Below are 72,089 nucleotides of genomic sequence, written 5' to 3'. Positions count from 1 at the left end.
AGCAACAAGGCATGGGATAAAAGCTATCCCAAAGTGTCCATAGTTTTTGAAACAAGCGATGAAGAATTTCAAGCAGATGACATGGCTTTCCAGAATTGGCACAATAAAATAGTAGCAGAACAGGATCGTCACCCAAGTCTTCCAGATCCAAATGTGGCATGTCATTGAATGGCCCATCTTACATATTTTTAAGTATTTTTTTCAGCATATGCATGCCTTGAAGTCAGCAGCATCATGTTCAAGACCTGGTAGTTTAATCTCAGTTTGGGGTTCCCAGGAGAAGGCTTTACAATGTTTGTTTTCTATAACTGTTCTCTATCTATACAATTGTGAGCATGGTCCATATAAGATTCCTTATGTCCCCAGCTGAAAGTGCCTTGCCTGCTGCAGAGGCACTGAGTTCCCTCAGCAGGAAGGCACAAGAAGGAGAATGACTTGCTCCTCATGATCAGTGGGGATCAGAACTGAGAGTGCCCTTCCTGGAGACAGGTTTCTCACTCAAATGACTGCTCAGGTATCTCCATTGAATCATCTTTGATCTAACGAATAAGGGATCGTTATTCCAGTTTCTCTTTTATATCACAGATAATAACGCTTTCTAAATTATCCCTGAAGTAAAACAAAAGAAATCTGTGATACAATTATATACCCATTATATTCATACATATGTGCATATGTGTGTAATTATATATATATGTAGAGTTGTGGTTTTTATATGTATATATATATATATATATATATATATGTAGAGTTGTGTTTGCTTGGTTTTCCAGAATAAAATCAGTGCTGCTATAAAAGTGACAACTTCCTTGAGACTTCAGCATTGGCCATGACAAGTATCTGCTTTTCTAAAAACGTAGACTTCTGCTCAGTGAAGGGGGATATTCTGCCAGCTGATCAAGTGTTAAATATCCATAGAACTAGTTGGAAAAACGTTGTTCAAACAATATCCATCCTAAGTTTCTTGAGCAGAGTAGTATCAAGTAAGCTTCCCTAAAAAAGATTAAAAAAAAAAAAGGTTTAAAAGAAGGTTTTAAAGAAAAACATAATCATAGCAAGATGGTTGTATGTTATTTATTCTATAAAATTATTTCTTATATTTTAATTTTATTTTTAAAATTATGTAATATCATAATGTCATAACAGGCTGCTATTTTATTGTGTAGCATACTACTTTATCATGTAGTGGGACACCATTTTGGACACACTGTAAAAATTTAACATTTCTGAGTTTAAATAAGCTGTAGTTTTGCATTTTCTGCATATGATCTCCATAAAAGACAAATGTTAGCATAAGAACACACATGTACTGTTCTGGCTTGCCACTGAGCAGGAAACACCCAGCAAAATTGCCACTAGTATTACTTTGCTTATTAATAAGTACTCATTTATGAAAGAGATCGCAGTCACTGAAAGTAGCCCAGTGATAATGCAGTTTGTTTTAATGAAATTTAAAGCTTTATTTAATGAGCTTTGAAGATTACTGCGTCAATTAGAAACAACACATACCGGGACACAAACAAAGGTTCACACACAGACAGAGATCTTGTTCAGGAAGGAGTGCAGAGCCGGGCGGAGCAGGGAGCTGAGCCAGACTGAGGCCTTCTTTATTAGTCAGTGACAATTTATAGGATTTACAGATATGGACCTGGACTAAGATGTTAAATAAGATGTTTTTCCAATAATTGTTATTAAAAACACACCACACTGATGTTATCTTTGTTTCAGTTACATTCCCACTCATTCACAGACCAGGCCCAAGGACATTCCCACATCATACATTTGGGGGCAGTTTTCTGATCCGAGAGATCATTCTCACTGGCCTGGGCTATCGCTTCTTACACTCATGAAAACCATACTTCTGTATAATCTGTCCAAGGCCCTTTAGCTGGAACTGCTGTTTCCACAATTACTTATATTGATAACACACTAGTAATGAAATACTGCAGAGATGTACTCCCATTCACAAAATATTTGCAATGGAGTTATTTCAAACAAGATGTATGTGAATTCCCTTAAAGTCTTCCTTCTTCAATTTGTTTTTCAAAGGATAACTTTTGGTCTTTCCCTTTTATTGTCCATTCTTGAAATTGTAACAACTGCCTCTTCAGAACAGCTCAGGCAAAATGTTTGTGGCAGGAAGAATTGACAGGCATTTCCTCTCAAATCCCTGGAGCGGTGGTTTGAACTCTCTGAAACCTTGTGCACGGGTAATGGCAGCAGCTGTTCCTTTCAGAGTGGAATCAAGGAAATTGGATCCTCCCTGAAAACCTGAAAGGGAACTGGTAACTGGTCAGTTGCTAGAAATGCTCCTAGACAGGGAGGCAAAGTCATTGTCAGCTCTTGGTGAGACCAGCGTAAATCAAACTGTCCATAGTGAAAACAGATGAATAATAGATCTACACAAATGTGTCTGAGAACAGAATTTGTCTCCATTTCAGTAGAAAGCTTGAATGCCAAAGTTGTGATAAATGATTAAAAATTGCTCTTGCCTCCTGCCTGATAATCAAAGAAAGGCAGAACTACCAGTATCTTTATTAAAAGTAACATCAGTCCTATAGAGAACCGTCATCTTTTTTGGTTTATACCTCACACAGCTTTTCTTTATAGGTCTGTAAAGCACTGAGTTGGCCACAAGATAGTTTTGTATTAAATCTCTGTGATAATGACTGTAAAGACAAAAGGTGGCAAGTGTTCAGACGCTCTTTATTAGTGTGGCTAAATAAAATGGATTTATTCAGAATTATGGACATTTTCTGGCACTGACTTTAAAGCACGATTTTTATGATGGTGTTTCCTGCCTGGAAAGAGTTAGATCACATTATCCCTGAAAATTTAGAAGCCAAGAATGATTAATCATGGCACTGACTGACTAAGGAGAATGATGCCACATGACCTAGTGTTCAGGAAAGTACATTACTGGAGCAGCAGAGCAGCAGCAACAAGAGGCAGGTACTGCGAACAGCAAACTGCTGAAGTTGGAGATGTGGGAGGCTACTAGGAATATATCCTGCAGTGACTTTGAAGAATTCTTTCCCACTGTTTGAATTCATCTGGGAGACCTGAGTGGCCAATATGCTCATGGCTCGATCTGTCACTGGCAAGAGATTTCACGTCTTTGCAGTTGAATCTGTCTCCCAAACCCAACAGACACTAGCCAGATGAGGCATCTCTCTCCTGACAAGGGAATGTACATCAAAAGGAAGACTTGAAACTTAGCATGCAATTTGTGTGGAAGTACACAGTTATATCTACCCTAGCATAAAGCCCTCAAAATCATTTCCATGTTGTGTTGGAAGGCAGATGGGATAGCAGAAAAAGCAAGAAATACGCAATACTTCCAAATTGGTTTCTTTATTTAATGGTTGAATTGACTGATTGAGATACCAAATCTCATAGTAAGGGGAAACATAAATATGGTCAGGGAGCAGTAAGAACCAGACAGAAGAAGATATATCTCCCTGTATATCTGCATTCAAGGTCAACTTTCATATTTATCCCATGCTCCAGTTAGTGACTCTTACCCTGAGTTACCTTTCCTGTTCTTGGGTTGCCCAATGTCGACTTCCTCCACCGTTTTGTTCTGTAGTGGCCAGTTTGCTTCAGTGGCAGGATACCATAACAAGATTTGTGCTCTCTTCATAGAGGTGCTCAGATTAGCAAATTTTGAAAGAAATGCAAAAAGGCTTCCAGGTAGAGAGGTCCTCACTATGGTGTTCATTTTGTGATCCAGTGCTGTAGTTCTTTCTGGAGAGATTTTTTCAGTATAAGATTTCTTCAGTTTGAAGGCTATTTTGTCAATAAGTATTGAATTTATATTAGGTTTAGAGTTCCCAGAAAAACAAACAAACAAACCAAAATCTGCCTATGATCTAGGCATATGATTCAGTTCATGGAAAGGCTCCCTACCATTCTGCTAGCAAGCAAAAAATGACCTAATGAGAGCACTGTTAAGTGAATCATTATAATGAAATGTAGTGGGGACCAAGCTGTTATAGACAATCACCTCTTCCTCCATCCTTAATATATGGAAGAGAATATACACAAATTCTACACAAATCTCATGCCCATATGTTGTGAAAGTCCAAGAACTAGGCCATACTTTGGGACTCTGACAGATTTAATTTTGTGAGAGTACCTCCCTTCACAGCATTTGAGATGTGTTCATTCACACAAGGAATTAATTGCCTTAGCTGGCAATTCATTTCAAGTGTCACTCATGGTTTTTAGGCTCTGATGCAGTTTTGAGAGGGAGATGGATCAGGCTCTGGATTTTCTTAGGCTAGCTTTGAACTGCTGCTGCTTATGTGTGACCAGATAAAAGCTTCAGAACGGGGTGGTGAATGAACTTGGCAGCAACACTGCTCACCTCTCCCATTGTGGCTGCTCATGCTGGTTATTTCCATGTGCCTCAGCCAGTGTGGGTTAAACTCATTCCAGTTTGTTCTTGGGCACGTGGGGGGATGCTCGTATGACTGCCACCCACCAGCCAGTCTGTGACAGCAAGGGGAATGTCTGCCTGTCTTCGTGCACTCTCCTATGCTGTGTCTTGGAGAAGAGGAGGCTGAGGGAACACCTCATTGCGGTCTACATCTTCCTCACAAGGGGAGGAGGAGGGGCAAGCACTGAACTCTTCTCTTTAGTGACCAATGACAGAACCTGAGGGAACGGCCGGAAGATGTGCCAGGGGAGGTTTAGTTTGGACATGAGGAAAAGGTTCTTCCCCCAGAGGGTGGTGGAGCACTGGAACAGGCTCCCCAGGGAGGTGTCACGGCCCCAAGCCTGGCAGTGTTCAAGAAGAGACTGGACAACACCCTCAGACACATGGTGTGAACTGTGGGGTTGTCATATGTAGGGACAGGAGTTGGACTCCGTGATACTTGTGGGTCCCTTTCAACTCAGGACATTCTGTAATTGGCTTACTGGATGCAGATGGCTGTAGTTGTCGTAGTCATCTCTTCTGTGCATTTCTCTTAGTGATTAAAATCAAGGATACCTCAGATGAGCTGCCTCCTGTTTGAGGGCCGGTGGGTACAAGGCAGTCCTGAGATCCCTGTGCATTTTCTGTAACTCTGGAAGGTACTGGACTTAGAGAATAAGGATGATGCACATAAAGTGAACTGGGTAGTGTTAACAAGAGATATTCCTGTGTATTTCCTGGCTTTTCCATTACAGGTATATCAATACATGGTGGACATATCACACCACCAGAAAGACTCAAAATTGAATTACCAGTAGGATCTATGAAGAAAATCTGCTGGAGTGAGTTGAGTGTTACAAAGCTATCTAAGTAACTTGCCCAGTTAAATACTGCACAGAGTATTTAACCTGAGAGAAATTGAGAGTTATATCTCTCTGCCTCTCCTTTCTGCTATACATCCACAGCTAACCCTTCTGATGTTGGTTAGTCAAATATTAATTTGTTGTGTGAGCCCTGAGGTTGTTGACACACACACGGTGTTCTTGAAATAGATGTTAAAGAAGAGAGGCCCCAAACTGTCGTGACCACTGATAAGTCCATTGACTCTTCTCCTGAAAGAACCAGCAAATAACTACAAAGTGGTCCTGTGTTCCTCCACTGCAGGACATGGTGGACAGCGATGTCAGTATAGGAAATACGGGAAAAATATATGAGAGCTGGGCGGACTTACATGCTTGATTTGCTTTTTTGTCTTTTTCAGTACAAGTGAACATTTAAAAGGAAAATGCAGTCATTCTCAGATCATTTTCCTTAGAGACAGTAGCTAATTTGGATCCAGTGTCTATGTAGATACAAAGAAGATTATTTATTCCTAGTCTATTACTTCGCAGTCACCCACAATTGATTTTCCCATCCCATTTTCTTGCACAGTCACTCAGTATCACAAGATTCTTTGCAGTCAGCTTTTGGTTTGACTGTCTTGAACCATGAAGGCAAACTTTATCACCTTGCTGTTCACACTTTCACATTTTTCGCAGCACACAGAGCTAAGTCATTCTACAAGTGCCCCCTTACCTCTAGGAAAGGTGACTTCTTTAACATTCTGGCAGTTTCAAAGATGACAAAGAAAATTAGGACTGCCCTATGTTAACATCCTGGGCAGGAAGGTGATGTTCATGAGTAATTCACCATAAGTGAATGTGTAGCTTTCTTGAGTAGAGTATCCACTCTAGTGCTTTTTAAATCTATTGTGAATATTACTTAGTTTAGAATAAAATTAGTGCTTGATGGAAGAATAGTTTTTTGGGATATTTTTAAAATATATTGCTTCTGATTACTTTATGGCATGTATTTCTCAAAGTTTTTTATATTTATTCTGTATTGTTTTATCATGTTTGTGACTTCTGTTTTTTCAATGCTATTATATAATTGTAAATTGAGCCATGTTTTCAGGTGGGAGACAACTCCTAATGCAGTACACAAAAATATAAAGTGTTAAGCTATCAACTATAGCAAGAAAAGTATAATCCTGCAGTTAGTCAAAACACAGAGATTATAATATCTATAATAAACAGCAGTGAATCAAAATGTGGAGATTTAATGTTAAACTGCTATTGGTGTGAAATCAAGGGCCAGATTCTAATTGTCTGCTTTACCCACCTAAGTCAGATTTACTGGCTGAACCCCAGAGGTGTCCAGTTCAGCCATCAGATTTTGGTCATCGAAGTTAAGCACTGATGTTCCCTGTCCAGCCAGCAGGATGCACTGGAGTAGGCAATCAGCTCTGGAAAAAGATTTTAAGTGCCTGGAGGAGTTGCCAGCTTTGCTATTGTGTGTGTAGAGTACTAACAGTATTTTGCATAATGGTATAATGCATTACAGAAATGTTAAGAAATTTAGAGATTTTTAGACAGAGTATGAAGCTATTAAAAAAAAAAAAAACCACGACCACAACAACAAACCTTCTAAACCATTGTCAGTCATGCTTTACTGAATCACTGAAGACTAAATATACCCTGAATAAATAATTAACGATACATGTTCTCTCAACAGTTCTATAACGTGCACTTCCTGAAGAGATGGGGTTTGGAAGGGAGACAGTCAAAGAGATTGAATGTCTAAATATGTTGAAATCAAACTATAATGTCAGGTATTTGAGAGGCTAATAACTATCAACTTTAGAAATCCTTTCCCATCAAAAAACCTTTGTTGTGATGAGCTTTTATGTAACAGTACATATATGACAAAATAAATTATTGGCCACTTTCTTGTTATTTACCTTTTCATTAATATATTATAATGAATTTCAATACTTCCAGTGCATGCAGGTGTATGTCTCTGTCCTAGAAAAGACAGCAATTATGAAATAAATGAGCAGCAATCAGTCATTGAAAGCATCTCTCCATTATCTTCATCCTTATGATCCTTAAAAATTGCAGTGAGGAATCCTTACTTAATATATAAAAATAGCATCTATTAGCTGGAAAATGTTTTAAGTTCCTTTCAATTGCAGGTTACAAGATAATCATCTTGTGGGAACATGTCTAAGCATTTCCCTGTATTCAAGATTGACAAAATGTCTCCTTTAATTCTTTTGGCAGTTGAAGAAAACTGATTGAAACCTTTTGTTAGATAACCTTCAGGATTAAGTGATCACATCTGTTGAGTAGCTTTTGAAGGATGTAATATAGATTTGGGTAATTAGCTAGAAGCTTTTTTTTTTTTCCATTAACTCGTAGGCAGAGTACTGTCTCCAAAGTTTATTATCAGACTTAAGAGTTGCAAATGATGTTATCAAAGTTCAAGCCACTTGATTGTAGCATACTTTAAACATTTTGAAGTACTCCCAGTGCAGTTTCCTTGCTGTCTAAAATAATGAGGCAGATAATGGATTTCACATTTCACAGTAATGGAAAACCGTCAGGAACATTGTGAGGCATTAATGACTGTGCGCATAATATGCCCTTTAACTGTTTTAATCTGAAGGAGAAACAAGTAGCTTTTGCCTTGAGCAGTTGCATCTGTGAATGAATGTTGCAAACAGTACCAGTTGATATGCTGATGCACTGATGTGATATATAAGAATGTCTCTACATAATGGATTTATTTTGTTGCTTCTGCAGAACCTATCTTTGAATTTATTCACAACAAAAAGGTTTCACTTTTATTCTTCAGATCTCATTATATTTGATTTATTTTTATGGTCTGCCATGATGCAAGCTGTCTTATATTTGACAATCCATTGCAAACAAATGAGAAACAACTTCATCACTACAGGAAGCCTGATGGCAATTATTGCGGTCTGTATTGATCTGTGCAGATAAATTTCTCATTCATTCCATGAAATGCAGAATTTTTTATTTTTGTCTTGTCTTTTGGGTGGAATGCTACTACTAAAGTACTTGTCACAGTCGTGATTTATGGTGGGATAAAGTTCAACCAACAATGAACAAAATCAGCACATCAGGCTCTGTATCAGACCATGTTCCTTGTATTTGCTGTCTCGAGTTTGTGAAGTGAGCAAATAGTCTTTAGATATTATACTATGCCTTCCACAGGCAGCATTTATCTGTCCATGCCAAATAACTGCACATGCAATGAATTCCTAGCTGCACTTTTTTAGGTAGAGTCAGTTTGCTCTACATGCATAGTTCAAACATGTTATTTGCACTGTATTTTTCGAGACACTGACAATTCTTTGGCTTCATAGGCTTTAGGGACACTGTGTACATGTAAGTTATTGCTGTTTGAAGCTAGACACAGAATTTGATTTCAAGCAAATTAATCTTTTATTTTCTCAGTCTTCAGTAAGGGTAGTTCAGAGAGTCAGATGAGGAGGAGTGAGTCCAGAAAAGCACTTCTTTCACTTTTCTACTTCATTGTGACCATGTTCTTCAGTCATCCTGAGATCACACTCAGCATCCCATCTACTACTGAGGTAACTTTCTCTTCACTTTGAAACTCCCAGAGTCTTTTCTCTGAGATTAAAGAGAGTTTGGTTTTCTCCAGTCCTTATTCTGCAATTTCCTCAGCACCTCCAAAGACGTCAGGAAAGAAATTCATCTGTCAAAGCTGAAGTCCATGTACAGTTCTCAGAGCACCTGTTCATAACACAAACTGCTTACAAAAAGGAACAAACATTTTCTGATTACATAGCTATTGTAAACTTTCCATACATTTTTAGTCTTGCTTACCCATTTCTCAACTGTGTGCAAAGTTCAAAAATATTGTGTTTCAACAAGAAATGTATCAAACAGCCCTGATTTGCTTCATAGGTGCAATTCAAGGTGTTTGAACTTTTGTAGTTATATTTTGTTAAAAAGCTTGGGTTTGTACAGGCTGAATTTTTCAAGGCTCTCTAGTGTTGCTCTATAAAATTAAACTATTTTTGATGTCTCCTTCTTCATACACTAAATAAAATAAAGAATGTCACTAACAATAAATAATGAGCTGTCAGTTTAGAAGGCGATACACAGAGCTAACCAAGAGGAAAATACGTGCACACATGTTTGACTGAATGTTTCCTGAACCAGGGCTTCTCTTCGGAAGAGATTACAAGACTGTCATGGAGGGACCCTGAAATTAGTTTTAGACAGACAACCAGGTCCAAAACAGGCTTTTATTCTGTCTGGGAAAGTCCGGGAAAACAACCAATTAGAAACGGTGTTTATACAATCAGTTAGCACTCCGGTAACATAAAATACATGTTCAGATATCAGTTGAGGACATTATTGGGGTACAGCAAATAAGAAAAATGGAGATCAACAGTGTGCATACATGTGGCTCACCAAAAACAATGCCAGAGCCATCCCTGACCCCAGGAAAATATACTCACTTGTCTAAGGAATTATTAAGTTATCACTCACCCACACACGGTGATGAGGCAGTTTTATTTTTCAGGAGGCTACCTTAGACAGCGTGCCAGTCTAAGGGGAGGGTCGTTCTTGGATGCATTTTGGCCCACTGCACCGAGAGAACACACACAAAGAGCAGCCTCAGCAGGATCCCCATTTTTATAGTCTTGTCAGATCTGGCTGTGGCATTCCAGGAGCTTCTCTGCACCCCCACTCTGGCTGTGGGCACCTAGAAACTTCCCGACCCTTTGGTGCCTCTTCTCCTCTTCTAGCTAACCAACAGAAGGTTAAACAATAGGAGCTATTAACTGCCCCATTGCAGGAGAGGGAGGAGGTGTTGGGGAAGCTGGGGTGGGTGTGTGCATGCACCTTATACACCGAAGGAGAGAGGGGAGGGAGAGAAGAGGGGTGTGCAACTGCCACACAAAGACAGAAGAAGATCATAGAATCATAGAATCATTTCGGTTGGAAGAAACCCTCAGGATCATCGAGTCAACCAAAACTTAACTCTAGCATTAAACTAGGTCCCTAAGAACCTCACCTACGTGTCTCTTAAACACCTCCAGGGATGGTATTTCAACCATTTCCCTGGGCAGCCTGTTCCAATGCCTGACAGCCCTTTACATGAAGAATTTTTTTCCTAATGTCGGATCCGAACCTCCCCTGGGACAACTTGAGGCCATTTCCTCTCATCCTATCACTCGTTACTTGGGAGAAGAGACCAACCCCCTCCATGCTACAAACTCCTGTCAGGTAGTTGCAGGGAGCGATCAGGTCTCCCCTCAGCCTCCTTTTCTCCAGGCTGAACAGCTTCAGTTCCCTCAGCTGCTCCTCATCAGACTTGTGCTCCAGGCCCCTCACCAGCTTCGTTGCCCCTCTCTGAACTCTTTCCAGCACCTCAGTGTCTTTCCTGTAGTGAGGGGCCCAAAACTGAACACAGGATTTGAGGTGCAGCCTCACCAGGACTGAGTACAGGATGACGATCAGTTCCCTAGTCCTGCTGGCCGCACTATTCCTGATACAAGCCAGGATTCTGTTGGCCTTTTTGGCCACTTGGGCACACTGCTGGCTCATGTTCAGCCGGCTGTCAGTCAACACCCTGAGATCCCTCTCTGCCAGGCAGCTTTCCAGCCATTCTTCCCCAAGCCTGTAGCGCTGCCTGGTCTTGTCCCCCACAGCTTTGTAATTTGACTTCTTTTCAGAAAAGATGGAACCTGGATTGTAGACCCTCCTCATTTGTGTATGTGTGTGTGTGTGTGTGTGTATGTGCATGTGCATGTGTATGTGTATGTGTATGTGTGCGTGGGTAAGCGTGGTGGTGGGTGGCAGCTCCTACTTTGTGGGAGAAGGTTCTGCTCACCTTCCTGCTCCTGGGGATGGCAGATAGTCTCCATCCCTTTGGCTGAAGTTTGAAGGGACATGAAGGAACAACAAAGTTGTTGGTTTTGTTTGTTTGGGGGTTTTTTGCTTGGTTTTGTTTGTTTGTTTTCTTTTTCTTTTTTCTTTTTTTTCCTCATTTCTGGAAGAAGGAGCCTTTTTTTGTGGCCACTAGGCTATATTATCTACTGGAAAATGAAAACTGTTCATTCACACTTCTGTGGGGTAAAGCAGGCCTGCAATCCAGCAGGAACCAACTTGTTCCTGAAGGTCACTACATAATGTGAAGTTTCTGAGGTGCTAATAATGGGTCATTATTTTTGTTCTTTTTATTCAGTGCCAGTTGGTAACTTCATCTGTTAATGATAAACATGAAATGCTTATACAACTATGAAGAGATCATTTCTAAACAGTGATTTGTGTGACTCAAAGACACTGATGGCAAACAAGGTATTTTACATACTTTATTAGTAATGAAAATATTCCTCAAAGACATGACTCACGACTTGCTTAGCTGCATCAAGAAAGAAATAAAGCTCCTTTCTTCTTACTTGCTGAATTGATTGAATATCTACACACTTAGTCAGAAGTTAAGATTACATCACCAGAAGTAGTAACATCCTCTTAAATACTGCTTTTATGTTCTTGTGGAGTAAAAGAAATGAACTAGAAGACTTAAGAATAGCCTTGAAAAGAACTTTAAGGAATAAAAGCGTGTAGAATTTGTAAAAAAGCTAGACAAATAATGCTTTAGAAACCTGACTTTGAAATATAAAATACAGTAGTGATATAATCAAGGAATATATTAGAATAAGTAATTTAAAAAGTGTAGTCTGCATCTTGCACGTCAGTTTTTCTGTTTGCATTGCTGCATGAAGTTCAAGGTGTAGTTTTTATGTTTTATTTGTTTGTTTGGTTTTGTTTTGTTTTTTAATAAAGAAAATGATACAAAAATACAGTACCAGTAAGGCAAATATTAAAAATAGGATTAAATCCAGTATACTCAAATATCCATTATCAGGTATCTTCTGGGCATAGACCAGAAATTAGTATCACATTGTCCACTCCAATTTCTCCAGTTTTGCCCTTTCCACGTTCTGATTCAAAGGTGACCTGTCATAAGAAAAGAGATGTATTAACAATGAAAATGTAGTTTATCTAACCATTTAGCAACTCTTAACACTAATTAGTTATAATGCTATCTCTGAGGAACATTTTATCACAATACAGGACTTAATGACTTAAATCCTCACAGTTTTTCTGTTTTCCATGTGCTATTTGAACTCAAAATCAAATTGATTCCTTTAATAAGATTACTTATACTTATTACTTTTTAGAAAGAAAACACAAATTGAGTGAAATCCTATTAGAATAATGTAGTTTTATCATAATATATGATGTTAGTGCAGTTAATTTCTTGAATATATTACAACTGTTCATTTTCAATCTGTTTGGATCCTTAGGTTTTGTGTGAATATACTGTATATTTTTTCTCTCTATAGTATAGTATGTATACTATATGTAGAGAGTAGTTTCATTTTTATGAATAGAATTCCTGGATTTTTATTTTAGCCTGATTGTCATTTATGTAAGGGATTTTCTACATCATTCCAGCAGTACAAGGAACCTTAAAAAGGGTTTGCATTTCATTTATACTCACAGGATTCAATTATACAGTAGAAGCCTTTACAGAGCACTGAAAACATTCAGTCATATAAATGAAAACCAGGCCTTAGAATTTCAAGGATAAACTTGCTGAAGTCCTGATTGAGGCAGTTTTCTGGCATACATCAGTGCACAGTGTTCTCCGTTGGCTAGTATGTCCTGCTTCTAAGGTGATTGCCCAAATTTGATTATACGTTACGTTTCCTTTTGCTCTAATGGTCTGGTTTAGTGTGGTTTGAGAGCATCTGCTCCTATGAAATGGAAAATTTTCATTTTTTCATGCAGGGAGGTATGCTTCTGTTGCACGAGATATAAAGGAGTGGTTTTGATTGCTTGTGTTAATTTATGATCTGATGCAGTTTTTGTAAAAATGACAGGATTACTGGCATCAGTGTCCTAACCAATTTGGGTAATTCACTTCTGAAATTACAACCAGATAATGACTTTTCTGCCTTCTAAAATGTGTGCTCCTCTTTCCTATTTCAGATAAGCCTTTCAACGGCCAGTAAGTGATGCCTATAGTTTTACAGCTGGTGGAACACTTGAGGATTAGGAAATTAAGCTGTTGTGTTGGTTATGGTAGTTGACTCATGAATTGTGTTATACTTACACTGTTGGTTGTTTCAGTCCCCTGAAATATCTCTATTTTCCCCGTTCTCCACCTTTCATCTTTTCCTTTGTTCTGCTCCCAGACAGGAGCAGGTTTTTTGCCTGCCAGGAACACTCGAAGTTTTCCCACTCTCTCGCCAGCAAGCCGATAACTGAAAATCAAGCAGTAGCTGCTCTTTGGTTTGAGGTCGCTGAGGAGAAGTTTAAGACGCCCCATATCATTCTTGTGCCCCACAAAACCTGGAACTGCCATGTAGTACCCATCGCCTTGTAACATAAAAAAGGAAAAGACATCTTTAGTGGACTTATGTTATTTATTAGCAAATTGAATACGTATTTACTAAGAATATGTGGAAGCTGTGTTACTCGAATAATTTAAAATCAGGCTGGAGAAAAGCAGCAGGGAGTGTACTTTGCAAGGAATAAACTTGCACTGTTGGAAGCCAGATCAGTTTACAGAAGAGATGAGTTCATATTTCACTGGCAGTTACAGTCACTCTTCCTTGCACTAACTTCCAAAGGCAAAACCATCTCTGTTTTTCAAATGCAACAGCCTGAAACGTGCTGCTATGCCTCTGTGGTCAGACCATTTCCAGTAGCTGAACTAGCTCAATGCTCTCTCCACTGTCCTCTGCAGTGATGACAAACTTGTGAAGGAACTGATATCTTATTTCCCAGATATTGGAGGACTCATGAAATGACAGAAACACACAAAGTGATAAATGGATTAAACATCTGGCTCTGTAAATAAAGTCATAATCAACAGATGCAAGTTTGGGAAAATGAGGTAAGGTCAGGCTAAGGTCTTCCTGGAAGTGACAGCACAAAGAAGGGACTTGGGGAAAAGGAAACGTATGGAGCAGGAGACAAAGGATTACTGAAGAAAGACTGGGATTGAAAGACTGTGAGGGAAGAGGGAGGGAATGTGTGTGCAGGGACTGGAGAAAGTGGCCTGTGGGATCTGCAGGATCCACCAATCCCTGCTGCAGCAACTTCTGCAATGTTTCCTGTGTCAGAGGGGAAGCGGCATCTTTTCAAACAAGTTCCTTCAGCCACACCATTTTATATACACCTGCACAGTGGTTACACATGGGACTTGTGGAGCTCTTTCTCAGGTTTTAGCAGGCTTGCCGTTGGCACCAGGTCAGCTATCGGTTGTCCTTGAATAGCCCCCTGCCCTTGTCTCCTTCTGAGGAATGCTGTCACTAGTTTGTCTTATAGAGTCTGAGATTTCTTGGCAGCTATCATAGTGCTGTTTAAGCGACGTGAGTGACTACATTGCTACATCCATCTAAATGACAAACGTGTCACAGTATCACAGTATCACAGTATGTTCTGGATTGGAAGGGACCTCAAAAGATCATCTAGTCCAGTGTCATTAAATGCCCTACCGGTCTCGGAGAGACAAAACACATAACTAATAAGGTTTCCATTGCCTTGTACCTTGCCATACCGAACAGTTATGTTCTCATAATTTTTCTCATCTTTTGATTCATTTGTGTTGAAATATGTTGCTGATTACCAGTTGGTACTGGATATTTCAAATAAACAATTTCCAGCCCCAGTATTCTCTGCCTCCTTGTTTCTTTTATAAAGATAACCCACTGATGGGAAAGCTAATTCTTGATTCTGTTTTCCCCTCCGTTCCCCTTTTTTTCAAGGGCATGAGCCATCAAATCAAAGCATAGCTAGAGGACAGATATTTAAATACCTCTGTCTCGATCAGCAGGATTCCAATCAAAGTCATCATCAGCGTCTTGTTTCCAGTCACAGACCCCTCGACTGAAGCTGCAATCAACTGAAAAAAGATGGCACTGGAGACTCAGAGATAAGAGGAGCACGGTATCATAAATGCTGATATAAATAATTTGCTCTTTATTCACCCAGTTATTAAGGTATAGGTCATTCTAAAATTATCTACTATCTGAGATCAGATAGTGTTGACCTAGATTAAATTTTGAAAAAGCAAACCATTAGCATTTATGTAGTAATTCTTTCTTTAACTCACAGTACAGTCTGTTGTGTCTTTACTGCCCATCTCCCATCTGCAGGAGTTTATATGCTGTGACTTCTGTATACTGAGCGCCTCCTGATTGCCAGGCATAGTTGGAGCAGTTAGTTTTGAACAGGTTTGGTATCTGCCAGCTTTAGAGCTTTCCTCTTTCCATTTGTTATGCTGCTGTCATTGTAATCAGCTGAGATGCTCAAGCTCCAGTTCTATCCATTGAAGGAAAGAAGCTGGCTTCCCGTGAGAGGAATCCTTTACATCAGCACTTGGTACTCACACTACATGGAGCTGGGAATAGCTCAAATTAGTTGACCTTTAGAGGACACTGAAAAAGGGCACATGCAGAGCACACCACAGCCTTCGTGACTACACAGGTGAAAAAGCATTATACGCACAAAGAAAGAAACACTGTGCAATTCAAAGCATGACAGCTCAGATTAAGAGTAATATGTCAGCCATCTGAATTTCCTCAGAAAGAAGCATCCTTCCAGTTCTTTTAATGTATTTGATCATGAGACAGGCAAGTGCACTACATGGCATCTAGAGAGCTTTACTGTATAAATCTATTGTTTCTGAGATCAATGCTTTCTGAATTGGAAAACCCCCAGTATGTTACCCTTAATGTCAGCTAGAACATCTGACCACTTTGTTATGTTTAGTTTTCTTTAAGATTTGTAAGCCTTTGTGGATTTTTTTTGAGTGAAACCCACCTTGTCCTGAAAGTAATCTCGGCTACAGCCAGTCCCAGCATTTCAGCCCCTTCCCATTTGGCTGCTAACTCCCCAGGAGGATGCTGCTGCCCACTAAATGTATCAGCTCAATACAATCTTTCAGTCCCCCCTTTTGGGTTCTCCTTTTTTCTGTGATGCCCATAAGCAGTTCCTTATAGTCAGCTTCATTATTCTGTCCACCACAGAGAAACTGTTTTCCACCAGAAAAGAGAGGGATAGTGACCATTGATCTGCGTTTAACCAGAGCTACACTGCAATCTGTTAGAGTTCCCAACAGGCAGTGGAGTTTTCCATTTAAAAGTGGGTGAAGCAGTTTCCTAACACAAGGCAGAAGCTTAAGTTGTGTATGTAAATTGACAAGTCTTGGACCTTGTATGCTTCCCTGACTGATTTGACAATATTTCTTTAATGTGAGAAAGAACAGGTAGTATCATTTTGCTCTGATACCCACAGGACTTACTGATGAATTGGAAGCTAACATAAATTCATAGCCAAGCTATTCAAGATTCAGGGTAAATATTTATTCTGTCTTATTCAAGGGAAACTCCTGCTGACTTCTGACAGAGGCCCAGAAGAAAAACCAGCAGAATATGGCTGAAGGACATGGGCATATTGTTGTGTGCTATGCAACACTCTTCTAACATGATTTAATTTTACAGACTAGAAATGACTTCATCTTTTCATGACTATGAAATAAATCAAGTGAAATTCAATTGCAAGTCAAGTTTCAATGTGGCAGAACTTTCTGTACATGGCTTATAAACAGTTAAAGTATGTTTTGAAAAGGACACAAAACCAGCTTCTCACATTGGAACTGGCAGAATGGTTTGACCTTCAATGCCCTTTATTTTATGTTAAAGGATTCTAAACTGGTTCTGGCTTGGCTAATATAGGTTGCCATGAAAACACACAATACACAAGAAAATGAATACTGTAGAATAAAAATAATCTACCTTCTTGCTCTGGTCTTGACACCGGAATTTCCCTTTGTGCCAGGAGAGGGCCAAAGGCAGCTGCTTCTTCCACCTTGGGAACTAGGGAAAACAACTTGTCAAGTGCTGAGTCAGGATGGGAACAGAAAATACAACTTGATTCCTTTATATCAATTGGCATAATTTATTTAAATAACTCAATATGTGTGTTTTTCACTCCATGACCAAACTCACATTTCTAACCCCAGTTAAACACTAACTCTGGATTTTAAGACTTTGTTAAAATTGCTGTTTTCCACAGCACTGTGCCTTCTAAGCTGTGGGCAATGGAGCTACAATATTCACAAGGTCATAAAATGTTGAACACGATCTTTCTTTGATGTGGTGATCTGCTTTCTTGCTACAAAACTTCAACTAATAATCAAAGTACCTGAACTCTACCAAACAGCAAAGACGACTCAATGGCTTGGCAGCACTTTGCGAACAGCAGCCATGAAAAATGGGTAATGTCAGAGACTTTGTAAAAGCCATAAGCTTTGGGGGATGACAGGCCAACGGCTCTGTATTCAGGCAAGTGATAACTGGTGTTGCTGTAACAGAGGCCCCAGGAAATTGTTTCTCTGAAGCCGTATTTTCTGCTAGGGTACATGTTCTCCTGCAAACCTCATCTGCTCTGCGACTGCCCTACCTCTTCCTCACCCCCTGAAACAGCTGGCAAGCACAGCCTGATATTTTGATAACCTGGTGGAAACCCACAAACAAGTTCGTTTTGTAAAAATTGGTTGATGCATTTTGTGCCAAACTAGAAGAGTCAGTACAGTAGGACAGCCAATGAATGTTAGGTGCATTATCTATGATACTGGCCTAAAGGAGGTTACTCAGAAACACTGTTTTTTCAGTAGCAGCCTCAGAGACCAATGCAAAACCTCTCCTGTCTGATGACCTACAAAGGTATAGAAGCTTGCAAACTCTTATTTACTCTAATACTCTGAAATACTCTAAGTGTTTTTAAAGTTCTGTGATCAACCTTCTTTTGTAGTATTTTAAGGGGTTAATAGAGAAGTGCACTCACTAAAAAAAGTCACAGTCTCAACTTCTTTGTGCAGAGCCTGTGTAAGTAACTAATCACAGATGAGATAAGGGCAAAACCTGCTTTCACTGGCAGAGGATTCTATCCTTTGCAAAGACATATGCAGATGTTACCTATGATATATAAGTACACATCTATGAAAACAGGAGGAGCTGAAATGTGCCATTTTAGAGGAGAAATGAGGGAGCATCCTTTGGATTACTGCTTACAGAAGGTGTTAGTGGAAAGCTTGACAGACTGAAGTTCACTTCTCAGCCACACCACATGGGCAGCAGCACTAGGAAGGGCTCAGGCTTTCTCAACTGTCAGATGACAGAAGCTGTGGAAATGGAAATCACTTTTCCCTACTCAGCATCCACATGCACACACGTTTGTTCAGAGGGGAGTTTGTTCCAGTGGGTTCACTGAGCTAGGACTTTCCGTCAAAATACTCCAACATATTCATAGTCATAAGCACATATTCCATTTTAAGAACATGCTTACAATCCACTGCAATCCTAAGCCTCCTCTCACTATAAAGACTGTGACATCTCCTTAACCTTTCTTCTTCAAATCTGTCAAAAATTGCTCTGTATGTACACTAGAGAAAACACACACTAACGAAGAGGCCCTGGAGGCACTTCCAGAAGTGCTGAATTGTGCTGAGAAAAGAGACTGCTGCAATCTTCTGAGCTTTCTGATGAGTTGCCAGGAGCGTGTCCTCTCTTGTTGCCCTTACAGCCTTCCCCTCACCCAGACCGTTGCTTAAATCACCTGGAAAATATTCTTACTTAAGGCAAGGATTAATATGTCTTTCTCAAAATTAATATATGTCTAAATTTACACATTTAGAAACAGGCACATCGAGATTAGGTGTTTAGGTTTAGTGTCATGCCACAAAATTGGCCTCATACTTAGTGAAAGAGGTTCAGGCTATGAAAACCCTTGCCAAAATGAAGAGAGCTATTAAAATATGATCAGTTCTGGAAAGAGTGGAGTGATTTAAAAGAAGACAACAGTTGCCAGAATGATTTATTTACTGAGTTATTGAATTACACTTGAATTCACTTGAGGGATATATATGCAGGTGTACCTGTGTGCTGCAGATGCTTCAAGTGAAGAACCGTCATACGCATAAAAAGAGCCAAATTTTGTATCCAAATCTATTTTTGTTTTCATTAGACTCAGGTTCTCCACTTACTGGAAGATATCACCAGCGTGTTAGGAGACTAAGCTTCAGCTTGCAGAAGGTTTCCAAAAAACCTTACTTCTTGGAATGTGCCTACATTTTGCATCAGACCATCACTGGACATAGCCAGGATCCCCCTCCTAAGTACAAGGCAGGAGTCAGGATTGCTCTTTTCAGCTCTTCTGCTGTCAGGTGGTGCTTGCAGAAAAGCAGGCCCCATCTTATGTTCCCTAAGAACATATTCTCACCAACAAAAGCTCACATATGTCCCACAACAGGCACAGCAAAATCTGCCCCTTCTTTCAGCACTGCTGGTGCCCACCCACCTCCTATACTTAACTGCAGCACTAGCTACTATATAATGTCTACACATAAAACCCTTCGTATCGTGGTGCCACACGTTCCTAACTATTGATATCATCATGATACTCTTATGAGGTTGATCTTATGAGGGGGAATTAGTGGTACAGAGAACTAATTCCCAGGTCTTCAGAGGTACCTATGTAACCAACTACCACCAGTGTCCTTAGGAATCATGTCTGTGAATGTCTGTGACGAGCTGAGCATAAGTAATTGTTCATGTTCTGGTCCTGAGAACAGCCACCTTGTTGCTTACATGGGTTCTTGCCTCTGGAAGAAATTCAGTGTTGCTGTCTGTGATGTATATCCAAGTATTGCCCCTGATCTGAGGAGAGGGAATCCTTCTGAGCCATGTTAGATATTATTTCTCAGTTGTACTATATATGAAGAACTGCAGCAAGGAAAGAGACTTTCTGCAAAATAGAACAGCCCCAGACAGCTCTATCTGACTGACAGTACTTCTATAAAAAATAATAGGGCTCACATAAAGCAACTCTGAAACTACTGAAGATGACTACAATCGTGGAATCACCTCTTAGCAATAACTTCAGAAAATGAGAAAGTAGTGCTGAAAAGAAGAATTGAGACATTGTCCTAGTATAAACATGCCTAAACAGAGTGCCGTGAGGGGATTTAGAAAGGAATTTATACATGAAACTAGAATTCCACTTTAAAAACTCTAGGCTTCCAGGGTGCACTGAACATGACGAAATAGCTAAGGTTTGAGAGCCACCTCCCAGCCACCTCCTCTCTCAGGGGACCTTTAGATGACCAAGTAAAGAAAGGAAAAAGAATGCCACTTCAAGATACAGAAAAAGAGCTGGTTAGGTTTAAGCATATCCTTTTGTACAATGCACCGTTGCATCCTCCTGGAAATACAGGCAGACACCAGCTCTGTCTGCCTGTCAAACAGGTTTGTCAGCTCTGGTCTGCCAGTAGCACCAACTCCGGACTCCATGACTTCTGGTTTGGAGCTGGCTTGAGCCCAGCTTGTTTGGAGCACAACTGCAGTGAGCTCCGCTCTGCCTGAAAAGTATCTTGTACACAGACCCTCAAGTCAGTCTGTGAGTCAAATAAGGGGCAAGGAGATCACAAAGCAATAAGAAGCTTCAGGAGCTCATTTGGAAAAGCACTGCTTGGACAAAGCTGCAGTATGAAAGGGTTCAAAATAAAAAATAATAAACCCACAAAACCAACAATAACAACCACCAACCAGCCAAACAAACCCAGAAGTCAAAACCCCAAACCCAACAAGCAGAAGGTCAGTAGAATAGGTCTGTGGAGCACTGTTTAATGGGCACTCTTCAGAAACAGTACAAAAGCACTGGTAAGTGACTGGTAAATGAATCTGGTGCTAAAGGAGCTTACTGAAAACTGATAGATTTTCCTTTATGTGCACTTGGTTTCACCTCTCTGCTTTGCCAACTGCTGTATATAAAATTCCTTACAGTGCATTTGGAAATTACATTTTTTTTTCTGAAAAAAATATGGCTTGGTTTATAGTTTGGAAGTAATTTTCTGTATGTCTGCAGTAATGCATAAGCTATCCTTAAAGTTTTAATTTTTTTTTTCCTGTAAGTGGGACTGTACTTCTTATAATGGGGTCTTGCTGAGGCAGCTATATTGGAAGAAGAAATATATACCAGAATAGAAGCAGCATTTAAGTGTGCTAGTTGTGGGGTATATTTTTATTTCTGGTTATGGCTGTTTGATTTTTCTGTGCCCTGGTAGATGCCTATGCCTGGTTTTGCCTAGGTAGTCTAGTTAGTCTAAATGTAAAAATAACACAAAATTTTGGAAAAGTAACTCACTGTTGGTAAACCTAACACGTAGAATACTAAAGTGCCTGAAACTGCAGCATGTGGGAACTCTCACAAAAGCGGTACTTGCTGTCTTTCTAACATGCTCTCTGATGTTCAAAGTCCACTAAAAAAACCCCAACAAACTAACCAGAAAACTAGAGCGGCTACTGTAAAAAAAACCAAACAAACAGAATATAAGAGGTAGTAAAATGAGGATGAGCTTCTTATACATAGTCCAACATGTTGTTATGCTGGACTGAAAGGAATCTGCTGCATCTCTGCTACCACATCCTCTTCAGAAAGAATTACATTCACCAGATTGCCTGATGTCTTTGGGCCTTTCATCTATAGCTGTGGTCTGAGCATTATTCACTCACGCAGTGCTCTATTTATCAGAAAACAATAAGATTAAGAGCAAATGTCCTGATTAACTGAGTGTACTCTTGTTCAGAATTAAGAGCCTAGAACCCGTAAGGGAAACACTGCATTTTTAGTATTGCCAAATAAACCAGAAGACCAAAACCTCTTTATCACTCTTGGTGCTATCAAAGGAAGGGGCTGTGTAATCAGTTTAGCTGACTACATGATACTATAGTAGTGTTTTAAGCACAATATGAGTTTCATGAACTCAAAGTACAGAGAATATGGAACTTAGCTGCAATTGGCAACATCATTCTGTATTGCAAATGGTACAAGAAAAGCACTGAAATGACAGAATTAAGGTTGTGCATTATAAGTTCACCTCCAGCTTGAGTGTGGGATCTGTACAGTCATTGCTTATATAACTAAACACTTTTGTCCACCTCTCTGTATCTTCTTCTATGTACAGAAATGACATTGTTCACACAGTCAGGAGCTTTCCAATACTTTGTTTTACTCTCATTTTCTATACATCTGCAATTTTGGCAATCAATAGCACAGAGTCCTATTTCCTAAACTGCACCTTCTAAACAGGACTGGTCCTTCCTTTACACTGAAAAAGAAGAGGATCCCATGAAAAATAGTCACTTAAAGTCACTACAAACTATATCATAAGGTATAAAAACGTAAGAAGAAAAATTTAAGTTTACACAGATGACCTTAATTTTGACATTTCTTAAATGCTGGGGGCTTCACTTTGTTAGATTTAACTATTGTGTTTTTATAAAAACCTGTGAGTAGAAGTTTTCATGATGGTTCTGTATTTTTATAGCTGACCTATTTTAATTATTTCAATCTTCATATAATAATTCCTTTTTCTCTACAGTATATTTCTGTAGGTCCCTATATATTTATTCTGTGGTAAAACTACCATGATAAAAGAATGCAGAAATAAAGAAAATAATTAGGATCTCTGAAAAGTGTGACCTATCCATTTTTCCTAATTAACTACTCTTCCTGGAAGACAAACAATGCCAATATTAATATTTGTATTTGTATTAGTATTAGTATCAGTATCAGTATTAGTATTAATAATACAAAAGGCAGATGCAATGCGAATACTGAGGGGATTATATGGAAGAACTTATTATTGTAGTAAAGGAATCACTGCTGAATAGACATCAGCAGAGGAGGAAAAAAAATTATGTGTAGGTTTAGAAGCTGTAAATTTGAGCTAATCTTGTACTCCAAAGGATCATTCAATATCATTAAAATTGAAAGTGTTTTTTAAAGCCGAACGTTCAAGCAATTAAGTGCCTAAATCATGACTGAATTTTTATAATAATAAGGATAAAGTATAGCATGTGGAAATTTAAAAGGAAAGGAAACACAGTTAACATATGCAACCCATCCTGAGAGAAAAATGCAAACGATACGTCTTAAGTCCTATTTATAGCTGGCATAAAACAGGAAAGCCATAAATAATACAGAGTTCACATACTTAATGAATCTACATCCTGGGTACACTACAGGGTGTTTCAAAAAGATGGACCCAAATTGAAATCAAAATTCTTGGAAGTTGTGTTGATGTTTTGAAACACCCTGTAGTTTCCCTGCATAAAGAAGCACACCAACTTTTTGCCAGCATTCCCTGGCAAAATAAAAACTCTCTTCAGTTCAGTATATAAATCTCTGATATTAATAATGGCAAATTCCAGCCAAATGTGACTGGAAAAAAGGCAGTATAGGCAAAAATACAGATAAACCACAGTGATTTAATATTTTCAAGCAATAATATTCATTGTCATTGCTGTCAGTTGTAGTGGTAATATTGTAGAGACAAGTAGTCTCTGTGTTGCCCATACACATGGTGTTCAAATGTTCTGTTTTGGTTGAGAAAGTCCTTGAAAAAGAAGCTAGTCAAACAGCATGATAAAATTATCTTGTATATTATTTTGACTTGGCTTTTCCTGTGGACAAGGGATTTTCCCTGTGTGTCCTCAATCAAACTGAAATCTTGGAAAGGAATCCATTCCAAATAGTGTAGCACTGAGTACTCAACAGGAATGTGATATGATCCACCCTTTGCAGTTCCATCAGGCTATGTAGCCCAGTATAGGAGAGCATATTCCTCTTGTATCACCAGGCATAGAGATCAGAGCCCTGTATCCTTTTAACCCCAAAAGATGGTGCCCCTACCCTAGCGGCACTATTTTTGGTAATTTCTTCCTGACCTGTCTGAGCAGGTTACAGAAGAAACCTGTTGAGATGTCTGAGCAAGTTGCCTACATCCATCCCTCTATCCATGCCAGAAAGGCAGAAAGGGATAGGAAGACGGACTTGGATCATTTTTTTTTTCTAACACTCTGCCTTACATCACAATTGAGGAAGAAGAAAAACCCACAGTCTTTTATGGCACAGAAACTTAAATAAATGTATCTAAAATTAATAACACTATTGTTTAGAAAGAATTAATTATTTATAGTAGATATTAACAGAACCTTTTCAGACTATGCTCCTAGAAGTCCTAGGCCAACAATGTTCCTGCAATACTGTCTGGAAAGAAGAGCTCTTGCCCCTACAGAAGTCACAACTATGAGGAAGCACATTCTTGCCAAGGGTAAATATCTCTTCAGGTATCACTAGAATTTTGAAGTTAATTTGTCAATCTTTTTGAATCCTTGCCAATCTAACTACATTTAGCTGAACATATCTGGTACTACCAGTGCTGGTCAATTCACACCATTCCCTTGGCACCTGCAAGCTCCCGATCAACTTACCTTTATGAAGAAGCTTGAGTACCTGAGAACCTAACCTTAACAAAAGTAGCCATATATATTGCAGCTGTCTTCTGATCATTTTCTCCTTACTTCCTGCAAAATTATGGCCAGTTTTGGATGAATTAGCTTGACTGGGAAGAGCTGCGGCCTTCTTTAGGACAGTATTTTAGTGGAAATGTGTGTAAACTAGAATTCCTTAATCATAAAAGAATGAGATTGACCATCAGAAGACCTGGGTTTTATTGCTTGTTGTGAGAGAATGGAGGCAAGTAAATTAATTCTTTTGTCTGAGACTCTCAAATGCATCTGGCTGAACCACAAGTGTAACTTGTCATCAAGTGAAATCTTCAACCACAAGTCAGCTTCAGCTCCTGCCCCTGCTGCCTCTTTTAGATAAGTGTTTTATCATTAAAAGATGGATAGAAAGCTGCATAAGTTTGTGAGGAGTGAAGGCTGGGCTCCCCAGTTTAAAAAGCCCATGGAATTACTGAAGGAAGTCCAGCAGAGAGCCACAATGATGATTAGGAGCCCAGAGCATTTTTCTTATGAGGAAAGACTGAAAGAGCTGGGTCTGTTCAGCCTGGATAAGAGAATGCTGAGAGGGGATCTCATCAATGTTTATAAATATCTCAGGGGTGGGTGTCAAGAGGATGGGACCAGACTCCTTTCAATGGTGCCCAAGGGTAGGATGAGGGGCAATGGGCACAGATTGAAGCACGGGAGGTTCCATCTGAATATGAGAAGAAACCTATTTACTCTGAGGGTGCCAGAGCCCTGGAACAGGCTGCCCAGAGAGGTTGTGGAGTCTCCTTCTCTGGAGACATTCAAAACATCCCTAGATACATTCCTGATCTTCAACTTTGAAGGCATAGCACCGTTAGCCAGAAACTTTTCACAAAAAGCAAAGAGATTGAATACAGCCTGGAAGTTAGGACAGTCATTGCAGAAGGTAAGGTGAGTTGAAGTCCTTGCCATCTGTGCAATATAGATTTTGAATTAGGGGGGAATCTCCTGCATGCCAGGTGAGCTTCCCAATTTATCAAATGGAAACATGAACGTCCTCTGCTCTGGCTGTTGTTGTTTGTTGTTTTTGTCCTGTCTCCCTTTCCTTTCTCTTTCTTTTCTCTTTTCTCTTTTCCTTTCTCTTTCTTTTCTCTTTTCCTTCCCTTCCCTTCCCTTCCCTTCCCTTCCCTTCCCTTCCCTTCCCTTCCCTTCCCTTCCCTTCCCTTCCCTTCCCTTCCCTGCCCTGCCCTGCCCTGCCCTGCCCTGCCCTGCCCTGCCCTGCCCACACCTGTCTTGTAATGGGGAGCCCAAAAGTGGATATGGCACCTCAGATGTGGTCTCACAACTGTCAAATAGAGGGGAAGAACACATTCCCTTTCTCTGCAAAACTTCTTCCTAAGCACTCATTTCCTGTCTGTAATATTGCATGAGGTTTTTTTCTCCCTTTGCATTTGCTTTTATTGAACTTCAGAATGTTCCTGTCAGCCCATTTCCTCAGGCTGGCCAGGTTCCTCTTAATAGCAGCACAGCTCTTCGGTGTATGGGTTGCTCTCCCCGGTTTGGCATCGTCAGCAAACTTGAAATGTGCCGTAAGCACTCACTGTTGATATTTGCAGGAAGAGGGGAGGTTGGTGACCAAAGACCTGAGTTAATTCTGTTTATCAGCTCTCTAGCATAATTTGGGGAAGCAATATTGGTCTATATCCTTCGCCTGAATTGAAACAGGCCAATTACCACTGAAAACCAAAAAAGGCAATTTTAGGAGAAGAGTGCCTTGGTCAACAAAGCTTTGTATTCTCAAATGTATTTAGGTGAATTATCACATATTTTCTTGGCTTTCTTACAGTACCAATATTACTGACCATTTTTTCCAGAAGACTTTAAAATGATCTTCCCTTAAAAAAACATGACCTTTCGAAGCAAATAGCAATATTTGAATCCTAACTTAAACTTCATTTGTGCTCATTTCTGTCACTATGAAATATGGTGCATAATTTTAATTACTGTGGGACAGTATTTATTATTTTTCTATAGTTTGGAAAAGAGAAAGTATAATGAATAAACTATTAGCAGGTTGCATTTTTCATATGACATGTCTTTCCCACTGTCTTGAAGAATGTTTGACTGAGACAGATATATTAAAAAATAATTAAAACACATTGAAAACCTAAAGACCACAGCAAGAATTGCACAGCATACAAGATAATAGTTGGAAGGAAACACCTGAAAGCAGACTGAGGAAACCTATGTCAATCTTCCTGATAAATGTCTAGTGTCAGATATTAAGCAAGATACTTGCTCAAATATCATCAAATGTTTTAAATTTGAGACTGTCCATTCAGATAAGCTCTCACATTTAAACAAAAGGGATAAAACCTCCCCTCTGTGATTCATGTCATTATTTTTCTGTTGGGAATGACATGAACAGCAGTGGTGCCTATGATATGATCTATATTATTTGAAACCCAAAGACACCAAAGTCTATGTTTTTCCTCTGAATAACAGACACTACTTAGGATGATGAATACATCTGTCATGAATCAAAGCTGATTACTGTCTTACTCGTAATGAAAGAGCTCAGTATCCTGTTTCACTGGGGCTCTGTGAAGAAAATGGGGAGAAGCCGTGTGCTATGTCCAAGCTGCTCTGAAATCCAAGCCTACAGAGTGGCTGTCAGGAGGATGCACTCCCTCGCTGTGCACACTGACTTCCTAAAAGGGAGATTTGGTACCTTTAATCTCACCAGTAGGCGTGTTAGGTTGTTTTACATTCTATACAAGTAAATTCTGATTAAAAGCCTGTAATATTTCATGACAATTGTGTTAGTGTTCATACACATTTTTACACTGAAACCAGATTAAAAAAAAAAAAAAAAGAAAAAAGAAAAAAAAGAAGAAACTTACAAAAGACATCTCCTCTAAGGCTTTGCTCATGGTCAATCTGGTTCTCAAAATCTTCCATCTCCTCTTCATCTGACTCTTCTGCCTCCTCTTCTTTCTTTTCCTCAGCGTAGCTCCCACCAAGGACAAAACCACCTTCATAATCCAATAACTGCAAGTGGGTCTCAGAAGCTGGTGTCACAGCCACTTCTGGGATCACATTCTTGATTGTTTCATGTTTTTTCACAGTGTTTTTGTGTGCAAGAAGTTTCTTAATTGTGTCCTTAGCTGTTCCAGGGATCCTTGGAATTTCCTTCACTGACTTTTCAGGGATGACTAGAACCAAGAACATGTTAAATATTCATCTATGGAATCATTGAGCAATCACAATGTTCATAAAAGGCATTGTGATGTCCTTTACAATGTCCAGAAACCCAGGCAGCCAAATGCTCTACTATGAGATATAAGTTTGACTCTGCACAGAACTGAATACCCATCGACTAGTTACACATTTAGCTCTGTTGTACCAACAACCCCTCTGAGAATGCCAAATCTTCCTGAAATTCTGAGGTGAACCAGAACATAAGTGTAAAATTTCCTGAGATTGTTACTATTCTATGATTCTTCTTGGCTACAAAACACTAAAAGGATAACCAGCATTGTAGTATCTTGCAACTTTAGATTTTGCTCGGAAACACAAAGGTGACAGAAGTGAAAAATTTAAGAGGGGGGTAAAAGTAAATTGAGATTGTTCAAATCTGTAAAACAAAAGAAAATAATCTGTATTTGGGGTTTTCCCCGTTATGAAGTATAATGTAGTCAAATACCCTCTATATCCAGGGAAAAACTTCAAAACATTAATTGGTAAGAGGACAATTTTACATTTACATGGGAGCTCAGATTTTCAAATCATGCTTTCCTTGGTAACGTATTGAATTTGAAGACACAAGCCTTTTATTTCCTTTAAAATTCAGTTTTTCTCTCTCTACAATCATCAAACCATGTTTGGATGCTCGAATGAGGGACACTTTTCATAGGAACCCCTTTAAAGATGCATTTCTAGAGATGTGGGGAGGCAGAATTGATTTTCCACCAGCCAAGGGACCCAGTAGCAGCACAAAGGGGTCCTTTGTGACAGTACATTGGCCAGCTGTTCTCTATGTTCTCTTAAGATAGGCAAATTATAAGTTTACATGAAACAAGGAAAGTTTTTAGTTATGTATTATGAAAAACTTGCTTACTATCCTTGCTATAGGGTAGTAAAACACAGGAGCAAGCCACTTAGATTATTTGAACTGTATCACTAGAAATTTTAAAAAATTGTTAAGCAACCACCTGTCATTAATATGCTGGATATGATCTGCCTCAGAGCTAGAGCAGAATAGAGCAGAACAGACTAACTGATCTTTTTTAGTCCCTTCCAGATGTACTCTTCTGTCATCTGACCAAGACTGATGGCTCTTCGTGATGATGGCCAAATCATAACTGAGGGTTAAATCCAGGACTCCTTCAGATGCGTTTGTTCAACGTATGTTTACAGTACAAAGCAAATTCAGAGGAAAATTATGGCAATACTGCAGGTGTTGTTTTTTATCAGCAATATCAGTTGCAGTTCAGCACCAGTTGGGGAACACCACTGTGCCAAAACTAGGTCTGGAAGGGTTTGTGTGACAAATATGCAAGTTTGAGGGAAGACATAAATCTGAGGAGTTCTAATTCATGAGATGATCCTATCCCACCATAAGGATTCCACTAGAGTTAAGCAAGTCCCTACCTGTCCCAGTAGCAAATCTACCGAGGAAGAGAGTGTCCTTGGGGTTTAAATCTATGGAAAAAGACTTTGAGGCTTGAGACAATGAGACTTTTAAAGCAACTCAGGATTTCATAACTACTATGAGGTGATGAGCCAGTATGCAATTCTAATATATATACTCAGCCCTCTAGTGTTGGCCACAGCCTCAATCTGGGTGGGTGAGGAAGAAGGACTGGTAAGCAGGTTAGTGAAACCATGTTATCAGCTACTGACAGCCTTCTGGAGTTTGAGTCCTTTATGTGAAATACCTAGGAAATAACGAGAGCTGAGCAGTTCCAGTGTGCTGTACAGAAGCTCTTCCATAGATAGAGACTGTTTCCAGAATAACCTTACATACTGCTTCCCATCTTTGATTCTCATTCAGTATTGATGCTGCACCGTCTACAGTATTTGGATTACAGATGGTAGGGGAAGTCAGCTACTTTTATTTCCCTCTGCTTTTGCTGTCTAGTGATTGGAATTATGAGGGCAAGAAGATATTCTTATTTTCCTCCTCACTTAGTATAACAAAAACTTTACAGTAGAATTTTGGGACAGATGGACTGGACTTGGAATCTTTTTAATGTGTGGGTTTTTTTATAGAAACATAACACAATAAAAAACACCAGTTAATAAAATAGAACCATGGTCTAGTAGGAAAATGGGAAAGCTCCCTAAATTTATATTAACTCCTGGAAAATACAAGCCTATCACCGTGAATTCATCACATTTTATTTACAACACAGCAAATGTAATTACATGCTATTTAGTATCCCAGGAACAAAATCAGACTCTCTTGCTGTACTCACTGGAGCATTCAGATTTTCTGAGGCTGCAGTTGGAGGTATACAGTAAATGGATGCCAATAAAAATAAATCAAAATTGAGGATTTGGGTTTTCTTCTCTGGATAAAACTTGTAGTCTTGCTTGTCAGATACTTGCAAGTAAAATCTTTACTAATACTCCACTAAGTGAACCTGTCCTCTGGAGAGTGATAAAATGAAGGATGTAAGGCTCTCTACGTCTAAAATCAGAACACAGCAATAAAAATTAACAGGAAAGCTTCATTCTAAACAAATTTCCTCTTGATAATCAATAACAAGAAACTTCAGGCTGTTAATAAAGAGCCTATGGAGATTTTCAAGCCAGCAGTGTCTGCTCAGCAAACCTGAACATCTGCTTTTAGTTGCTGCTTTGAAGTCCTCCTAGTGAAATGAAAAATTCTTACAGCTCAACATAATAAACTCTGTGGTGTCAGAAAACCAATCTCCTTGTATGTGAGAAACTAAGCAGTGCAGAAAATCAACTGACAGGAATGACAAATAGGGAGATGAAAGTGTATAAATCCCCAGTTTCTTGGAGACTCCAGTTTGCTGCTGCAATATGAAAATCTGCACACTTAATGGGGGCAAAGAGGGACCAAGCATATTTTAGGATATATCACTACTCTCCTTCTAATCTGCATTCAGCTTTAGAGTAGCCTGAGGTGTGGATTTAAGGCTTTTTATGGCTACCTGTAAATCACAGGAGGAATGATCCTGTGTAAGGATAGACCACCTTAAATTCAGTCTGTTCTGTTGAATCCACTGCTTGTGGACTTGCCTGAATGAACAGTTCACCTTCTATGACAATCTGGGGTGCTACCACTGAGGGTGTGATTTTTCAGGAGCCTCTGCTCCAAGGCATTTCTATAAACACACAGGTGTTGCTCACAAACATTTGTGCATTTATCTCTCCATATGACTGCATAGGGAATTTGAGAAAGTGAAAACAAATTTAGTGCATTTCATACCAGCTCTTCTTTATGCACCTTCCATCAGGAAGCATGTAGATTAACATCTCTTGCTCTTACACAGTTTGTGTTTATTGCCCTAGTATGAAAATATCTTGGCTTTTGAAAGTATATTATTTGAATTAGAAAGAATTAAAGTAAAAGGTGCAAAAAAAGGCAAATAGTGGCTGCGGGCTAAAAGTAAATCTTTTCAGTCATCAGTTGCTGTGCAAGATTATAAAACCACAGAAACGATTTGATGTAGGATGTCTAATTAATCAAGTTGTGAAAGCTGAGTTGGAAAAAATATAGAGAGAGCAAATGCCAACCCCTTGTCTCTGTACTGCATTGTGTAAAGGGAAATACTCTGGGGATGATATAGGAGAGGGATAGATTTGTTTTTTTGCCCACAAGTCCTGTGACCACAGCCAGTGCTGGCTGGGGCTCTGAACAACAGGAGACGGTTCACTCTGCACTCCAACAGAGCATCATGCTGCCTCCACCTTCACACCCAGCAATATATTTTAAAACCTAGTGACAGACAAGCTTGGGAGACTGGCTTACAAGTCCTTTTGTAGCTCTCTTTGTGGCTTCTGTATATAAAGTTTGGAGAGGGGTTGAATGTTTAAGGTGAGTCTGTAGATGTGAGTAAAGATTAGATCAGCAGGACACAGTTTCAGAAATCAGTCTAAAAAGTCCTCAACCTCATAATGAAGGATGCCTCTTTTAGCGAGTCTTAAGAGAATGTGAAAGCTTTCACAGATGGGTTAAAATACAGATTCTAGACTATTATTCTCTTTTATGCACCATGGAATATCATCCAGTAATTATATTTCTAGCCTGCTTCATTTCTAAAATTCTTACCATCTTATTTAGGGAAGGATGCTTTGAGAAAGCAGGGCAAGTTCATCACACTGGACTGTGCTTAATACATGACTAAACCAACAAGCAACGCTTCCAGTAGGAAATGTGGTATGACAAAAGCTCCAGTGTTACTCATTAAAGGATGACAGCAGTATTTGGCTCCATACTGAATTGAATTGTAAGAATCTCACCAGTGATATGACCAGAATTGCTTTTAAGCTTGAAATTTTATGCTGTCAAACCCAACTTTTCTCAGGACTGGCAAGTTAACAGGTGAAAACATATATGGCGTTTAGGGGTTACCCTATGAGCAAATAAAGGAACCTAAGTAATGTAAGAGGGACAAAGAGAGCTGTCACAACTCTGTATTGCCATTTAGAAATCCAGCAAAGCATAATGAAGAATAGTAACCTCCGCCTCCAGCTGGGCAATAACAAGAGTGCCATTGTTGAGCTTCTTAGAGTAACACCTGAAGGCTATAGGCTTTAAGTTAGTACTGCTTTTTCCTGTTATTTTGTAGCTTCCTATCAAAAAAGTGAACTAAACATAGGTTCATTTTTCCCCCAGGAATCTTAATTGCTAATGGAACCTTGTGAGACCCTATTCTTAAGTAAAAGCTGGAATAGACATAGAAGCATGTGGTGAGGGAAATGTGGTTTTTCAGTGCACAATAGGAAATCAGGAAATGCATGAACCTGAGAACAGCAACAGCTTGCAGCAAGATAGAGGCCAGATGTGGAAATGACTAGGGCCTTTTTAGGGAGCATTTGAAAGGTTACACCTCTAGAGATTCTCAAATGAAATCTGTGCTAGAGACAGTTTAGAAATACCCTCCAACGTTTCACGTGTATAGGAATATTGAATGGCAAAAGAGTGCCTGAACAATCAAAGGTTGTATCAGTACAAGCAGCACTGTGCAAAGGTGAATTTTACATTACCTCATTTATTAGCTTATTCAGTAGCGTGAGGAGATGTAACCATAGAAGTTACATTACAAACAATGTGCTTAGTTACTCTCTTTTCATACTCCGAAATTAAGATATATATTAAAATGTTTTTCATTTGTTATAAAAAGCTAATACTGCTGCCATAGTAGCCCATTTGTTATATGCTAGAGACAATTGCTATAAAGAACAAACAGTTCTCTGTGGAAATGAGCTTTCCACCCTGTGGCAATAATTATGTGGAGTTCTGAGGGCATATTTAAGAAGCCTCTCTTTTAGCTGCAGCACAACCCCAGGCCCATCTGTTGGGAGCTGGGCTGGGCTGCAGGAGCAGCAGCTGCTGTCACCAAAATAAATGTGAAGCCACAGCCTCCAGTGCCCAGATTCCCAGGATGGCATTCTCATCTTATTAAAACCAACAGCAAAACTTCCTTTGACTTCAGTAAAGCCAAAGGTTTTCCTCACTTGCTGTGTGACATGGAGAACACTTAGTGTTTCAGTGTAGGCTGGTACATCTAATTTGTGTGTAACTGTTTGAAAAAACATTTACCTCAATAGCAAAACACACATCTTACCCCATCACTTATGCTGATCAGACTTTTTTGAGAATTGCAATAGAAATCAGCTACTGAAAGATTCAAGGTTAAAAGAACCTCTTCCCTTAAAAAGGAGGTGTATGTGGGGGAATAACTACCAGAGAAATCAGACTTTTAGCACCAATGCTTTTCAGATTTTACCTGCCACTGACTCCGTAATTTCCCCCCTCCTGCTCTTTTGTTGTTGTATACAGCTTTCTAGCTAGACCCTTGCTTTGACCTTCTGGCTATGGCTCTGATTTCCCTTATTACTATGTGTTATTCCTACTATCGTCTCTTGAGTTAAGTCTCTCTTTCATTTAGTGTGTTCTGCTAAGTTTATGAATGCACAGCTCCTTCCTCTTCTAAACAACTAATGGACTTCAGTAATTGAAAATATGGCATGAGGAAATATGCAGAGAGAGAACAAACAGTTTAATTGAAACACCAGTGAGAAGACAGATATCATCTATCTACAGCACTGATTTTTTTTACAGGGCTAGATATTAAAAAAAAAAAAGTGTCATAGCCTCTCCACAAGCTAAAATATTTCCTTTGTTCATATTTCGGCAAGCATTCCTGTTTAATTGTTTCTGCTTGAGGAAATAATATTTTATACATAGGCTTGTTCAAAAAGAGATTTTCCTTTGAAATGTTCAGCTTGTTGTTAAAAGGACAAAAAAAACCCCCTAAGCCAAAAAACCACAACCAAGCCAAACAACACAACACACACACACACAAAACCAGACCCTTTTGCTCAGAGATATGTTTGTTTAACGTTTCATCTGTAGTACATTTTGTTTTAAGAGAACCGTATGAAGATGTGTCATATCAGTTTGCCTTGATATTCAGTCAGGTCTCAAGCCCCATTGCATCTTCCCATTGCAGTAAGCTGCACTGACATATCACAATGGATGATATTTAGCACATCTAGCAAGGAAACTGGCTCATAACATTGAGCATAAAAAACTTTCTGAACAGCCCTGCAGAGACAATATATATCCAAATGAATCCTATCAGCACCAGTCAGGTTTTTCTCATTAAAAGTCAACATTTTTCACTGGAAGTAGAAATGTAGCAAAATTTTAACTTAGAAAAAATCCCTGTGCTTTTTATTTTCTAAATTAAATTTTAGCCCTTCTAATGTCCGGAGTTGCTTTGGCTTTGTGTTTAATGTATGTTAACATGCCCAGATTATATAGTTATAGGTACTAACAATGATTTCAGATTGTAACAACAGGTTGAAAACTTGCCACTGGCTTTATCACTCACTCTACTTTTCACTGGAATTTCCCCCCTTTTTGCACCAATTTAAGGCTTGAAAAGCTACATTTGCGTAACTCCAAAAAAAGTCTGTACCGTTTAAAGTCACGTTTCAATGCTGCATGAAAGGCATCACAATGAACAAGAGATACTATATCAAAATGATCATACTTTAAATTAAGAATGAATTCATGAAACTTCTAAGACTGAAGGACTGCAATTTTTTTTTTTTTTTTTTTGAGCTCCAGCAGTATAGGGCAGGAGAAACAGCATAAATACATATACATGCACTGATTAGTCATATATATACACACACACACATATAAGTATACATACAGTTTTAGCAGAACACTTTCAATTTCCTGATCTATAAAACAACCTGATTGAAATCAGATGTTTTGGGTTGACCCTGGCAGGTATCTTCATGGTTTTTAGATACTAACTATATTCTTGGAGTATAAAAGTAGAATGTAGTAAGATAACTCATACTTGAGCTTCAAAGGGGACAAAAGTCTCTGCATCTGGAACCATTGAATTCAAACCGGTGCCCACACTGAGAGAATATATTTAATATTAAATGCAGAAAAAATAATGGCTGATAAACTCTTGTACCAATAAAGTGCTATTCCAAATGCAGCGTCAATATAGATGAGATATGGGAGGTTTCAATTACTATTATAAAGGGAGTAGGAACGTGAGTAACAGAGAGACTCATAGAACATCTGTGACCATGAAGTATAATCATAATACATACCTGATGAAGAATTACTTGGAAAAGACCCAGGAAAAAGAGTTTATATATTATGTAGTCTTCATCTTCTATTGTCAAGAGCTTTTAAAATGTTTTCACAATGTCTTTTGTTCAAAATATTTGAGGAGGACGTAGAAGTCCTCCTGAGTAAAACATCTCCAATGACATTGTGGTAGAAATCTCTGCTAGGTTTAATAGAGGAATTAAATTGAAAGGTTCATTTTAAATATAAAGACAAGAGCAACCTTTCCTTCTTTCTTCCTGGAGGATCATATTCAGTTAGAACCAGGCAATAACATTTTTATGGGAAGTCTTTAATACTCAATAGACAAACAAAGGCAAAATTGTAAGTGAAAAGAGTTCAGCACAGAAGTCATGGCTTTCCTCCCTTCTCTTCCTTTTTGCTAAGTTAGCTTGAAACTCTTCTGGAAGAGCCTGCACAGCACTCCAGGGGACTATGCCATGGAAGTTTGAAGAAAATACACAGTAGACTTTTAAAAGCTATTTTCTCTGTTTCGTCAGGCCAAATTATCTGTTCTACTTGGGATTCTTAGTGAAACTATGAGACTTGGGGACTCAAATGGAAAATGAGTTTGAGCTAATAATACTCATATCAGCTGTTCAATGTATCATACAATAAATATGTTATTTCATGGACAAGTTTGCCTGGGTTGATATTGCAGCACAGTTCAGCATGATCTTTCCTATAGAACACATTCTAACCAACAATTACTGGAGAAAAACAATATAGCACTTCTCCTGACATCCAGTGGTACTCACCAGCGCAATCAAATCCATTTCCTCGGTAGCCCTGTTTACAATTGCATTTGAAGGACCCTTCGGTGTTGAGGCACTCTGCGTGGTGGTTACACCTGTGTGTATTTGTCACACATTCATTGACATCTAGGGAAAGATATAAATGCTTTAGTGAAAACTGAGTCAAAACCCAAACTTCATGACAGCCTGCTTGTGCCTGCCATCTGTTTCCATGTGTTGCAATCACTAGTGTTAGAACAAGACGGTCCAGAGACCATTGGAGGCAGAAGACTTCACACTAATGTCAGCTCCAAGTACACAATTACTGGCATGTGCATCGATGGAAAATGTAGAGCATCCCAGTAAAAACAAAGTGAACACAGTGATTTTTTGATTGACAACAGGATTCAAACTACAGGCTGTGCACACTGTTCCATTAACAAAAAGCAAAAGGTACCAAGAGAATGTGTGACATAGATTAAAAAAACACTCATCAAATCGGGGGGTTGGACTAGATGATCTTTGAAGGTCCCTTCCAACCCAAATTATTCTATGATTCTATGAAATCTTTTGCGTTCTTTCACTGACTTTAGAATAAATGCAATTGAAAGTAACCCCGAGCATGCCAAGATGTTGAGAACTTTTATCTCAAGTTGGACTTGATAATCCTTGTTGGTTCCTTCCAATTCAGGACATTCTATGAAATTCTACAAAATCTACCTCTAACATTCCAGCATATGATGCTGCACAAAAAGAGTATGATCAGGAAAAATTCAGTAGAAAATACTACATTCAACTGACAGCAAAATGTACAGCCATCAAGAGCAACTGATTTTGTTCTCCTTTTCTCCTAATCTGCTACATCACAAATATGTTTCTGATTTCTCCCACATGAGGGAGCCAAGTTGTTGCACAAATTTTTGCACCACTTGCATTTTATCCAGATTGCTTCATTTTTAGCAGGTGACAGGTCCTCCCATAATGTAAGTCAGCTAGGAGACCAATAGTAGAAAGACTGACTCAAATATATGGTATGTCTTGAGAGTGAGAATCAGGTTTGCAGATAAAATCCTGACTACAGAGACCTCTCCAGTTTTTCCCCCATGCACAAATAGTGTATGAAAAAGTAAGTATTTTTTCTGCTTTAAGACTCTCAGGATTTGCATACAACAGGAACTATAAACTTGAGTCTCCAAAACCTGCCTTATGGTCTCCCTCCCACCCCTACCTCCCAATACCAAGCAAATATAAACAAAACTCATTAATCTTCTTTCGTATGTATTTCTTGTTCCAACCCTTCCAGGCCCTTGTGTAGTCAACTGCTTGAACACTACTGCTGCAGCGCCTGCTGCTGTAACTTAAGCTTTACTGTTCTTCCACCATTCAGCTAATGGATTCAAGCATGGGAAAAGGTGTTTTGACATTCGTTTTAACACATGGACATGTCAAGATAACCTTTTGCCTCTATTTATTTTTGTTTGGGAGAAACTTAGGCATGCAAGAGAGACCTGAAAAGCAATTAAAACCTAGTATTTTCTTTTTTTTTCTTTTTTTAATTCTGCACTGTCCATCCAAACAACTGTATTTACAGTCATGAAGGCACTTGATTCACATTCCTCATTAATGACACACACACCAAAACCAGCACAGGTTGAAAGCCAACAGGACGAAGAATGGCTCTTTAAACCTGTACCAGAAGTAGCACTTCTTTGCAGTCAGCTGTTGATACTGCACTACAAGCCCTTGCACATCTTGACTTGGTACAATAAGGCAATTTAATTTGCAAGTGCCAGTGATTAGGTTTTTCATAAGGCCACAGAGAAAACCATGAGAAAAGTTCAAAGTGTCTTAGTCACATCTTTTATCCATTTCTGAGGCAGTATCCCCAGACCAGGCCAATGTGCTTCAGGCAATGACAGGAAAGGTGCATCATGTGGGAATGAAAAGGAATGAAGAAGGAAAATTCATGGGCTAAATCTTACCTACACAGTCATAATGGCTGCTAACATATTTCAGTTCATATCCAAGCTGGCACTTGCAGTAGTAGCTTCCAAATGTGTTGACACATCTGCGGTTGTAAGAGCAGACAGCTTGGCCAGCAGAGCATTCATCAATGTCTAGAGCAGAAGAAGGGATGCTGGTCAGATCCATGAGAAAGTAAACTGGGAAAGGAAGAACTAGTTGGGATTTGCTATCACAAGTTGTTTAATAAATAAGTCTTATAATTTCACACTTGTGGGTGGCTTTGCATGTGTTCAGACAAATGAAGTGGCAAAATATGAACTAACTTCATGGAAAATTTTGGGACCTGGCATGGTAAAAGCAAGGGTAACTGGCAGGGGGGATTCTCCTCACTGGGGACAATGATTTGCCCTAAGATCATGGAGTGGGGTCAGGAGGAACTCCACAAATTCCATTATTTCCCTAATAAAGGAAATGTCAGAGAATAGTGTAAGAGAAGGACACAGAAACGGGAAATTGAGAGCAGCAGCAGCTTTTCTACTGAATCTCTGCACCTCTCCTTGCTGGGCTAAGTCAAGACATAGCAGGGAGAGTGTTTCCAGACTGCGAGTGGTCCATCCAGCAAGATAGATGACAGGGACAGATGTTTTGGAGAGAGAAGGAGGAGCCTTGGTATAGGAGGAGCCTAGGTACCTTATTTAACAACCATTGTAATTAAGTGTTTGTAATTTATTTGCTTTGTTGTAATGTCACATTTAAAACAGTGTTGATTATGATATTTGATATTTGTCCTTCCCTGTCACACTGCTGTGAAGTGCTGCTGGACACCACGGTTCGTCTTTTTATCATTTTTACCATACTTTTACAGTGCTTAGGTGATAAAAGGGAAGTGGAAAACAACAGAAAAATACTTAAACAAACCTACAGTCAAAATCCCTACACCTTCCTGATGAGGATGGCTGTTCCCCAGCCTCCAGGGCATGCCCAGACCTCTCCAGGGTCTCATTTCCCCATGCCTCTGCCAGGACCAGGAGCTGTCACAAGGTAAAGGACGAGCCTGCTGCACTCAATCCTAGCATGAAGCTTGTGTCTGCAGTGAACACTAAAGACTCACTGGACTCTTAGAAGCAAAAGGTTTAGGTTAAGTTAAAAATTTTTATCTATAATTGTTTTTTTATTCCTTCGCTTGTGCACATGCAGAACAGGAAAAGTGGAAACACATCAATGTGCTGCTCTGCAGGTCCAGAAATAATGTAGCTTCCTAGGAGGATTAAGCTAAGACTAATAGCCAGGGATCTTAAAATGTTTACCTTTTTATACTGTTTCTGTGACTAATACCAGAGTATTAGAGTATCTTATAATCTATTAAGCATCTATTATGCTATACAGCAGGAAGATGCTCTCTTATTTTAGAGAAATTATGACATACCACAGGTCATACAGAAAGAAGAGGTCTGATATTTCCAGCCACTGGACATACCTTTTTTTTTTTCTATTTACCTTTTATCATATGCACTAACATTCTTCTAAATACATTTGAGCAGGTTCAGTAGATATAAAGGAACTCAATATAAAAGAATAAAAATAGTTGCCTGAATAACTCAATAAGAGATTTAAGAGAGACACTCTTGTCTTTTGCATTTAAATACATTTGTCTACAGTGTTCACCTTCACATGACTCTTACATAATTCAAACATGTTAACTGTGATTGGTATTAGTCAAAGATCCTTGCTGATTATTCAAAGCAGGACATTTCCAATTACAAACTCATTTCATTTGAAAGACAGAAATACCATTGTCATGTTGGAGTGTGTATAGTTTAGAAGTTGAGCCAAGTATCCATATGGGTTTATTTTATAGCTCCTTAAATTGATAAAGGAGTCCCAGGCCATTTGGCCTTCATATGTGATGATATTATGGCTGTGCGTTAAGAAGAAAAATTCATATAGTAACTGTCCTTCCACACAGTAGCATCTCTTGCTTGATGCACTTATTTAATCTTTTGTTTGAAATGTTAAGTATAATGTTGTTTTGGCCACTGGAATTAAAAATACTTTTTTATGCTTGAATGTTAAACCTCTCAACATTTAAAACATTCTTTAAGCTGTAGAAATCATTCAACCAGTATGTTTTGGTAAGCAGCATCTAAAATGGATTAGCTACTGTTATTCTTTGCTTGTAACGTATCATGTCCAAGCTACCCTTTATAATCTGCAGGACTTAAACCATTGTGACAGAAATAATGTAAAAATATGTGAAAGTATCAATATCATTAGGTTATGTTGCTAAAGAAATTTTAGTAAATAGCATCTGTTGCAAAAAGTTTTCTCATAGAATCACAGACTGGTTGAAGTTGGAAGGGACTTCTGGAGGTCATCTGGTCCAACCTCCCTGCTCAAGCAGGAACACCTAGAGATAGTTGCCCAGGGCCACGTCCAGGCAGCTTTTGAATGTCTCAAAGGAGAAACTGTAATTCTTTATTTTCCATTGTATTTTGGGCAGCTCTAGGAAATAAAACATTTCCCAGCTGCAATTTTCCATCTTCTGTGCTTGCCTGAGTGCAATAAACATTAAAAACCGCACTAAATATCATTCCCTGGGGTTGCCTAGGGGTGTAACCTATTTAGAGGCCAAGTGAGACCAGGAAAAAAGGGTTAGATTGAGAAAGAGGGAAAGTAGGAAAGAAGGAAATAGAAAAAATTTTGTGGCTTTTTTTTTTTTTAAATTGAAATTGTTCAAATGCTGTAAGTTAGAATTTTATAGGAAAATGTACTTACTGATTCAGAAGGAAAATTGCATTTCAAGAATTAGATCAAGTTATTCTAAAGAAGAAATCTGGAACTGAAAATTCTTTTTTTTTTTTCATATGAAGCTTTGCTACTGGGCATATTTTAAAATGAAATTACATAAAATAGACACAAAGCATTATGTCCTTTAAGCTTAAAACAAATAGAATCTAATCTGAAAAATGAACACTTGCAGAGACTTTCAGGTTTGTCTGTGATGAACAGTAAATAGAATATTCCAGCTTATGGAAAGATGTCTGGGCAGACCCTGGAGCTGGCTTATCAGGACACAGCCCTGCTGATGCTGGGGTCATCCTCAGCTCCTGGATCACCTTCTCCTTAAGGAGCAGGGAACCCCTCCCTGACATGCCCTCTCACTGCTCCTTCTTCTTTAGTTGTTGCAGTGGTCCCTGCTTTGGAGAGTCTGTTTCACATATACTGGGTTTTGAAATGAGTTCGTTTAGCTTCAGTATTAAAAGGGGTATGATTTCAGCACAGGATTACAATGCTGTAGTGCTGCTTTGTCAGATGACAACATAAAACCGGTATCACAGAACAGCACCAAGTGTTGTAAGTAATGCTTTCCTCATCACAGGAAACCCACAGGTTAAGTGATGTTGAGGCTCCTGGAGAAAAGTCTGGAAGTTTGTATCATGGGTTATCACAATAAAAGATATAAATGATCCAAACACAAACCCCAAATCCTTTAATGCATTATGTCAGTAAGGCAGTTCCCTGCAGGCAAAACATCATTGACCTCAGAGGAATAGGGAGAAACTGAATATGTTAATGACTCAAATTGATGTCAAAACATTTAATTATTTACTGAGGATGGGAGTCCTCCAAAGAATTACATGGCCAATATTACAAGAACATTTAAAAAAAGAAAAACATACAAGCTTTACATCATACTGTGAGTAACAAGAAGTTCAAGCCAGTGATGACAGCTAACTACTTATTAACCTTTCCCCAGGCTCTTAAGATTTTTGGGGATCCTATAGAAAAGAAGCTGAGCATGAGCTCTCTAACCATACCAATGCACGTCCTTCTGTTTGGTCCCAACTGAAGGCCACCTGATGGACAAAGACACTGTATCTCCCCTTTGACTTCTTCACATCCATACTGGCAATTTGCCATGGCACATGACCTAGAACCTGAAAACAGTATTTAAAAGAACAAAACCAGCAAAATCTAGGCTGGGATCACATGCTTAAAATTTAAATCTGGATGAATGCAGAAAATAAATGAGAACAACAAAATTCCATTAATCACTTATCAAGATGTTCATGCACTAAAACATTAACAATTCAGCAGTCCATGAGGTAAATTGTAAATTCCCTCTCCCCTTCAATTTTTTCTTTCCTACCCTTATTCCTTCTTTTTCCTCTGTTCCCATTTCTGTGAATTCTTACTATTGCCTTTTCAATTCAGAGACAGAACTGCTCAAAGTAGAAAAAAGATTTTGCTTTGTTTAGATTTCCTTTTGTGACAATTTACCATACAAGAGTACTATTTGGTACTGAAGTGTTTTTATTGCTTAGCATTACACGTGCTTCTAGTAAAGAATTTGATTTAGAAAACTATTTAGCCTGATGGAGTTAGAAATTGTCCTTATTTTGATCCTTTATGAAACAGATACCTGAATCTAAAGAGACACTATCCAGAATACAAGTCTTGGTTGCCTCAGATTGGTTGGGAGTATGAATTATTGAAGATGACTTAACCTCTAAAGAGAACTGTAGGGGGTGTAGATCTTGTGTTAGAGACCTATGAGAGGTTAGAAAAGTAGGAGAAATGTATTAAGTATGTAGGGAGATGTTTCTAAAAACCTGAAGTTATCCAGAAAATGCTGTGATGCCAGGGAGAGAAGTAGTATTTGGAAGTGTTTACTGGAGCAGATGGAGGTGCGTGCAAAGAAAGTATTTCTAGCTACTCTGCTCTGGTATTGTTCAAGGAAACAGAACTGTATATAGGTTTTTTGTAAGTGAAAGGTCTGGAACACTTGTCAATTTATTAGAGACAGAAATCAACGGCAAGAACTTGAATACTGGCTGCTGCTTAGGTAGAAAAAGATTGAAATTTTATTCTAAAAAGCAACATGTTTATTGTCAGAGGTACCAGCACTTTCAGAACAGTGCTTAATAGTGTATATACAAGACAATGATGTGTGCAGGTGCGTATATAGCCATATTGTTGTGATTTAAATATAAAATGTAATGCATTTTAGTTCCGTGTGCTATTAAAATTAATCTTTTTAATCTGTGCCAACATTGCTTTTCTCAGGCTGGTTTGTTTAGACTCTGTGGCTAAGTGATAAATTTTGAAGGCCAAGATTTCATTTTATTTGTGAAAGCATCTTACTTTTGTATGAACGAGAACATACACAGCAGCAGGAGGTAAGAGGAAAAAAAAACAGACTGTAAATCATAATACTTTGTTACATTATCATCTTCCTAAGTGGCAATAAAGAAACTTATGAAAAGTTATTCTTATCTTATTAGCAATTGTCTGATTTTTCTTTTGTTTAAAGCTCCTGTTCCTGGCTTTGATTAGACACAATATTGACTTCGATGAACTGCTAATCAGATCTAGTATAGGAATTCCTGCAGAAGTTAAGTCATTTTGTGTTAGGTACTAACCTACCAACTATTTTAAGCAATTGTTCTCTGTGACCCAAAGCCACATTCTTCTGATACCCTTCTTCCAGATCCATGGTCCCTTGGTGTGGTTGCAGATAAACCTGCCTGCTCAGACTAGATGGACTTCATCTTGTGAAGGAGACCCACATCATAGAGAATTTGATTCAGAAGGAGCAATAATATGCTCAAAATGTTTTCCTGAATAAAATGGTGAGATTCTACAGCTGGTTAAATAACCTAACATTTCATCCAAGCACAAGCTTCAATTGGCATCAAGTGAAATGGGAGGCTAGTAGACTTAAACAAGAATAACTTCTACTTGAGTATGCAGTTTGCTATGTCATTTCGTAATCATAGTTTCTGCTTAAGAAAATACAAGCTCTTTGCAATGGGAAGGTAGCAGATGGGTTGGGTTAATGAAGCACAAGCTGGATGAACATAAAGGTTTTTGCCTCCTCAACCAGAGCAGTCAAGAATGGAGAGTTCCCTTCTATGGGAAACCTTTTTTTTTCTCCCCTGAAATTTGGTTTTATTCTGTGTCAGTGTTTGTTGAGGTTCCATTGAAAAATCACATTTCTGTATGCCAAAGTGAAATGCAAGCTTCAGGGCTCACAGCTGCTCGGGCATTTTTTTTCCTGTGTACTTGACACTGGCCACTACTGCCACTGAGAAATTCAGAGTTTTGTGCTGGCTCAAGTAAGGGACAGTGCAACTACACATTTGGTAGAAATGGAGAGCTTCTTAAATCAAGAAACCAGTTCTGAATTAAGACTGACTTAAAAATAATCTGGCAGAAATGGTAAGTAACAGCCTGGATCTAGTTTCCTGACTTGGTTCAGAAGTGTGGTTGCAGCGAGTGTTTGTGCTCAGAGCAGGCAGAGTGTGGGATGAACGAGACAAAGCTGCCACTGGGCTTGAAGGGAAGTGAAACAGGACAGTTTATTGTGACTGTAGTTACGGCTTCTGCCAACTTCAGCTGCCTGTAAGACAGTGGCCTTACTGAAAACTACTCGGAACATGATGTCAGCAGATACACAAATTATCTTGGAAGAAATGAAAGAAGTACATTTCCATTTCTCATGGATCTCAGGGACCCACAGCTGTTGTCTGCTGGTGATACCCACAATGATTAGTAACACAGAAGCACAACACTGAGCTGTGATGCAGGCAAGGGAAACCCTTCAAAAGCTCTTCCTGCAGCAATTTCAGTTTCAAGGCCATAAAAGAGAGAGAGTAAGAGCTCTGGCTTTTCTGCCTGCCTCACAGCTGCAGACCTTGCACTCCTGTGAGCATTTGCCAAGGCTGGGTATTCTTCCAGTTATTCCAAAACTGACAGCAAACTTGCCAGATGGACACTCTGCCTGGTGCGAGATTGTCTCCAAGATTTGAAGATTAAAGCCCTTCAGAGTTTATTGTTCTTTGTCATACCCATGGGAAAGATTATGCTGCACCCCATTCAGCCAGGTCCATTGCTTTAGGACAGGACTCTCGAGCAGATTGTTCAGCTGCTGAGACCAGCTGGTTACCTTGTCCAACTGGTGCATCTGTTCCAGTCCAGTGGACTCTAGAAAGGGCTGCTACCATGTTACCTGGGGTTTTGTGAAATTCAAAGCCAAAATACCAGTATGGAACAGCTCACGTGAAGAAAAAAGTGTCATTGAGAAATATGAAGCTTCCTTAGGTCTGAAAAATCAGGTTGGTTAAGAAAGCAGAATACTTTCCATTACAAGCTGACTTAAAGACAAAGAAAATAGGTAGAAACACAGTTTAGATAAGCCTTAGCTCAATGAACAAAAGTTTCCAAGAAGGTGACGGCAAGTGTGGGAGGTATATCAGCACTCGGAGAAAGCAAATGATTCAAGGAGCACAGACAGGTAAAGCAAGGAGTAACATTATGAAATTCAGCACATTAAAAAGTAGTCTATATTGGTGTTTTGCATGGGTAGTATCGTTCATTCTTATTCAACAGATGAAATGGCAGGACTACACACCAAGGCTATACTATCTGTCCTTTGTCTGAAGTAATGCCATCGAAGATTTTTACTCCTAGCAGGACAAAAATTCCTCTGAACACCAAAATACAAATATGACCTAGTTTACTTTATCTATATACCACCAAACAGAAAGACTCTTTCAGCTGCTGGGAGTATCAGAGAGCTGAGGTAAAGACCCTATCTTGAATAAGGTAAATCCATTCATCACAGGAAGAAAATCTGTTGGGATCAAATGCTATAGATTATTTTGGTGTGCCTGGCCTTTCAGCTGTATTACTTACTTGTACATGTGCCATCTATAAGCATGTACCCGTTGAGACAATAGCACTTGTAGCTGCCATGTGTATTCATACATCTGTGTTCACAGGGACGTGGTTTCAGTCCACATTCATTCAGATCTGCAGAAGTCATTGGAATGAAGTGAATGCTGGGTTTATATACATATATTCATACAGATAGACGGATAATACTGCCTAATGCCTTGAATTCCCCACAGTAAAATCGCCTGGATTGACAATGAGCCAGCCCCTTGCAAGATGAGGGTTTAGCAGACCATCTGGCTGAAAGACTGCTAGCAAAACTGACATACACAGACTTCTACACCTGAAAAATCAATGCAAACTGGCCACATCTGGCAGCTTGTTAGCAAGAGGTGAGGGGTGGGGAGAGAATTGTGGTTACTCTGTTTTCTGGGAGTTATTTTTCTGGATTTCTGTGATTCTAGCTGGAGATTTCAGCCTTCCAGCTGGCCTCTGTACTAGAAAGGAAAAAATGTGAGACTAAGACCAGCAAATCAGTTTGAGATAAAGTGAAACAAATATGTATTTTTTTTCTGAGCTATACATTAGCACCAAAGTTATCAGGGCAGGGCTGTCTAGCAAAGATGAAATACAATACACAAAAATCATGGGACTTTAAGAAAGGGCAAATCTAAAAAATCTTCTTCGCAAAATCTAGGATTTAAAAAGCTTTGCAGAAGCTAAATTTATTTCAAATTCCCAGTAGCTATCCTTCCCAGGGAGATAACCAGAATCCTAAAGAGTTCAATTTGTGTGGTAAAGACAGAGCAGTACTGACAATTGTATTGATCCTATGACAAGGCGACAATGTCTGTGCTTTTGACTTCTGAGAACTGGCACCTTGAATTTTTGTGTTTTGAAGCCTCATTTGTAAACAGGCAGAACTCATTAACAGAATGCACCAGCATATGAAGCCCATTCAACGTGTGTTTAACAGCCCATATGACCAATAATACAATTTCAATAAAGATGCAACACTCCAAGCACTGAGTTTGTACAGCTCCACTTCCAATGGGAGAAGCATCTCTTCTCATGTCTGTGCATCCTGCAGACTGCAAAAAAGCCTGAGACCCTTTGAAGCATAAACTTTGTTGCGGTTATACACGTGCAGAAGTGTTTGTTACAGATCAGTCTAGAGAAGAAAAAGAGAGTTGTGTTCTATTATTTAGATATAGGGTCTGTTTGAGAAAGGACAGCCTATCAGCTTGCAAATCACATTGGATTTTTTTTCCTACTGTGACTCCACTAAATAACCAAGACCCTCTTAACAAATAAACTAGAGGGGAACAAAAGTAATTCCACTTAGAGCACACATTTTCAAAAGTGCTTAGCTGCACCTATCTTGCACAATGCACAGTAATAGCATACACAGCTCTTAAAGAGAAACTGTGGAGATAAAGTTAATTTAGCTCAGGCTCAGTGGCAGACTAATACAGTCCCCTTATCTCTGTTATTTTAGTTAGCTCATGTTGAGCTTGCTCAGCAGGGCACTCTGCTGTAAGAACAGACCAAGGCTGCATCGGCCAGTAAATTAAAAGTAGCTCTGAGCATTCCTGGCTGCTGGAACATGACCACATATGTGGCTAAACTATTGAAACAGCTCTGGGACATTTCCGGCCATTTACTAAAAAACATTCTTGACCATGCCTCAGAAGACAGAGCAGCCCAGGGAGCTAAAAGGCAATTTGCACATGTCGGTCTGTGTGGTGCTTCCACCAAGTCTCAGACTTAGACTGTACTGCCAAATGCACAGAACTGATCTGCTTGCATATGGAAGGCAAATCAAATCCAGCTGGAGTTACTGCACAGAAAATGCCTGAAAGCTGGGGGCTTCTCTGTTGCCTTTTGTTAACATTTAAGATGACAAATAATTTTTGAGGTTAAACTTCTGGGTTTAGAGGATGAAGGTGTGATACCTATGTATCTATTACACGCAAGCATGGATGCTATTTCACTTTCCTCTCTAGTGGTACTGACGAATTGACTTATTTCCCCGCAAGCAACATCAAACACACAAAACATAGAGTTTTCCAAAATACGTAAGAATATACCTTTATAGCATATTGCTTGAAATACATCATCTAATAAATGGGTTGCTTTGACTCTGAAAAATATGGTTTTAGCATGTCAGTGCAATATCCTCAAGCAAAGACTGCAGGTGCTTAGGAAGGTAACAAGGACAGACCCATCCATTCGTGTGGCTTTTATGTCCTGCTTTCCCCACAGCACCTGCAGCTTACTCATCTACAGTGCAGCAGGATGGCCCCTCCCCATGCACTGACCTGCTCTCTTCATCTGATTCAACACAGGGGTCTCATATATTGGAAGAGGAAAAATAAGCTGAGTTCTCACCAATGCATTAGCTGAAATATTTCCATGTCTAATTGCATGTTTATGGAGGGAAAGTGGTGCATTCAAAATTTATGACTATGCAGTTCTAAAGACTACCAGTTCTGTGTTGTCAAAAATACCAATGAGCATATGCAAACAGATTGGCATTGGCCCAGGCAGCTTATGTCTAGCGTGTAATTGCATCTCTTTCTGATGAGAAGGTTAGTTTAGAAAGAAACTTGGGTTGCTGGTTAAAAAAATAAAATGGGTTCTGGATTTGAATTCCAGCTCTTTGAATACTTTCCTATAGAATCTCTCTATGCCTTAATCCTCTGACTAGAAATATGACAGTTTACCCTTGTCATCAGCCTGCAGGAGATACATGAGAGAGATTCAAACTTTTGTGTGCTGAAGGAGACTTAGACCTGGAGATATAAGAACCTGAAACTCTAGATTCTTTTTTGTAAACAAGAATACATCTTGTTGTACTATTTTGGAAGATGACACAATCCATAGTACAAGATAAGGAGATAGAATATCAAACAGTCTGCTTTCTGGAGTATTATCCCCATGTGCACAAACCTTGACTACAGGTTTTTCCTGTAAATCCAGGGAAACATTTGCATTTGTTTGGTCCTGTGCACTCGCCATACTTGCAGCCATGTCGACAGATAGCTAGAGGAGTCAGGCAGGGATAGGAGAGAGGAAAAGAAAAAGTTAGAAATATTCTATTTGAGAACTTTGGCCCTGCTTAGTTGCCTAAAATCTTCTTGCATGAGTTCAATATCCTCCATACTTCTGCCTCTAGTTTGGGCATGGTAGCTACTGATTGGCACTTTATTTCTTCTGGAGAAAAGTGACACTGGCACGAGTGGGTGCTTTTCCAGGTTTGTGAAGATCTGGAAAAGAAGGGACTCCTTTCAGCTCTCTCTCTTACAACACTTTTCCAGGTTTGGACCTCCTTACAGCTGGGAAACATGTCCATCCCATGGTGGAACACCCAGAGTACCTGTGGCAACTATCCTTACCACACATCACAATAAATATTATTGCATAAAGTTTACAATGACTCGAGAGGGTTGTGAGTAGCCTGAAGGTATTAAAAAGTAAAGGTTTTCTAACTCTTAGCCCTCTGGATCATTAGTCAGAAATTAAATGCTGACTTTTATAAGGCTTAAAGGTCCTAAAGTCAATGTGATTGTCAACATGAGGATTATTCAGGAAAAGAAACCCAAACATACATTTAAATTGCAACTAGCTCTAGAAAACCAGCAAAATATGCAGGATGCACTAGGATGCGCATCCTGCTACCTTGTGTAATAAAGCTGCTGTGCAAACTACAGGAAAAAGGAATGTCACAGTGTTAGTTACTATAGACTAAACTTCTTAATTAAAATTCATAATGCCAAATTCAAGTATCTTCCCTATGTTTAAAAATTCATTCATATGTACTAGCTCTGCAGATTATTTCAGCACTATCCACATCCCTGAATGCAATGTGGCATAGTGTGAGACCAGCTGAGTGTTAACACTGAAGCAGAAAACACCACTGCATCTGGATTTACAGTATAGATCAACACTACAGTTGGCTTAAAGAAATCTGCCAAAGAAAATCCTTAAAAGTTCATGAAAACCGAATTTTACCAAGAAAGCTCCCTATTGCTTTACAGCAAGACAACTTACCCCACTTGCTGATCGAAGTTATGTTTGTCAGTTTTCCATCAAGTTACGTATTTCCATCAAAACTAAGGTGCTATTCAGCAATGCATAAATATTAATAAAGGTATTAATAATTTTTTCCTTTTTTGAACTGTCACCCTATATATACAGAACAGACCATCTTTCCCTTTTAGAAGTCAGTCTGTTAATTGTCAGCAATGAATAACCTTAAGCCTAGGTTAAAATTCAGCAGATATAGAAATCCAAACTCTCTGGGACAACAGGTGCGACATCTGAGAAAGATTCCTAAAACATGTATTTCATGCTTTGATGTGTTTTGCCTGTGAACGCATAGAGAGAGACTCCACATCACCTTCTCCTTGGGATCTATAGACCTTTAACAAATTAGAAACATCTTTAGAGACATTGACTCTTCATTGAGCCAAAGATCCACAGACCAGAATGCTGGCTGGCTTCCCAAGCTCAGGACATGTGCACTTATTGATTGGGTTTTACTGATATTTTTAGTAAGTTAAAACCTCCTGGTTCTCAGAGGTTGTGTATTTCTGAAGAGAAAAGATGCCGATTGACTTGACAGCTGTAATAGTATAGGCACGGACCAGGGCTGTGCAGGAGGTGAGAACAGATGGTCCCTTCTGGATCTAAGGATTTTTGAATACATATTTTAATGTTTGGTGTTATTTACCCAAAGTGTTTTTTTGTTTTGGTTTGGTTTGGTTTGGTTTGGTTATTTTGAGGACATGGTCTCTCAAACATGTTTTATTCACTCTCTCACAGGTTAAGAGATTTCACTCCTCAGAAGGTTTCTTTCTGTGACTTCTGGTAGACATATATGAAATCCCTTGATTGGTACCAAGTACAAAACTGTGGAGAGGAAACAAGCACAAAGTGTTAATGTTACCTTCACAGTGGCCTTTGTTGTTCTTTTTCCAGCCATAACAGCAATCCAACCTCGAACCGTAGCGACACATGCCAGGCTGGCTCACAGTCACCAGCTGCTCACGGGCTCTTGAGCTGCATAAGGAAGGATAAACACAGGCCACACACACTTTAATCCCTTGCTCCATACATTCCTTTCTACATTTTCCTCATGTTTTATCCACTGTCAGGCATTTTCATTTCACCAAACCTTGGAGAGTTCAATATTGTTCCTGGACAGGAATGTAAAGTTGTGTTTGGTAGGAGAAACAGGGAAGATGGGAATGATTCACCTGCAATATATTAACTGTGCAACATAAATCCTTTCTAACGAGAAACATGGAAAAGTCAAAAAATACAGCCAGGTCCCTTGCTAGAATGAGTAATTTTTAATATCAGTGAAATCAATGGGACTGCTCCAGCCTGCATCATCTGGATTGGATATGTGATGCCATACCTGTGAATACTGTTGTTTTGGATGATGGAATACTGATTCTACAGAAAAGCAGCTTTCTGAACATCAGTCAGTCCCATAAGAGCTAGTGACTTACAGGCTCATAGCCACTGCACATGTGCAAATTGGTTGTGTAAGTGCAGACAGTCCCATGCATTCTGGTTGCAGGGGACTCCCTAACCATGCAAATAAATGTTAAGTTAATCTGCCAATAAACCCAGTGGGTTCAAAGTCACTGTGCACATCAACAGCTGCACAACTTGGAAAACCCGCAACATTGGTTGCCAAAATTATAAGTCTGATGGAAATCTACAACGGTGTAAGTGTCCTAGACCTACTCTATGCTGCAATGGCTGCTGTGACTCTGGTTCTCTTTTCCCTCTGCTTGCTGTTGTTTAAGTTCTCCATTACTACATACCTGTCCCCTTTATGAAATTCTCTTCTTTATCCAAAATCCTCTGTCCCCATTGCTTTTTCCTTGCCATAATTTAAAATGCATTTTCTTCAAAGAGTCCAAAGTGTTGTTTCTGACACAGAAAATACTTTATCTGCGAGAACGTCTCAGCAAGTGATTTGGGGTATTGAGGTGGACAGCACATAGCAACAAACGTCTTCATGGTGGGGAAAAAAACACTTAAAAATCAACAGGCCAGGAACTTCTACATTTTTTTAGTCCGATGCACAGCAATGGCATTGCTTTATCACCCTACAGCAGTGCTTTGCACATATCGTAGAATAACAGACTCACAGAATGGTTTGGGTTGGAAGGGACATTAAAAATTGTCTAGTTCCAACTCCCTTGCAGGGACACCTTTCATTAGACCAGGTTGCTCAAAGGCCCATCCAACCTGCCTTGAACAGTCCAAGGGATGGGGCATTCACAATTTCTCTGGGCAGCCCGTTCCAGTGCCTGATGATCCTCATGGTGAAGAATTTCTTCCTTCTATCTAATCTAAATCTGCCTTCTTTCAGTTTAAAGCCATTACCCTTTGTCCTGCCACTATATGCTCTTGTAAAGTTCCTCTCCAGCTTTCTTGTGTCCTCCTGTGCTTACCTGTAAGAGTTGCTCTCTTATTGGAACAGCTACTGCAAAAGTCACTAGGGCAAACTAGAAGAATAAATATATGCATACACTTCAAAGATACAAGATGTTCCTCCAGAGTTTTCTTTAGTAGTAGAACCACTGGAGAGAGAAAGGAGTTCAGACGGGATTCACGAACTCATGTATCTGAGATGCCCTGAATGAAGAGGTGGTTTTTTGATCACCTGGCAGGTAAAAAGCCTTCGGTGTTGGAGCAAATTGTTCAGAAGTTACCCAGCCTTTGCCACCAACCCAGTGATGCAGTTTACAGGAGCACAGCTTCAGACAGAAGAAAAAGCATATTGAACAGCTATGACCCCTGGATGTGTGTCTATTAGAAAACAGCACCCTGCCTCTGGATTTATAGACAACGAAATAGCCTTTTTAAATTTAATTCATCCAAATACTGCTGGTTTACATCACTTCCAAGTATACAAGTTAAAGAACATATGTTCTGATTATGTGTTAGGAAGTGGCCTTGAATTCATCTGGACAGTAAATGTATATTCTGCTAACACCCCAGAAAATTCTCTTGAATGCAGCTGGATAATGCTGTGATTTCCCTAGAAGGTTAAAATGCCTGAAGTATGGAAGAAGTAGGACCGTATCAGTTTCCAAAAGGTTCTCATTTCCACATGAAGTCAAACTCATTCAGTAACGTTTTATTTAATAATTCACTTCAAAATCAAATAATGAAACTATCTTCACAATGTATACAATATCTCACAAGATTTCAGTACAAACTTCTCTTAAAGCTGGGAAATGTTCCAAAAAACTGCAAATAAAATTAATATAGATGAACTTTATAGATACTACCCTGGAGAAGGTCTTTCACTTGTTCCAACTTCCACAACAAGCACAAATTTAAAGCCTATCTTTGGCAGTGGGAAAGGCCAGCTAGATCATTGAGTCCCCATCTTGATTCAAAAATCTGGGAGGAAAACCAGTTTTTCCAGGTTAGTCTCTCAGAATAGTAAAGAACCACCAGTCATCAGTTCAGCTGTTGCTGTCAGGGGTTCAGCACTTTGTGCAAAAGAAAGATTATTTAGAAAGAGGAGATCCTTTCAGGCAGGTGGATCCTTTCCAGAAGGATGTTGCATGGACCCTACTGGACGTTGGAGTGAAGCAATGCAGACTGGAGACATCGAATGTTTCTGATCCCTGCTTATAGGATGTTTTTATAGGATTTCACAGGGAGTCCCTAGGGGTCTGAGTGAGATTTCTATGCTTGTCACCATCTGTTCGGTGTGCAAAAAATGTCTGGCCTTGAAGAACCTGCAGCCTGAATATGTGACTGAAGAAGAAAGGCGAGAGAAGGTAGACTGTGCAGGTCAGATTGCTATGCAGATCAGTGGCAAGAACAGTCTCCACATTTCTAGTGAAGAACTCTTTCCTCCCAGAGTCAGCAGCTTACAGCACTGGTGCTAAAGGCGACAAGTGTCAGACTGAGCCATCCAGGGTGCCCAGGTGTCCTGGTTTTGGATGGGATCAAATTAATATTCTTCCTAGTAGCTGGTATAGTGTTGTGTTTCAGATTTAGTGTGAAAATAATGTTGAGAGTACATCAATGATCTAATTGTTGCTAAGCAATCAAGGACTTTTCTTCTTCTCATGCTGGCCTGTGAATTAGCAAGAAGGGAGAGCACAAGAGTCTGAGAGGGGACACAGCCAGGACAGTTGACCCAAACTGGCCAAAGGGTTATTCTATGCCATAATATGTCATGCTCAGTATATAAGCTGTGGGGAAAAGCAGGAAGAGGGGAGGACATTTGGAGTGGTGGTGTTTGTCATCCTAGGTAACTGCTAAGTGTGACAGAGCCTGGTTTTCTTGGAGATGGCTAAATATCTGCCTGCCCATGGGAAGCAGTGAATGAATCCATTGTTTTGCTTTGCTTGTCTGTGTAGCTTTTGCTTTACCTATTAAACTGCCTTTATCTCAAACCACAAATTTTCTCACCTTTACTCTTCTGATTCTTTCCCCCATCCTACTGCATGGGTGAAGAGATGAGTGAGTGGTTGTGTGGGGCTTAGTCACTGGCTGGGGCTAAACTGCACCACCAGGCAGCAGAGAAATAATCGATTTTATGTGACTGTGACATTGCTGACACCAGGAGGATGGGATTTTGCAAAGAACATTAAAGATTAATAATAAGAACTTCTACAATAAGCCATGGCCTCCTTAGTTGAGGTAACAAAAAGAAAAAGCTAGCTGTATTAGCTATCACAAGATCACTGTGAGCCACTAGCACCATTATAGAATAGGTGGGACCCTCAGGTGTTCCAGTCAAAATTCCAGGAAAGTTTTACTGCTGCCATATGAGATTGTACTGTGTACAGTTCTTAGCATTCATGGTGAAGAGATATGAATTATATATGGTATACATGATGCTGAAAGCTATGAAGAATAACCTGTTTTACAGAGAATGAGAAGAACTTGGCTTCAGCTGAACAAACCAAAAAACTGAGAGAGGGTCTGATTGCTTCCTACTACATGTCAGGCAGCTCCCAAAGAGAAAGAGAAGAGCTTGTTAAGAGCTATATTTATATAAATTTGCTCTTTTGCTACTGTCCATTAATACTCTGAGGGGGTTACAAGAGTACAAACACAGCCAGGAGAGGGGTAAGAATCTTGAAGAGCACTGAAGAACCAGGAGAACAATTCCTACCTAATTTTTATATACATGGTCTCTTTCGCAAACCGAGAAAGACCTAATGTTGCCTGTAATGATACAAACATAGGCATGAATGAAGTTACATCCCTTTTACTCAGCTGCTGCTGAAAAATAATTCTGCGTCTCTGGAGTAATATGAAGATTATTAATTCTATCTCCAAAGAAATCAGATCATTTCAGAGCAAAGCATTCAGATACTGGCCAGGACTGGGTAAGTACAGATAAGTACATACCTACAGTGGTATGAGCAGCAACAAAATAAACTGGATGTGTGATATGAGGACAGACCTTAACCTACTACACAGGAGCTTTGACTTCTTGCAGTGATTTAGTTAATTTGATAATAAAAAAATAAAACTTATGTATTTACAATAGTGTTCAGAAGCTTAATGTGCTCCCCTCATCAAGTGGCTAGGTAGACCTTCCAGTACCACAAGTTTGATTGATAGGGTAAGACTGATATCCCCAATAGCTTAAATACACAAAAAAATTCACAGGAAAATATTACAAGCACAATGATGGGTGAATGAGGGAGAATAAAGCACATCTGAATGCTGGGATTTACTTGTCCAACAGACTCCCTTTGCCACCCTCCAGCCTCATTTTTGTTGTTGCATTTTATAAAGTATGAAAACAGTTTTACATTTATCAAAATTAGTTTATGACCTATGCTAAATCCAAGCTACTAAAAGTATCTGTACACCAATGGGCAGTCAAAAATTTCAAATATAATAACTGGGCTGACAGCTTGTTTGGACTGCAATCTTCATTAGCAGCCATTTTACCAATAACAGCTAAAATAAAAAGTAAAAATACCAAGAGTGAAAAATGTTACTCCTCGTGTTCTCCTGGCCTATGATCATGAGTGGTGGATGCCCTGCCTGAACTGAGTTATGTGACAGTGACAGCTGCAGAGGATGAGTGAGCAAATCTTCAAATGCCTGATTTACCCAAGTAGGTAAATAACAAAAGTCAGGTATGATCTGAGTTAATACAGTTAATACAGGTCATACTAATATCCTTTTACAAAAGTTTTCTCTGGAAAGGAACGCTTACAAGCTTTACTGTTTGTTTGTTTGTTTGTTTTCCCTTCAAGACACAGCTGCTGACTAGATTTAGTGCACTGTTTCCATAACATCTTTCCAGGACACTTTTGGTCAGCTCTTGCACATACAGTAGCTGCCTGCTGCTGAGGGGGCGGCAGGGGGAAGGTCTCAAATACATTATTACCAGCTTCCAGTTAACTTCAAAGATGGCATATTATCCCTTTATTTAATTTTCCTTTAAAAAGCAATTCTGGACATTGTTGCTAGCAAAACCCCTGAAATTTTGCTCAACTTTTATATTTAGAAGGACAAAAAGATGGTATTTTGCAATTTAGTGATTTGAAAGAAATTCTTAAAAAGTCTGTTATGATTGTATGTCATACAGAGATACATTTGAACACTGTGAAATGAAGCCATAGGGTTCTTTTATTGTGGCAGTTGGTTGGGTTTTTTGAGGTTTGGTTTGTTCAGGTTTTTTTACACAAGCTTATTTGAAAGGTGACTCACTTCTAGAAAAAGGTTAAACTGTAACTGTATTAAGTAAAATCAAAAAAGTGCCACCTATTATCTTTTAATCACTGTATCTTAGACAACCTTTCAGCCAATTTCAAGCAGTCAACATGACAACAGTCTTACTTCACTGTGAGTCCCCCCACAAAACACCAAATCAGTTTTAGTTTGAGCTTGCAGAAGTTCCTTTAAAGTACACTTTTAAGACACAAAAATAATCTTAATTAATTCAATTTTCCCAAACTTATTCTAATTTTTACTATTTCCTGGTCCTAGCTCTTCAGAGCCCATAGGATTTTTTGTCCTCTTAAATTAGTATCCCTTGTCATCCAAGACTTCCATCAAGATGTTGGAAAATCTCTTCTTTCCTCTTCCTCTCAGTGCAAAAAGCAGAATGATAACATTGGGAGATGAGAGATATGCCACCACCTTCATCTGACATCAACTTGGACAAGAAAGGCTGTAGAGCAATCAGTCTTAGGCAGGTTGTAGGTTTCCCATAGATTTTACATCTTACTACCAAATAATATCTTTTTTACTGAACACATCCCGCTTTGCTTCAGCTAACTCCAAACCACACTTTATTCTGGAAGGAGATAATGCTCTTATTTTGCTGTTTCACATCTTTCAAAGTGTTGGAAATGCAAATATACAACATCAAGAAATAACTAGCATAAGCATTTAAATTGAGCTCTGCTTTGAGAAAAAAATGTGTTTCATATAAGAGCAGGTCTGGGGTTTATAAACTGCCAGTTCCTGAGGAGATGATCACTTGATGGCCCTGCATGTGCTGGAGCAAAATGCTGCCACTTGTTGATCATAAACATTCCCATCCACAAATTTGGTACTAAAAAAATAAAGCACAAAACATCTTGAAGGCTTCATCTCCAGTTGCTGTGAACTCTCCTTTTAGTAGCTACTCTCTTGGTGCAGCAGTTGTGGCCTTTCATTTGCTTCTGTAGAACTGGGAGGGGGAACATTAGTATGGTTTTATCTGGAGTAAATCTCTCTCAAAATCTCATTTGGTTTCTGGACGGCATCTGTATCTGCAGAATACAACAACTGTAACGGCAGGCTGATTTTAAAGCCAGGAATCTATACTTACAAAGCTCCTCAGTAAACACCACTGGGTGATCTCTTATTACATTCATTCATAAAACTGTTGGAAATGGCAATCACTGATAGATTCATGGTTTGTGTAGGTATCAAAATAATCCAGGTGGGAAACAAGAGCTCACACGGGTGGTGTTATGTAATAGATACTCAGTATTGGGTTTTAAATGGTGATTTGAAAGCATCTGTTTATACAAGCAAACCAAAGGCTGGAGCAGCTCGCACCTTTCTGTATGCGGTGCAGCTGTTCTCACCGCCTGCATCTGCAATAGTGCGCTGAAGTTACCATTTTTCCCAGAGTACAAAAAAACGCCTCACAGCTTTGGTCGGATCCCTCCCAGGGGAGCAGCACCCACGCCAGCTACAAAACCTTCCCCGTCCCGCGACCTCTGTTCAGCACCACGGAGCCGGGTGCGGCGGTACCCGCTCCCGCCCCGGGAACCCGCCGCCAGGGCGAGCCCTACGGACACGGGTGTCCGAGGGACTCTCGTACACCAGCGACAGCAGGCGAGCACCGCAGCCCCCGGCACGGCCACACGCGGATCCTCTGGCCGAGAGCTCGCACCCAGCCCCGGCCGGACCGCACACAGGAGCGGGGCAGCCCCGGGCCCCCACCTGCCCGCCTCCCCGCCCCGCCATTCCCGCTCACCTGCCCGCGGCGGCCAGCCCGGCGGCGAGGAGGGCAGCGAGCAGGGCGCCCACGGGCGCCGGCACCATCGCCCGGCCGCGGGGAGGCTGCCCCGGCCCCGCGGCGGTGAGGCGGCGGCTGGCTGGGCCTCGGCGGCGACGGGACGGGAGACTCCACGGGCGGGCGGCGGGACGGGGCTGTATAACCTGGCGGGGCGGGGCGGGCCCGCCTCCGGCCGCGCTCACCCCACGCGTCCCACACGCCCAGGGACGGGGCGGGCAGCGACCCCCGGGGCGGGCAAGCGGCACCACCGGGCGAGCGGGACCGGGACGGTGAGGGAGAAGAAGGGCTCTGCGCCACCGGGAGGAGGGCAGGCTGCAGCCCGGGAGAAGCGGCCCCACGGGAAAGCCCTGTCAGCCCGGCGGGCGGTGGCGCCCCCTGCCCCGCACCGAGACCGGGCGCTGCCGCTGTGGGCTTGTTCTAAGCACCAACTGGCGCTGTCCCGTGACAGCTGCCTCCGATGGCACCCGCCGACCGCCGCGGCACCTCTGCGCTGGGTTTCCGCCACAGGGAAATAACATTGGCACTGAAAGATTTGAAGGTTTTGCCTTTCAGGTGGAGGACCTTCCGTGGCTTTATTTGGTTTACGCTGCTCAGGCAGCTTAGCTGCCCTGGGCTGTTTTTATTTATGCTGCTAATGCTAACTGGTAACATTACTTCTTGCTAGCTAGTCCTGCGGCTTTGGTGTTGGTGCCACGGTGTGTGAAGTGCTGCAGTTCCTTGGATACCTTCCTAGGATAATGCTTCACTTTAGAGGGTGCCGGGTTTCATGTTAGTAGGGTGTTTTGTTCGGTTGGTTTGTTTGAGTTTTTATTTGTTTGTGGTTTGTTTGGGTTTTTGTTTGTTTGTTTGTTTTTGAGGTTTGTTTTTTTTTGTTTGTTTGTTTGTTTTGACACTGGATTAAGAACTCTTATCATTTTGCAGTGATGGAAAAACTTGGTCAATATGTCACTGATGTTTTCTAGAAAAATGCAAAAATTTTCAGTGCAATTCTAGAAAGCTATGTTCTGCCTGTATTGTATCCCTTGATGCCTTCCTGATACTACCATATAAAAGCAGCCAGCAGGAGAAAGATATGGTGTGGTGGGGTTTTTTTTTGTTTGTTGGTTTGGTTTGTTTTTTATGCTGATGTTCACACTAGCCTACTTGCTAAGCAGTTTTTGGCAAAAAGAATATTGTGTCAAAAAGCACTGACTCTGTTCTCAATTTCCAGATCCTACTATGAACAATTTTTCCAGTCCCAAGCTCTGGAGAGTTGTTCCTGTTGAAAGCGACTCTGCTGTACTGAGCATATGGAGAGGGAAGCCAAAGTCAGCAGAGATAACATTGCATCTGGACAAAGCAGGGTATATTTAGGCAGATTTAGTGTTCTTGTCAAAAGTATCTGGATAATGGATTCTGAGCACATCTTTAGTTGGACACATCCAGAATTAGACCAGGGAGTTTAAAGAGCAGCTGTTATAAAGGCAGGCTTAATGGAAGGTTACAACCTGATTCATCATAAGGAAGTAGTAGTTCATACTTAAAAATTCCATATGCAATGTAATATTCACAATCAATGAGCTGTTTCAGAAAGACAAAATATGTATAAAAAGTTGCGCTGAAGCAAATTTGAATTTTTAAATTGAGACAATTCTGACCCACTGTGATAATTCTGGAGTAAAAGTACCCACCACTACTACCAACCAATGTTGTTTGCTGGGTAAATTTCTTATGAAATACCTACAATAGCTCTGACTGCAGTGATAAGGTATTTAACACAAAATAAAAAAGAGAAAGCTTTTATCACTCTTGACTCTTTGCATTTGAATCACTCCACCCACTCAGTAATCTTATAGACCCTTGTGAGCTTGAGGTTGGCCTTGGAACATTGCTGGCAGTTTGAAGGGACTAATTTTCCTTCCTTGACAGGAGGAAAAGCTGATGAATAAGTGACTGATCTGGCATCACCCAGGAAGTCTGTGGCCGAGACAGGAGAAGAAAATAGATCTCATAAGGCCACTTGCCATGGGTCACCCCATTCAGTTCAGATGGTATCAGCATGCCTCGACACATTAGGCTGGGATGGCTGACACAGTCAGCACTGCTAGATGTCTGCAGTCCCCAGGGATTGCCAGGAATGCTGAAGGAGAGCATTTGTAGGCTGGCATACTGAATTCAACATTTTAAGCACAAGCCTTTGGCCAACTTGTTCTACTGTCATCCTTGCCATGTCCGGGAAAGCTGGGATGGCAACTGCTTTATTCACTCCAGCATAATCCTCTGCTGAGCAATACCAGCACCTACTCTCAGAGATGAGATTTAAGCACAAGTAAAACACATATGCTTTCCTCTTATTAAAAGCTGTTTCCAGCTTAGAGCAGAAACTCAAGTGCTTTGGCAGAGGTTTGCAAAGGCCCTTACTGACCACTCTTGCCAGAACCTGGTCAGGTTGCTGATGGACGACCACATTTTTTGCAGATGTTGGCTTTCATGCTAAATGTGTTTCATGGCTCAAGGTGAATGGTAGTGGCAGAAAACAGAAAGAAAACACAAAAAAATGAAAACAAAATGAAAACTGAAGCTGATAACTTTTAAAAAAAGAAATTATTTTTGAAGGCCTTTTATAACTGCCAATAAATCACCAGGATTTAAAAGCTAGCTATGCTATAAGGTAGTTATGGTAATTATGAGAAGCCTTGTGTCTCTCACGTGACTGCTACCTTTTTTATAATCTCTGAATCCAGACACTGGGTGGAAAAGTTATTTCTTCAGTTTGATAAATCCAGGCAATTAAGACCTTGAGTCTTCTCATGCACTTTGGTCTCCTTGTGGTCTATGTTGCAAAGTGCTGGGAAATCCACCAAATTTGTGTTTGCTTAGGTTTTTCCCTCTTTTCCTACTTGCTATTTCCCCTCTGAAAGTTACTGCAGAACCACTCTGTGGACTCATGGGCCCTGGAGCTCCCACGGAGGGGAGGAGATTAGGTCTCCACAGAGTGCCGAAGGACATGAAGCACAGGCGCTGACACGACTGTGACTGAACCATGCTTTACTCTTTCCCCTGACGCAATCAGGCTTGTACTCAACGGGACTGAAGTTTGGGATGGGAGGTGGGTTACGGAAGCTAAGGAAGAGCTCAGCTAAGTTTGCCCATTTCTTTCCCACAACTTCAAGAACCCCTTCTGACAGAAAGGAAGGGGTCACATTTTCAAATTAAACCCTGAACTCTGGAAAGTGCTGCAAGTCCCGTGTAAAGAACCCATCACTGAGTATCTAATGTGTACCACCACCCGCTGTGAGCTCTTGTTTCCCACCTGGCTTATTTTAATTGATAATTGCACATTCCATGTATATATCAGGGATTGCCATTTCCAACAGCTTTATGAATGAATGTAATAAGAGTTCACCCTGTGGTTTTTACTGAGAAATATTATATGTGTAAATTAGTGGCTTTTGATGTGATTTTCTTTAGTTTCAGGTCTCCTGCCAAAAAGATTTAGAGATTTTTTTCCTCATATTTTTTCTCTACATAGTAAAGGACAAATCTTATGCTGCTTGACTACATTAGCCTGTAACAAAAATGATCCAGTCACTGTTGATTCTCTTATATAAATCACTTTTTGTATGGTAGGCCAATAACATGGTACCTCTGTCTTAGTAGTTTATTTTTTTTTTCCTGACAGTAAAACCCAGTGATTTTAAAGTTTGTTCAGTAATACCACATCAAAAAAATTTGAAAAGCTTATGTATTAGGTACCTTTATTTTGTCATATTGCTAAGTGTTAAATGTTAATTGACTGTCCTGTAATTCAGTAACTCAGTAACAATGTAAAAATCTTAGCTTGGTGGGGAAGTGCAGACTGTCCTCCATGTAATAGCTATGACTTTATAGAACTGATAGAGGAAGGAGACTGCAGCAATCTGAAATTCAAGTCTGATATTTTACCTGATTTTTAAAACTCCAAACACTTTTAATTAAATTAAACAATTGTACGATTTTGCCTGAAAATCTACAGTAATACAACCCTGTTAGGGTTCTTATTACTTTTACTGTAATGGTTGTTCTCATTTAATATTTCAGTTCCCGTACTGCTTAAAAGCCACAGTCATCCGTAAGATGTTTTACAAATGCTATCATAGGAAATACTCTTTACCATAATCATACAAATTTAAACATTTAAATGACAAGACAGACTTAAAATCAATAATGAATGTTTTTATTCTCTTAGGGCTTTTAGAATGAAACATTCTCTTCAGATAAGAGGCATGGAAAATGTTTTTAAAAATTGCAGCTACCTCTTTTCACAATCACCTGACATTTTGTGGAATTTGTCAGTGACCATGAGGCATTCAGGATGAGAGGAGTGAGAAGAATTGGGCATCTGGACTTTGCATTTACAGGAGGGTCTAAAGACTCTTCTCTGCCTGGATTTTTCTAAATGACCATATCTATCTTGAGAGCATTTATATGTTTGCGAGCCAGGATGTAGAACTGTTGCAGAATTCATTAAGCCCCCTTTGCATGTTAAAGTACTCAGTTCCTAGAGCAGATATTTTCTCATATTACAGCTGAAGTTACTTGTAGACTGAATGAAGGTTTATATCTGTCAAAACACGGAAATCCCTGTAGTCCATTGCAGTAATTAAGTTATATATAAGACCATCTGCTATGTGTATGGCCATCTAAATAGGTTTGGACAGAAAGCTGTCTTTAAAGCAGGGTAAGTCCAGTTTGAGAGTGGCCAAAGACTAATTTCCCCATGCACACGTGTACTGTTGTTTTTGAGAATCTCCATAGTTTCACATCAGAAACCATTTGGTCCTGTATTCTCAGCTGACAGGGTGTTGTAGTTACAATGCTAACTTCTAGGACTACACTTCTGTTATCTGCCTTATTATTGAGAGTAGGTGTTGGTTTGAGATTCTAATTCTTCTTATGCTAGAAGTATCAATTATCTAATCTCTAATTAGGAGTCACAAAGGACTGATGAATTTGAAATAGAAATACCTTAGCTAAGACATTTACATTAAGTTTTGGACAGAGTAAAAAATAGCTCAGTTAGAGCATTCAGGACTGAAATATTGCTACAATAGCAATCCTGACTGTGTCCCTTTTCTTAGGTAACTGAAGTTTCCATTCATACTGCCAATTAGTTTCAGGCCAAGTCATTTTATAGAGTTTTCAGGCAGTAGAATAAACAGAAGAATAAAAGCAAACCATTCATTTGTTGTTCCCCTGAATCATCCTGGCAGCTTTATCAGACCAGTTTAAACCACAAAAAAGTAATTAACGGAACTTCTGAATTGGCTTAGAACCATGATTATAAAATTAATTGTCTTTATTTTTTGTTTGGGCTTGTTGAGTCTTAGAAATCATTAATTTATTATTGCTTCATGTTATCTGGATAAATAAAATTAAGCTGAAAGTTGAAATTCTTGCAGCTGTTTAACTATGATCAGATGCTTTAGGGAAACTATCAAATGTCCAGAGTTTTATGAGACCTGGTACTATTGCTTCACTGAGACTATGCACACGAGGAAAAGTTGGTAGAGCACCAGTATTGACAAATCTCTGCGCTACCCTCAACCTTCTTTTCCCACAGAAGTTATAAAATACCCCCCCAAAGTGGGCTGTTTGCATCCCTTTGATATTTGATAACGTTTTTCAGATTAGTGCCGTGGTTAAACTCAACCCTGTAGTTCATAGGCAACTGACTTTTGTGCAGCAGAAGGTATGGATCCATTGATAGTATCACCATGGATCCCAGATATCCCTAAGAAGGGATCAGTACATCTAACCAAATTCTGGATTCTACGAGGGAATTCTTATTTCTGGCCAAAATGATGGCAAGTATTAAAACTTAGTGTTCAGGAAATGCTTTGTATTTTATCATATTTAAATAATTAAAAATCAAGCATTCAAGATAGTGGGTGGGCTAACAAAACATTAAAAAAAGGCCTGTTAAAAATATTCCATCAGCAGTAGTTCACTTTTCTAAACATATAAGTAAGAAGTTTCATATACTGGGTTTATATTCCACAGTCTGGATTTCTAAATGAGGTTATAAAAGTAAAGGCAGTAGTGACTGAATTGCAGGATATATATGCATATTTGCTGACTTGTTCAGGAGAACATGAAGTATAACTCAGTGGAAGCTGACAAAGTCCATTAAATGAAAGGAAGATAATATGGAAATAATGAAACATCTGAGAGGATCATGGATAAAAATATGTGTGGAAATGTCTAGTCAAGGTTTTCTTTGCTGTAGTCTGTTTTTCTGGCACAGATCTTCATTACCGGTTCACTTGCACCAGTTGCACTTTTGAACTGCATCCTAAGATTTCAGCTAAAATCCATTAAGCCCATTTCACAAGGCCTATGTGAACCTAAGTGTGCTCAACAGAGTCAATCATGAGATTTATTTAAAAAGTGCAATTCATATTTGAACTGAAATGCAGACATGGATACGATCTGTATCTGAATTACGGACAGTACTGGTATTATAATAAATACTTGCTCTTTGGAAGAAATGTTTCCAAAGGGATGCTTTCACATCCTCAGGTTTTTTTATCTAGCCTTTTACCCTTGTCTTCACATGACTCCTATCATAAGCTCTTTCCTTTTCCCTAGACCTTCATTTTCAGTGCTTAAAAATGTGGGTTTTTTTTTTTGTTTTTTTTTTTGTTTTTTTTTTTTGTTTTTTTTTGTTTTTTTTTTTTTTTCCTGAAAAGAATCCCCTTCCTGGTGTCTGCTTCTTAAAGAACTGTCTTGTCCGGGTGAATATTTTGGCCCATTCTCACTCTTTGTCACAAAACAGAGTACACAGTGCCTTCTTCTAGATGACAAATTACTTCTTGCTTTGTTTGCTTCTCTTGTCAGTCTGCAAAATCTCAATATGACTTTCATTATTAGTGATCAATCTGTTCTTAAAAGGAAACTGGCATTTTGAGTAGTGTATTCTACCTGGAATGAGATTTTGTATCCTTTATGTTTCTGGTAATTTATATGTCTATAACCTCCTCTAAAATGGGCTGTTTCATTATTTCTGTTTTGTTTTCTTCTGGGTTATCTAGTTTCTATTCCTTTGCTTTGGAGTTACCCACTGCCACCACTGTTTTAGCCACTGACTCCTTGTTCTTCAAACCCACTGATACACCTCTAGAAACTACACTTGTGATATTAATCTTCCACTTCTGCAGTCAGATTCTTGTAATTTGTTCCTGCTTCTTTATTGATATTACTGGGGTCATCCCAAACATCTGGTCAAAACAAGAAGAGTCAATGCCTATGAGATGATTGAGGTGCATTGCTCTGATGGGTGCTCAATTTTTTATTTGTATTTATTGTGGGCAGAACAGAAACTATTGATTAATATTTTGCATGCTCTCTCCTTCTGATTAGGCTCAGAATGTTCCAAAATGAAAAGGGGGAAATATGGCAAAATAAATGATATCTCTAAAGTTTCTGGGCTCCTAGGGACTCCTGCAAAAATGTCTCTTAGCCCTTCAGCACAACATGACTTTCAAGTACAACACACTTTGTACCCCTTCTCGTGGCATCTTCTGATGTTTATAAAGCTGGCTATACACTAACCAAACATTCCTGCTCCATCTATAAATTATGATACAGCTAAAAAGCATGAAAATATTTTCTGATTAAAGTCATACTTGGAAAGGAAGAGTTCATAGGGATTTTATTGTTTTAATTCTCTACCCACTGCCTAGCAGCCATGCAGGAATCATTCAGGAGTCTGAAGTCCAGTCGAGTAAGATACTGAAATGTCAAATGAGAGTTTTGGATATGTTATCATTCTTTAGCCAACTTTTCTCAGTTCCCCTGACATTCAATCAACGTCTTTTACCTTCTTTTCTAATAATTGTTACGACTTCTCCTGCCCTCAAATCTTAATGGAATCCAGAGAAGATTCAACAAAAATAGAAGTGATGTGGAATTAAGTCAGATGAAAAAAATCTAATTATTCAATATTTTATAAAACTTAGTTTGTTTTTCAGTAATGACTGCTCACATAAACATTCAGTTGATACAGTTTCATATATACAAATGCACACATTTTATTTTTTGTTGTGCAAATGCTTTTGAAACTGTTATCATTGGCTTTGGTTCCAGTCTGAGATCTAGGTGGATGATTTCTGAGTTGTGTTTCGTGCAGAATCAGGACTGTCTTCTTGAAGTTGATCTGCCACCTTGCTCCCAGGGCGAGAAAACTTTGCAGGCTTTTGAAGTTCAAAACTATTCATTTTCTTAAGTAATATGGACATCTCTCATCACCCAGCACTTTTGCACCATGTCACTCTGTCTTCCAGCATAGCACTTAAAATTATTGCTCCATTTGTATTGCTGTTTGCACCCATCTCTTTGGTCTTAACCACTCTGTCTTGGAACTTTTTCCTCCAACATGTATTCCTCTTCTTTAAATTTTGCATGAGAGTTAGTTATTTCTTAAACCTACATGTGGAGATGTATCATTATGGGTATTTTTATAACAAACATCTGTTTAACATCTATTTCTTGCTAATATGCACAATGTAAAACTAAGTGAATGCCTTAGGCCCCTCATGGGAAATATTTTTGCTGCCTTTTTTTTTGGCTTCTCATCCAAGTGCATACTGTAAATAAATTTCTATTCTGAAGCCATAGTGTTTATGTCGAACTGCCTTTCTCCTTCGTCCATCCCTGCTCTTCTTTCCTTAAAGACAGCTATTCAGAGACATCTGCTTTCTGTTACTCTCTGTGTCAAACAGAAGACAATCACAGTGCTCATTAAGAACTTTCCATGTTTAACATTTGCATGGCAACTTTCAGAGAATGAGGACCTCCCAGCATTTTTCTTGAAAATCTTTATTATTTTCTCACCATGAACTCTCAAGAAGGCTCTCAGCAGCTCTTCCATGATGGTTGGTTGCTTGCCTGGAAGCTCGACCTCTTGAAATATCTCATTCTTGTACTCTTCAGTCTTCAAGTCACATTGGGCGGTGTGCTTACCACAGTAACTGGAAAAAGACTGCTGTTAAAATAGCAGCTGTTTTTTTAAAACTTATGCAGTATTTCAGGACCTTTTTGTTCACATCACCAACAAGCAGTTTGTTACCATGAATGCAGAGCATCATTCTAAATTAACCCAGCTAGCTGATGAAAGCTTGAAAGCAATCAGTGTTTCTCCCTGCTTGGCAGGTGTTCTTTCATTTCATCTACAGTTGTTGTCTGGGTTCAGAAAGATGGAAAAGCTCTGCTCTTTCCTATTGTTCAAGAAGTGCTGAGGAGTGTGTGTTACAGGAAAAAGTCCTTAATGAAAAAGGAAGTTAATAATAATATCAATAAATATTAATTTCTAGAAGACTTCACTATCTGCTATAAAGCCTTTTGAACTTTAGAAAATCTTTATAGGACAGGTCACTCTTCTGGCCCAGGCTATATAGTGTTAGTATAGATGCTTATACAGAGAAACCTGTTGGTTACTGGTGTAGCAAATCTCAGTGCCAGATCTAAAAGAAAGATGAAGGTGCAAGTTATATGCAAAAACTCTGAGTAAGTTGATTTTACTCACACTCATTCTCTCAGTGATTGTCTCCATTCATAGTCTTTATTTCCACTTACAAGAACCAAGCATGTCGGAGGGGTCTGGCATTGTATGGGACACAAAGAACCAGGGACACTGGCTATTGACTGCTCATCACAGCGCTGGGGTTCTTAATGATTCTCAGTGATGAACTAGTTTTTGGACAGATCCCTCATGTCCTTTTAGGAATAGTGTTTTGTTATTAACCTTCTGTTGTGTTAACAGGAGGAAATGGCATATACGGTGTTCTGAAGCCTTGTTGCCATCCATCCTCCTATTCTCAGAGTGTCTTCCATTAATGAGTCATTTCTGCTGCAGTCTTATCACACTGCATATTGTCTGGGTTTGATACATTCCTCAGTGTGATTGACTGGGAACAGAGCTCTTCATTAAATTGTATTTTAAACCCTTGTTCTGCTGTTTCTTCTGGCACTTTCTCTCTTACACACACATTTCCATTAATATTTTATTCTTGCTAACCTCAGTACTTCTGTTACAAGTCTCTACATCCTGGTAACAGTTCTAGGAAAAACTTGGAATTACAGCTGTGCAGTACCTAGGCATAATGAATAACTGGTGCTCTCCTCATACAATGAAAAGGATAAAAATGATATGTGGTTCACTACGAGAATACATTATGGCAAGCACAGTGACTCAGAAAGCTACATAACTCTAAAGTTTGTAGGAAAGCAGAATATAACTAAAACCCACACCTGCTCCTGCTTATAGTCACAAACAAAAAAACAATGTACCAGAGAGAATGCAATATTTTTCAAGGAGAGGCCATCTCTCTGTCCCATTCAAATACTACCAGGTCATGTGTGACAATGCTAAAACTGAGAAAGCTTTTAACCTCCAGCTTGAGGGTTATCTTTCTTTTCAGGAAAAAAAAAAAAAAGAATGATATAATTATCTCTTGAGTAGCACTTTTTTTTTTTTTTTTTTTTTTTAAACATTTTCAGCACTGACATGTTTCACAATTCTTATTCTTTGAAAAAAAAAAATTCAGCTGTGTAGGTGCTTCCCCTGTGGCTTCATTTATACTCCCTTGCAATAAATTGTGGGATTTTGATGCCATTGTGTTTGAGGCAACCCATACCAAAGACTTGAAGAAAACAGACATTGTAGCCTAATAATATGAAGCAATGTTGACTGATGGTAGGATTGAGTAGATGGCTGTCTGTTTGTTTTGTAAAGTTCTATCCTTCTGGTATCTACTGCGCTTAAACACATAAGAGTGTTCAGTTTTTCTGTTCCTGCTGTGGACTGGATTCCCTGCTTCTCTAGATGGGAGTTCCACTTTGAAATATAAAGTACTTCTCCATTGCACAGTATTTAATATTAACTCTTCTGTAATTCAGTGCAGATGGACTTATATGTTGTCTGGCTTTTTTTTTTTTTTTTTTTTTTTTTCCTCCATTGCTCATTTGTCTAAGCAGACAGATAGAAGTGGATAGGTATATATTATCTGATGGCTGAATGGATGCCAGATACAGAAATAATCTGTATGATGTAATCTGCAGAGCTCAACAGTGCTAGTAACAAAAACAGACTATAGCCCTTATAGCCCTCCTATCAGCAGTTACAACAATTGCCCCAGCGTGATGTTACTGGGTACCATGTGTTTCATATATCATCATTCTTGACCATGCATAGTGACTTCAGATGGTTTATAAGAATGCGTAACAGCTAATCCTGGCCCATTAAAGCAAAATCCAATTTAGACTGGGTGGAATTTACAGACTCTTTGTCATTGCTCTGTAATTGCGTTTTGCTGCCATATTGCCCTGTACTGCGTAATCACAGTCCTCCTGGAAGTGGCTGCCGTGTGGAATTGGACACTGGGATATTCCTTAGGGAACAGATGCATACAGGCATCTTAGATCCATGTGGCTAAAATACTACTATATGGTATCAGTGTCACTGTAGCAACACAGTTTAGCAAAACGGTGTTACTGTTTTCTGATGCCATCTCCTGCATGCCAGTAATGCGCAGCTTCTAAACGGATGAAGTGCACAGATTTCAGAGGCTTTCAGGAAGAAACTGAGGACGGGATATGTGTATTGAATTCAGTTTTCTCTGTGCTTCTTGCAGAATCAATTCTCCTTTCCCACTAATGGTCTGCTACTATGTGAAGATGAAATCAGAAGTATATCTGTATGACATAGAATAGAATAATAGAATAATTTCAGTTGGAAGAGATCCTTAAGATCATCAAGTCCAGCCATAAACAACATCTCCAGGTAGTTCAGTCCTTTATGACAGTGCTTCTTAACTTTCCTGCACCTTAACCCCACCTGAGGGAAGTGAGTGTTCTGCACCTTATGGTGCACAAAAGAACCTGTGCAGGATAGTGGAGCCTGTTAGTGTGTGCCTTTTCTCATACATTATCTATAGCGTGCTTTATTAGCACCTCACATGTGCAAAGACCTGATCCAGATTTCACAGACTAAGCCTGTAACACCATTAGTGTCTTGTTCAGTGATTCCCTTAATTCTCTTCCTTCTCTTAGCAGCTTGGTGCTGTACATTAATTACCAAAATGGGATCACTACAGGAAAAGAACTTTAGTCTTCTGTATGAACAGCCTATCTACTTTTCTGAAGGAGAATAAACAAGAGGAGTTAGAGATGTGCACATGCCTGCAGGACTGTTGCCTTATTGGCATCACAGAGACGTGGTAGGATGGCTCCTATGACTGGAATGTTGGAATGGAAGGATACAGGCTTTTTAGGAAAGACAGGCAGGGGAGATGAGGAAGACGTGTTGCCCTCTATGTCAATGTTCAGCTGAAGTGCAGCTCTATTGGAACTCTGCCTGGGGACAGATGAGGAGCTCACTGAGAGCTTATGGGTCAAGATTAAAGGGAGGGCAGGGCCAGCTAGGGCAGTAGGAGTTGGTTCTCTGTTAGTTGATTGTATCTTAAAAAAAAAAATAAAAAATGTTTGAATAGGAGATGGAAAAGGAAAACTGCTGGTTTCCAGAAAGCCATATCAGTCATCTAGCTTGCTCAATGATTTGTAGTTTAAATACTTTATAATTTATTTCAACCAGCACTTTGAAGAAACTGAGATTCTACTTGCTAGAAGCAGCAGAAACTGATATGTTGTGGTCAGGAATTACACTAGCAGCCAGTAAATCCTTCTATATCTGTGTGATTCTGAGGCAGCAGGAAGCTATCTAACATTTTGCAGCAGTCTTCTATTTCCAATACCATTATCAGTAAAATGGGCATGTTTATTAAGCTTAAATATAAATCATATGATATGCAGTTTGTTGAAAAGGAGAGTTTGGCCTATGGGAGGCATCCAATGCATTAGTTGGTGGAGTAATAGTGAGCTCTGGTGACAGGGGAAGCTGAGCAGACCCTGTGGACTATGTAAGCAGCAGGGTGCATGGAGAAGGAGGAATACAGGGAAAAAGATGAGTTGTAATCCAGAATTTTTGTCTGTCCAGGGTAGACTTGGCATCTTGCTCACAAGAGGGAAGTAATAAGTAAGAGTTTTTGAGTTTTAGCAGCATTTTGGTTTAGTGTCTGAAGTGAGTTGTCTTTGTCATTGACCTGTAAGAGATGGGCTTTCCTGTTCTTGAAATTAGTACTGTTTACAGTGTGCCTGAGCAATTAATAATGTACACAGAGGCAGCATTATCTTTGCATCTCTTGGAATCAGAAACCAATGTACAATGCCCTGCTTCTATGGAGCAATCTGTTTAAGAGAATTAAGTTACATCTCCTGTGTCAAACAAGACTGGTGTCTGGAGAGAATCTCTTCTCCAGAATCAGAACTGTGTGGCTTTGTGTCACAGAGTGCTCACTGGCTTCTGGAGGAGGATTATAATACTTAGTAAATGCCAGTGTCTGTCTGCATTTTCATGTGCATGTTTGTGCTGATTCTCTATTTAGGTGAACATTTATTTCACAAGTGTGCTTCTCATTGATGAAAGAGCACTTGAGAAAGAGTGACAGAAAATATAAAGTGAAGGAATCCCAGCCATCTCACTGAGAAACTTGTGCTTTTTTTTGTGCTGCACGCAATATGGTGTATTATTTATCTTTTTTATTTCTTAACTGTGTGTGTTTTACTAGGATACAGCTCTTGAT

General features: G+C 39.5%; 1 protein-coding gene across 1 annotated transcript; it reads right to left on the bottom strand.

The window, feature by feature from the left end:
• Nucleotides 1-12,168: 12,168 nt before the first annotated feature.
• On the bottom strand, nucleotides 12,169-58,457 carry EGFL6 (EGF like domain multiple 6; the record flags this gene model as incomplete). The annotated part of the gene is made up of 12 exons (XM_080350637.1): nucleotides 12,169-12,264; nucleotides 13,427-13,692; nucleotides 15,137-15,223; nucleotides 17,118-17,198; nucleotides 27,563-27,874; nucleotides 36,279-36,401; nucleotides 38,237-38,371; nucleotides 42,038-42,157; nucleotides 45,918-46,034; nucleotides 48,849-48,941; nucleotides 50,848-50,960; nucleotides 58,390-58,457. 12 exons carry the CDS (start codon nucleotides 58,455-58,457, stop codon nucleotides 12,169-12,171), a joined length of 1,611 nt encoding a protein of 536 aa, XP_080206763.1.
• Nucleotides 58,458-72,089: the final 13,632 nt, after the last annotated feature.

The sequence above is a fragment of the Nesoenas mayeri genome (assembly GCF_963082525.1).
Source record: "Nesoenas mayeri genome assembly, chromosome: 1".
NCBI classification, from domain to species: Eukaryota; Metazoa; Chordata; class Aves; order Columbiformes; family Columbidae; genus Nesoenas; species Nesoenas mayeri.
Note: the sequence above shows the minus strand (reverse complement) of the source record. Positions and strands in the feature narration are given on the sequence as shown.